The sequence below is a fragment of the Myotis myotis genome, unplaced genomic scaffold, assembly GCF_014108235.1.
Source record: "Myotis myotis isolate mMyoMyo1 unplaced genomic scaffold, mMyoMyo1.p scaffold_m19_p_6, whole genome shotgun sequence".
Taxonomy (NCBI): Eukaryota; Metazoa; Chordata; class Mammalia; order Chiroptera; family Vespertilionidae; genus Myotis; species Myotis myotis.
In genome coordinates this window covers 100,748,046-100,820,134 of record NW_023416368.1, presented here as the reverse complement: position 1 = coordinate 100,820,134, position 72,089 = coordinate 100,748,046, and the positions used below count along the sequence as shown (strand labels likewise).

The window sequence follows — 72,089 nt, the reverse complement described above, 5'->3', positions numbered from 1 at the left end:
TTGCAGGTTTGATCCCGGGCCCCCCAGTCAGGGCATGTGTGGGAGGCAACCAATCGAGATGTCTCTCTCACATCGATGTCTCTCTCTCTCTCTCTCTCTCTCTCTCTCTCTCTCTCTCTCTCTCTCTCTCTCTCCCTCCCCCAACCCCTGCCACCCTTTCTCCCTTTCTCCCTTCTTTCCTTGCTTCCTTCCTCCCTTCCTTCCTTCCTTCCACTTTCTCTAAAAAAATCAATGGGAAAAATATCCTTGGGTGAGGATTAAAAAAAAAGAGAAAGAAATGAATAAAAATTTTCTCTAAAAGTTTCCCCCCCAAAAAGTAGCATGCTCTTTGAAGAGATCAGTCATTCTGCTACACTGACCTGCAGAAACCATTGAAGACAAATGAGCGGAAGGTATGGAGGCACCTGCCTGTGGAAGGGGAGGAGCCTGAGAAGCCTGCAGGGGCTTCGTTACCAAGGGGAACACAAAGCAGCCAAACGCTTCCACACAATTTTAACTTCGATGACCGCAGACAAGAGGAAATGGAAGGCCGCTCCCTCTGTCCATTTACCATTTCACACCTGGGCCGGCCCCCTGGCTCCCATGTGCTGGTGATAATTTACACTTCTGTACTTAAACACCTGTTGTACTTGTTACGTGTTTCTTCCCCAACAAGTACAACAGGTGGTTAAGTACGGAAGTATCAATAGTCGTTTCTCCCAGTGCAAGGCTATTTATGTGTGATTTTGTTTGTCTCACTCTCCCATCAGTACAGAGTCTGATTTGATTAGCTAGTTTCTCTACAGTCCATGTAGGAGGGAAATTACACCGATGTTTGTTCGTTTTTAAAAAATATATGTATATTTTTATTGATTCAGAGAGGAAGGGAGAGGGAGAGAGAGATAGAAACATCAATGATGGGAGAGAATCATTGACTGGCTGCCTCCTGCACGCCCCCTACTGGGGATCAAGCCTGCAACCGGAGTACATGCCCTTGACTGGAATCAAACCCATGACCCTTCAGTGTGCAGTCCGACGCTCTCTCCACTGAGCCAAACCAGCCAGGGCTACCCCGTGTTTTAAGAGCTCTGTGGGTACCATGTTTCCCCAGCGGCTCTGGAGAACGGCAGCTGAGAGGTCCTGAAAGTAAGGGGAGGGAAGTTAGCCGCCGGGGTCATCGGCGCAGGCGGGCAGCCGTCCTGCTGTCACTCGCTCAGGTAATGGAGCCGGTTCCCTGGCGCCTTCTAACTCCGCGTGCAGCACTTGTTTGGTTTTCTCAAACGCAAACGTCTGAGGCTGAAGACAGTGATGAAAGGCAAATGGCCACTTGGCCGGCGGCTGGGCTTCCAGCGTGGAGCTGCTCTGTGATGAGAAGACGCTGGTGAGGAACGTATCAGGATGGGCTCCGGCTGTGGACGCAGCGGAGGGGGGAGGGGAAGGAGACGTGAGCCCCCTCGCACCTGGGGACACCCGCTCCTTAGGAAGGTGGGACTGGGGAGGGCGGGGAGGCGAGGCACTGTGTATCTTACCTTCAGATTACGTACAAGAACGTCCACTTGCCTTGGCTCCAGGGTTAGGAGAAGTCATAAAAACTCCAAAATCGCTGTGAAATGTGGTGAAACGAAACCTGAAGCAAAGAATCCGTTTCCTGGATCAGGAAATTCTTATTGTGCTTTTTTTTCACTGAAACAGGAAGCGGTGGGGAGGCAGCCCCTGTGGGGCCTGGGTGTCCTTTCTCGTGGCTGCCTCGTCCTGGCAGATTGGCGATGGGGTGACCCTATAGGAGAGGGCTATGCACCCCGAAAGTAAGCATTGGTTGGGGGCCTCACCTGCCCATTTCCCAGACTCCTGGGCAGAGTTTGGCCCCTCTGGCCTACGGACATAAGTAAATACTAACCTGATCAACACGGAAGCAGAGCGTGGTCAGAACACGTTATCCTCTGCAAGTTCGTGCAAAAGCAACCTCTGAAAACACTGAGATGAGCAGCTGCAGCTTTTTGCATCGAATTCACACCAAGATCACTTAGTCCTGGGGGTAAGCACTGCGGGCGCCCACTCCCGGCCCCGCGCACACATTCCGGCTGCTCAGTCTTCCACGCGGCTCCCAGGCCGCCGCGCCCATAGCACAGCGCTACTCAGACTAAACCCACCGACGGCTCTGAGCTGGTGCCATGAGTGTGACACTGAAATGGAATGACCCAGGACTCGCGTCACGTGACTTCACTGAGTAGTTCAGTATCAAAGAACGTTGTAGGGCTGCCTGGGGTCACAGTGAAGCAGGCACTGTGGTCCATGGTGTGGAGACAGACAGACTGTCTTCGAGAGGCGGCAAGTGACACTGAGCCAGGCGCCCAGATGTCTGTGCGGGTCTGGATGAGAGGAGGGGCAGCAGAGGCGAGCGGCTGAGGACAGGAGAGCAGCCCTGCGAACTGACGTGCGGAGGAGGAGAGGAGCAAGGAGGCCAGATGCAGAGCGGAGGTCGAGGAGTGCCTGACCGGCTCCGGCTCAGGCTCCGGCTCCGGCTCCGGCTCCGGCTCCGGCTCAGGCTCAGGCTCAGGCTCAGGCTCAGGCTCGGGACGTGGACCCCGAAGAGCAGGCATGTGCTGAGCTGCCCTGGGCACCGTCCATGCAGGAGGCACCCGGGTGCCAGGGCGGGCTGGTCGCAGCCTGTGCTCCCGGGGCTCTCGGCTGCCGGATCGCTCAGGAGGCTGGTGTGTGCTGTCCGCAGCTGTGTCTCTTTAGGAAGAAGGAGCAGTGAAATCAAAGGCGTGCTTGGAGGTTCTGTTCCGTACGTTGGAGGAACACGCAGGCATTGCCATAACACTGGCATGAGAAGGCCCCTTGGTAAACATGCTCTTAATCACTTGGTTAATGGATAGCTGTTGTGTGAATGGTTTTACAGCCTAAACCAAAGGAATATTCCCCTGGTACTTCTGACAGGGGAAACGCATGGCTATTGCTGTGATTTGTGGAAATGGCTTCGGCTGTGGAACTCTTTGTGAGGTCGTGTTCTGAGTTTTTCCTGGCACGTCCTGCTTCCGGCAGCTGTGATCACAAATGCTCCATTTGACATCTCGGCCTCCGCAGCCTGATTCAGCTCTGCGGGTTGCGGGTACTGAAAGTAACATTTTCATTCTGGAGGACTAAAATTGTCTAATGTTAGACCTGAAAAGATCTTCATCCCATGAACATAACAAAGTCAGTTTGTTGAACATAACTTTTTAAAATTAAATATTTATTGTTCAAAGTATTACGAATGTCCCCCTTTTCCCTCCATTAACTCCTTCTAGCCCGCCCCACCCCCTCCGGCCTCCCCTTGCCCCAGGCCTTCAGCACCCTATTGTCTGTGTCCATGGGGTATGCATATATGTAGACAAGGTCTTTGGTTGATCTCTTCCCACCCACCCACCCTCCCCCTCATTCCCTCTGAGATTCCACAGTCTATTCCATGCTTCTAGGTCTCTGGACCTATTTTGTTTATCAGGTTGTTTTGGACATAACTTCGCACAGTCCCTGCTTACTGACTGATACCTGCAATTAAGCTCCTATGTTGTCCAGAAATGCACACAGTCACATTGCACTGAACTGGATATAACCTTTGCAACTGCTCCCCTTGAAAAGGCCATTCCTCCCAACAGAGCCACAGTTTCCCTTTCACTTGGCTTTCCAATAGCTGAGAACAGAAAGCCCGGTAACCTGAGAAAACAGGTTTGACCAGATTTCCAAAGGGATCTCGGAGCTTCAATACTGTGCCCAGGATTGCAGATGGTCAGCCTATCGAATTACTGGCTCTCCCTCGGACAGATGGCCCACAGGCTCGCTTTCAAGCTGGGTGTGTGTGTGCATGTGTGTGTGTGTGTGTGTGCGTGTGTGTGTGACTGCAGAAGGACAAAGGCCTTTTACTCTGAGAGGCAGAAACAATTGTGTGTGTTCCCACGGCCATAGTTGTAGGAACAACCCTGAGGACTGATGCTGGAGTTGGGAGCTATGCATGAAAGGCATGCTCACCTCACCGAAACAGAGCAAAACGGTGCAGGCTCCTGTTTCACCTAAACTGTCACCAAATGTTCCTGTGAAAAGCAAAAATAACAGTAGCGAGCACCTGGAATAGCGGAAGGGATTCAGTTGGTAAGAAAATTTGGAATTTTATAATTATTTTTACTCTGAAAATTGGGAAACTGTATTCTTCATTAGTGAAAGATAGTTTAGAACAGGGGTGGGCAATCCCTGGCACACGTGCCAAACATGGCATGCCAGTAACTTTTGCTGGCACGCGAAACCCTCTTATAATCTTCCATTTACAATTTTTTTCTTAATATCGACTTTTTTTTTTCAGATAAAGTCAGTGTAGGTGCATCTTAGATAAATAATTTTACATAACAAGTTATCTTAAAGACCATAGGCATGGATTGACGAGAGAGGGGAAGAGCAATTTCTATGCCTCTGCCTTAACTCTCCCTGCCTTCCTAGATCGGACCAGTGTTTTGGTTTCATCCACATACGCTTGTGGATCTTTGTTCTCAGTGATGAATTTTGTTAAGTCTCGTAATAGGAGTACCCTGACGGATGAAAGTAGTAGCTCGTGCATATCTCTGAGGGTCACGAAATATAAACCTGATGTAAAATCTCTGTCATCAGTGATGCAGCAGCAAAAGCCCCACTGATAATATCAAACGGAGTCATGAAGTTTTCTGTCGGACTATCCGTGTACATGTATACATTAAAAAATAAATGTATTTTTCATCATCATATACTGTGTGTTTGTCGCTCGAATGAATTTTATTATTTCTTCAAGGTTCTTCACATACGTACACCTTAAGCGATATCAAGTAGGTGTAACATGTTCTCAAAAAATTAGGGTTGGCACGCAGAAGAATTTTGAGTCAGAGATTTTGCTGGTTTTGGCACGCACTCACAAAAAGGTTGTCTACCCCTGGTTTAGAATTTAAAATGATAATGAAATATATCTTCCTATTTACATGAATCTAAAAAGCTCCTTTTTATAAGCTTTAGTTCTCTGTCTGTAAAAAACCACACTTCTTGCCTGGCCAGTGTGGTGCAGGGGTTGAGTGTTGACCTATGAACCTGGAGGTCACAGTTTGATTCCCGGTCAGGGCACATGCCCAGGTTGTAGGCTTGATCCCCAGTGTGGGGCTTGCAGGAGGCAGCCGATTGATGATTCTTTCTCATCATTGATGTTTCTATCTCTCTCTCCCTCTCCCATACACACACACACACATATATATACTAATAAAAGTGTACCATGCAAATTGGTTGGGATGCACTCACTCAACGACTGAACAGCAGGCTGCGTGGGGCAACCAGGCCAGCGGGGGTGGGGCAGTGAGGGGCAACCAGGCCAACAGAGGGAGGCAGTGAGGGGCGACCAGGCCAGCACGGGGAGGGGGGGACAGTTAGGGGCGATTAGGCCAGCAGGGGGGGCAGTTGGGGGCAACCAAGCTGGCAGGGAGGGCAGTTAGGAGCAATCAGGCTGGCAGGCAGAGGCTGTTAGGGGCAATCAGGCAGGTGAGTGGTTAGGAGCCAGCAGTCCCGGATTGTGAGAGGGATGTCCGACTGCAGGTTTAGGCCTAAACCTGCAGTCGGACATCCCTTGAGGGGTCCTGGATTGGAGAGGGTACAGGCCAGGCTGAGGGGATCCCCCCCCCCATGCACGAATTTTGTGCACCAGGCCTCTAGTATATAATATATGCCACATTTCTTCATTGAACTTGAGCTCCCCTCTGCCTGGAGAGAATGGAAGAGGAAGGGCTGGTGCAGAGCCGCACTGACCGCTGGCTGCTTGCTGTGTCCGCACAGGACACCCCATGCCTTCTGCTCCTGGAGCAGGTGACCTGCCAGAAAGAAGTTTTAGTCTTAGCATCATCCTGTCACCTGCCATCACAGTCACCCCTCACGAGAGCAGTCAGAGGGAAGGGACTTCTTCTTCTGATGTTCGATGTGGGGAGTCAGCAGTACATTTCAAGTCTACCGCCTGGAGCAGCGCCCAGGGACCAGGGTGTTTTGGGGAGAGAGCAAGGAGCCCTCGCCTGGAGGCCGGTGTGCTGACCTGCGCCTCCTCCGCGGTGGGAGGTGGCGCACACGGCAGGGGTGCTGTGGGCTGAGTGGAAGTGCATCTGGCATGTTCTTAAATATCAGGGTGACAGACAGCGGTCTCATTCAGCTTGTGCTTAACAGCCCTTTGCCGCACCTAACAGTAGTGAGGACTTTAAAAAAGCGCCCTCCTGCTTTTTCCTCATCATCCGCACAACGAAATGTACCGATGTCAGTCATCATCGCCAGGAACACTGAGCATTCCTTCCCTTAGTTAAAACCTTCCCTCTAGTCTTCACATTCAATTCTTTATGCTTCCATCTTTAAAAATGACTTCAGTCACTCTTTGGAGACAATCACTATATAAGTCCTCCAATACAAATGAATAAGTCAACCCAACTACAAATTGTAAAGCAATTACGTCATCTGTGTATGTGTATTCACAAAGAGCAAGACCATTTTTAGAGAGAGTTCATATACGTACTGTGCTTTGGTGGATAGAAGCACTAACATGAGTGGTGCAGTAGAAATGACATTTCATGGTATCCTGTGAAATCTGTAGCATATCTTCAAGCATCTTTGCATGAAGACTGAGTTATTTCTGTTAGAGGCACAAGAAGGGAAAGGATATATGAGCATATAATTAGAAAGAATGTTTTACAAAACAAATGTGTCCTAATTTATAATAAAAAAGGGAGGGTAAGATTTGAGTCAAGGTTAAATAATGAGGAATTACCAAAATTAATTAATTAATTAATTAAAAAAAAGTAATGAGGAATTACAATTTCATATTCAAGGGAAATAAAACATGTGAGTTTAATTAAACAAGAAACCAACACACATAAAAATATTGTAGCTGACCCCAGCCAGCGTACTCAGTGGTTGAGCGTCAACCTATGAACTAGGAGGTCATAGTTCGAATACCAATCAGGGCATGTGCCGGGGTTGTGGGCTCGATCCCCAGTAGGGGGCGTGCAGGAGGCAGCAGATCAATGATTCTCTCTCATCATTGATATTTCTGTCTCTCTCTCCCTCTTCCTTCCTCTCTTAAATCAATAAAATTATATTCAAAAAAATATGGTAGCTGATTTTAATATGTTAATTAGTCCCTGGCCAAAGGAACAATAAAAAACTGTCTGTGAATGTCGCTGTATGTAACTTCGACGAGATTTTGGTCTGTGTGCACCAGGCAAGACAGGGCATTGGGCAGCAGGTGCATCGGGGTTGCGGACCTCACAGGCCTCAGCACCCAGCCGGCAAACAGACCCACAGGTGCTAGCACTGTTATTCTTGCTACTGTTGTGGTTGCCATCATGTAGCTGAAACTCGGGTGTAACTGCTCTGTCCGCAGTAAAGTAGCTTTTGCCCTGGAACCGTGCCAGCTGAGTGAGGTGTGTGATGGAGAAGCTGGGGTAGAATCTCCCCGGTCACTCCTAGTCCCGTGCAGAGAGGCCCAGTGCTGGGAACAGCACGTGTGTGCCTTGCTGAGGTCTGTCTCCCACCCGGTTCCAGGAGAGCTCTAGGAGGAAGGCATTGCCTGGACATGGACGGGGGAGTAGTCGCTATCATCTCCACTTCTCACTTCTCTGCTGCCTTTTATGTTAACACTAGAGGCCCAGCGTGGCTCAGTGGTTAAGCGTTGATCTATGAACCAGGAGGTCAGGGTTCGATTCCCAGTAGGGACACATGCCCAGGTTGTGGGCTTGATCCCCAGTGTGGGGCATGCAGGAGGCAGCTGATCCATGATTCTCTCTCATCATTGATGTCTCTCTCTCCCTCTCCCTTCCTCTCTGAAATCATTAGAAATATATATTTTTAAACAGGAGTTTGGGCCCTAGCCAGTTTGGCTCAGTGGATGGCATGTCTGCCTGTGGACTAAAGGGTCCCAGATTTGATTCCAGTCAAGGCCACATACCTCCGTTGCAGGCTCTGGCCCCGGCTAAGGCACATGCAGGAGGCAACCAATCAGTGTGTCTCTCTCACATCAGTGCTTCTCTCTGTCTCTCTCCTCCCTTCCACTCTCTCTAAAAATCCATGGGAAAATATCCTCTGGTGAGGATTAATAAAGAAAAAGGGGGCGGGGGGAGCTTGCTGTAAAGCAGCGTGCTGGGTTCGCCGGCAGCAGCCTCACACAGCTCCTGTGGACGGGTCTCCCGGGGGCATCGTTTCCTCTGGTGCTTGACAGCCTCGTGCTGTTTGCACAGTAACATGCTGTCCAGGCGTGTAGGCTGGGAGCCGCGGGCTGGGCCATGCCGCCTGGGTGCTGTGCTGCCGAGGTTTCCGTGGTGCCCTCTATGACCTTCACACAAAACCTTTCCCAACAACACGCTTCTCTGAACACACCTCGTCCTTAAGCACGCGGGACCACCAAAGGCACCTTTCAGTAAAAGACAAAGACCCTCAAAGACTATTCTGGATTTTAAGGATCTGGTTATAGTCTGTTTATAAGAGAGATACCTAAATCATAAAACAGAACGACACCAAAAAGTCTAAAGAGAAAATAGTGATACCAACGAAAAGGGACCTTATGTGGTTATATTAATCATGGGAAAAATATATCTTAAGGTATAATTTTTTAAAAAATAAAGAAGTGTAAGATTATATTATATACAGTATAACTAATATATAAACATAATATATTAATTATATAAAATAATATATACTGTATATATTATATATTATATTATATTATATGTTTAATTGTATATAAATATATAAATATATAATCTAATATATAATCTAATACATAATATATATCTACTATCATTAGATCTTAAACTTCAGTATTCAGAAAAAATTCCAATAAAGTCTATATATTAAATTATAGATATATATAATCTAATGTATAATAGAACATACACATATTATACATATTTTATATCATTTAATTAATATACTATATATTTTACATACTAAAATATATACATATATCATATGTAATATTTGTGTATGTTGGATATATGATTAGACCATAAACTTCTTTATTCAGAAAAAAATCTACCTTAGGTATATTTTGCCTGGTATTAATATAGCAAATATTAATATTCATTATATTATATATTAATATATTGTATATTAGGTATATATATAATATAGTGAAAAATAAACTTAATGAGAGAATATATTAAATAAAATGTGACAATATTAATACTATCAATAATATAATATTAAGGTATTAATATATTACATATCAGATATATAGCTAATAATGTATATGTATATATACAGATAAAGTATACATATATATAGAGTATTAAACCTCTATGAACCTAAGTATCTAATATAAGAAACTAAAAAAAAGTAACAGAGTGTAAAGAAAAGAGAATGAATGAAATTATAGAATCAAGAACAGCAATTAATTAATATAGGCCAATGTCCCTTATAAGCATTAGAAGCAAAAATGCTAAATAAAATGTCAAACCGAGTCAAGCAATGTGTGTGTGTGCATAGGACTACGTAAATCTGAGGTGAGAATAGTCAGCGCTGTGAGGAATGGGGCAACTGGAACTCTCACACACTGCGCTTGGAATAGAAACTGGCAAAACTTCTTGGAAAACTCTTAGCAAACTAATAAAATCATAACTTAAAAATATAGCTCCACCGTAAAAGACTACAATACTTTATTTAAGAATATTCTAAAATGTTCAAACTCATCATTCGAAGACCACCCCCAATTTTCCTCCCATTTTTCTGACCTGAAATTTTAGTTTCCAAAAACAAATATGTACTGAATGTCAATTCTCAACGGGAAAATGTCTGATGTGCTGGAGAATGCGCCCACGGCTATAAACAAGACGCAGCCCTTGACATGGAGGACGTCCTGGGATGACTCCTAGGACAGGCGTGGCGGCTAGAGGTGTGTGCGGAGGGCGGAGGCGAGAACTGACGTGGAAGGAAAGGCTGGCTCTGCTCAGGGAGTGTGCACAGAGGCGCAGGGGACGCTGCAGAGAGGAGAGGCCGCAGTAAGGCCTGCGGTGGGCGTGGACTTTCCCTGCAGGTTCGCTTTAGGGGAGGGTGGAGAGAGATTTTTAAAAAAATTCTCACCCAAGGATATTTTTCCATTAATTTTTTTAGAGAGAGTAGAGAGGAGGGAGGAGAAGAGAGGGGGAGAGAGAGAGAGAGAGAGAGAGAGAGAGAGAGAGAGAGAGAGAGAAAAAAATATCAATTGGTTGGCTCCCACACGCACCCTGACCGGCGCCAGGAATCGAGCCTGCAACTGAGATACTTGCCCTTGACTGAGAATCAAACCCAGGACCCTTCAGTCCACCGGCCAGTGCTCTAACCACTGAGCGGCCGGCCAGGGCTAAACTTTTAAATAGCATCAACAATTAAAAAAAAAAGGTGCAGGGGTAAGGAAGTGCATGGTATGTTGGAAAGGTATGTGTAATAGTCAAAGAAACTGAGACAGTGTAATGGAGACAGTGTAAATTTCACAACACAGATGCTGCAAAAAGAAGTGAGAGGCTGCTGTGATTTCCCCAGCATATCACATTGCTTACCGTCTGTTGTTAAAGGAATGGTACCCATCTGTAAAAGTACATCATAGCACCGCTAACCGCCTGACCATCACAAGAAGCTCCTATCATTTCTATGCAAAAGATGCCGGGCATTGCGATAAGGTCACGTTGGTGAAGGTAAAATGAAGGAATCTGAAACGCCGTGCGTGTGCTCAATCGGCCGCGTCACTTCGAGGAACTCGCTGTGCAAGTGTTTTTCTCTCCTAATTCCTGAGGGAGGTCGTCAATCCTACCTGCTGGCCGTGGAAGCAGGTAATTTCATAGTGAAAAGTCACTGTCCTCCTAATCCTGGATTTAATGCGGTTAAGCCATAAGAGGCCTGACATATGGCTGACAAGCTTCGTGTCTTTAATATCTTGACATTTAAATCATAAATTAGGGTTCTTTTGGTTACACGCAACAGAGACCCCATGCTTGCTCCGGCCGGCGGCGGGAACTGGCGCTCAGGGCCCTCGGGTACGCGGCGTGTCCAGGAGATTTGAACACGCAGCCTCGGGAGGACCAAATCGGGGCCTCCCGGCACCGGGGGCAGACCTGGTCTCCGTCCCGCGGCCCTCGGGGCTCCGCCTGCGTGTCCTGGGGTCTGTCCGCTCTGGGCTGCCTGGAGGGCGTAGAACAGAGGGTCTGTGAATGATCCCATGTCCCTCGTGGTTCAGGGCTCGGGATCTGGAGAAGGGGCCGCACGCAAATGACAGAGACGAGACAAGAAATAATAATTTGGAAATTGGGGGGCCGGTGGGAGCCCATCCCAGGAGGAAGGACTCCGCTTGTGCTCAGGCCTCGCCATCCTTCTATTCAGTTTGGGACCCACCCATGGCCCTTAGGCAGGCGAGTTCCAGTAACAGGCCGACTATCTTATCAGTGAGGATTTACATGGCCTTCTGGTGGGGAAGTTGCTTCCGCCACCATTGTCTCTACTAAACACTGGGTGCATAGCTCTGGCCTTTGCCAGGGCTCAGGGGCCACCAGCCTCCCGGGCTCCTTGTCCACACCTCTCTGCTGGAGAAGACAGTGGGCGGCTTCCCACAAGGGACAGACAGCGGCCCCCTCCGCACCCGGCCAGTGTCCACCGGCAAACGTGGAAGATTCGTGAACATTCTCCCTCCACGCAGATGCTCCAGCGAAGTAAAGCCCTCTGCTGTGCGCCCAGGTGCCGAGCGTCTCACACGCTGGTTGATGGCACTGAGCTGGCTCCCCCTCCTCCTCCCGGCGCGGGCTGAGGGGGAAGGGATGCCCAGCTACCTCGGGCTGAGCCGGGCACCTTCCTTACGTTCCTGTAGACAGGGAAACGTCTAACATGACGAGTGTCAGGGCACCTGGGAACGTCTGCAGGGGCTGTGCACAGCCTGTGGCTCTAAAAGGTGGAGCCGCGCAGAGTACTAAGTCCGCTGGCCACAGGTCTCGCTGCAGAGAAGGGGCAGGAGAGGGGTGCCAGCCTCACTCTGCCCAGAAGAGGACGGGGAGCCTCCCCCGCCCCCCATTCGGAGGAACCGAAAGCCCCTGTTGAGCTGGAAGGCAGCCTTTCTCTTCGGCTGTAGGCGCAGAGGGAAAGGGACGGTCGGAGGGGGGTGTGAGCTCTGGGCTCGCTGGGCGGGGAGGGAGGGCGGGAGGGCAGGGGACAGAGCAGGAGCTGGGACGCGGAGGACGCGGTGCAGAGTCCATCACGGAGCACACGGGAAGCAGGAGAGGGTCAAGGCGGAAACCCCTGTTCCTGTGGGGTCTGGGGCAGCCCGGAGAGAACGCTGGGCTGGGGACGGGCTGAGAGCAGCTGAAGAGAACGGGGTGCGGTGTGCTGCCGCCCTGGGCATCCTCTGGCTTCAGTTCACTTCACCCTCAAGGCGACCTGCTGACACCGCGTTATCTTTCCTCGGGTCGCGGTTGAAGACACTGAGATGGAGAGAAAGGAAGCAACTTGCTCAGATGAGTGGGAGTCGGGACCTGAAGGAAGAGACGGGGCCGGGGCTCCTGTTTCCCTGTTTCCATGACGAGGCCAGAGGCCCTCCGTGGCCTGGCCCTCCCTCTGTGGCCTGGCCCTCCCTCCGCGGCCTGGCCTGGGACAGGGCGGTGAGCGCGGCCTGGCCCTCTGATCCTCCCCACAAACATGTCAGCAAAGAGCCGAGAGGAAAGCAGCCCCCTCCCCGTGGGCGGGAGTCTCCCCTCAGGCCCCCTAAGGGGGACACCGGAGCGGGGCAGGCTCCGGGCCCTCAGAGCTGGGCACCTCGCAGGCCGCGGACTTTAGCATTTGTATGGCTGGCTCTCTGGCAGCCACGGCTGGGCTGCTAAGCCCGCGGGCTTCTCTTGCAATGACGCCTGTAACTTAGAATTAGCAGGATACTTACTGTTATTTAGAGCGTGGGTGACAAGAGTATTCATTATAATGACGTGACTGCATTGACAATATTTTCACGACTTGTGTATTATAATTTAAAACCAAACGTACAATGACTATAGTTAATTATAACGGACACATTTCCTCACAGCAGGACTGTGGGTTTCCACATCACATGCACTTTTCCTTCTCGGTGCTTCTGTTTCCTGGCTTGTACTTTGGTTTCTATCTCTCCCCCGCCCCCATTTCAGGCACCCCAGTCCGGGCGGTAACAGAACCCAAGCCCAGCGCTTGCCTTGGCGGCATTTCCGGTTACGCCGACGCTGGCTGCCTTCGCTTTGGTCCCTCGGGTGCACCACTCTGAAAGCAGTTTGGGGACCACTGTGTCTGCGTCCCCATCACAGCAAGGCCTGGTACAGCTCGTTTCTCTCCAGGGCCTTGTCAGTCGCCTCAGGGCAGGGGTTTTGGAAACCAGACGTTGTGCACCATCGCCACAATTTTTGCCAAATACGTCATCTGTACTGTTACCTAATTACAGTGGGGCCTTGACTTACGAGTGTCCCAACTAACGAGTTTTTTGAGATACCAGCTGTCTCTTGGCCGATTTTTATCATTGAGTTGATAGAGTAATTTGAGTTAACGAGCTCCTTAACAAGCTCCTTAACGAACTAGGTCTTGGAACGAATTAAACTCATATATCAAGGCCCCACTGTATTATTTTCCTTAAATAAATTTAGGGCTTTTATCTAAAATTTTACTTATGAAAGAACTATACAACTATTTCAGATGGGAAACCAGAATGACTGAATCACTGCCCGGCCAGCATGGCTCAGTGGGTGAGTGCCGACCTATGAACCCAGAAGTCACAGTTCGATTCCCAGTCAGGCCACATGTCCGGGTTGGGGGCTCCATTCCCAGTGGGGGACGTGCAGGAGGCAGCCCATCAATGATTCTCTGTCATCACTGATGTTTCTCTTTCTCTCTCTCTTCATCTCTGAAGTCAATAGAAATCTATTTTTTAAAAAGAAAGAATTGAGTCACTGAAAGCAGAACTCTGGCTTCGCGTTCCTGCTGCCCATCACGAGAACACGGACAGAGAGAGCGGCAGTTACCAGGGCGGCATTAGGTCGCCCCAGTGCCTACCTGAGGCTCCGAGGCCCATCGTAGGGAACCACCATCTAATGATCTAATGCTGTGTTACCTGACGCCACTCTGTGCCCACAGTCACCTTGCTCACAGCTCTGGGAAGCATCTCACACCGGCCTTACCTCTCTCCCTTCATCTGGCCCCCGACAGAATGCTCGCCAGCCCTAAGTTCACAGCCCTCTTCTTAATCGCTCCGTGTTTGACAATCCCCTAGTTCCTTGACTCTCACTGTGAAAGAGGGGCAGTAATATCCACATTTCAAGGTCACCCTGAGGGTTATATGAGGTCGTGTTCACCACGTGTCTAGTCCTGTGCCTGGAGTGTATCGGACACCATTGTCGAGTAAGACTCCCTCCACGTTCTGCGTGGAGTAGGGTTCGGTATCTGAAAGAGGAGCCGCACAACAAATGAGAGAAAAAGACATGAGATAATTTTGCAATATTGGGGGACCAGGCGGCAAGTCCCAAAGGACTTCCTCCCATGCTCAGGCCGCTCCAATCTTTTATTGATCTGGAGTAGCCCTTAGGGTAAGGAGGTTCCAATGACACACAGATCAGCAAACAATTTCCAGGAACAGACAAAGTATCTGATTAGCTCATCAATAGATTTCCAGGAGTAGGCAGAGTATCTGATTAACAATAATCAACAAGGATCTACATAAGTATCTAAGGAATTAAGGGAACTAAGGTGGGGATGCTTGAACTATTATTACCTAAATTAACTGGGTGGTGCACAGTTCTGACCTTTGCTAGAACTTCAAAGGTTACTAGCTTTTGGGGGGTCTCTGTCTAAACTCAGCTAGTGAAGACAATGAATGGACTCCGGCACACCATGAGCACCTCCTGTGTGCCCAGCGTGCTCCGTGCCACCCGGGATCTAGACAAGCACACACACAGGACGGAGAATCGCTCTGCTTCCAGGAGCTTGATTCTCGAGAGGAAACTCGCCTGGAACCACTCCATGGCCAGGAGGTCATTCCGGGCAGCACACAGCTCCAAGGGGGAGGCCTCAGGGAGGTCCCCAAGTGCCCCAAGAGGAGGGCTGGGTCCAGGGGGCTCCCTGCCTCCTGCCTCCCGCCCCGCGTGCTTGGTGTTTAATACACATGGGAAAAGAGGAAGACTGTTGAGAACACGCTTGTCAGCCGCGGGGGCAAAGGGCCACAGCGGTGCAAGGGCCACAGTTGTGGTTAAAACAGAATGGATGCGGGACCCGGTTGTAAACTGTCCGGCTCGAAGACCTGCTTCTGAAGTTAGTTCCTACAGAACAGACACTTTCTCTTAGGAACAGGTCACTTCATTTCTGCTTCGTGCAGATCAAAGGGGCTGGGGCTGTGTCACCGACTTTAGTCCTGGCTGTGCTGTTTCCCTTAAGTATCCAGAACTTACTTCATGATGCTTGAAGGGTTTGAGTGCAAGAAGCTTGAGAACATGTTTCCACATAATTGAAGCTCCTACATATACTTTTGGGGAAAATTCAGTAATTTTGTTTGAGTTATCCATGTTATATTTCTACACAGATTAATATTATTAAGTAGTTTCTCAGGACCAATTTTGTTGTTGTTATTAATCTTTACCTGAGGGTATTTTTTCCATTGATTTTTAGAGAGAGTGGAAGGGAGGAAAGGAGGGAGGGAGAGAGGGAGGGAGGGAGGGAGGGAGGAAAGGAGGGACAAAGAGAGAGAGAGGGAGAGAGAGAGAGAGGAACATCGATGTGAGGGACATCAATTGTTGTCCTCCAGAATGTGCCCCTACCTGGGCTGGGGAACCTGCAACCCAGGTACGTTCCCTTGAACAGGAATCAAACTTGCACCTGCAACTGTTTGGTCCACGGGCCGATGCTCTAACCACTGAGCACCTGGCCAGGGCTGTGGTTACAATGTTGAAGAATCCATAAAAAGAGAATCAGTTGGAGACGGGTGCTCAGGCAGGAAGTTGGCAGAGGCAGCCACTCTGCTCGCATGGTCTGTCATACTCCTGAGCAAACACAGCTTCCCCCTCAGGGAACCAGGACGCTGAGCTCTGAGTGGAGGAACGTGGGGCTGAGCCACCACCTCCACGGAGGAGTGTCCCCTCATCACAGACCCAGGGAACTGGAGTCACCGTTACGCTTTCAGTGCAATGACTGGGCCCCACGGAAAATGACTTCCTTTGTTTTCATGACCAAAAAACACCATTTCTTTCTCCTTCCAGCTTTTTATGTAATGCTAGAGGCCTGGTGCATGAAATTCATGCACTAGGGGGCGGGGGGCGGTGGTGTCCCTCAGCTCAGCCTGCACCTTCTTTAATCTGGGACCCCTCGGAGGATGTCCGACCTCCAGTTTAGGCCTGATCCCAAACTGGCAGTCAGACATCCCTTTCATAATCTGGGACTGCTGGCTCCCAACTGCTCGCCTGCCTGCCTGCCTGATTGCCTCTAACCACTTCTGCCTGCCAGCCTGATCACCCCCTAACCACTCCCCTGCCAGCCTGATTGACGCCTAACCGTTCCCCTGCCAGCCTGGTCACCCCTAACTGCCCTCCACTACCAGCCTGGTTGCCCCTAACTGCCCTCCCCTGCCAGCCTCGTCCCCCCAACTGCCCTCCCCTACAGGCCATCTTGTGGTGGCCATCTTTGACTACATGGGGTGGCCATCTTGTGCGAGGGTGTGATGGTCAATTTGCATATTACCCCTTTATTATATAGGAATTTTACGTGGATGGGATTCATGTAAATTTTTCTTTCCCCTGGCAACTGACAATAGGAGGCTCTCCAAGGAACGCCACGGCGGCTGTACTTCTGTCCAACCGAGTAGTTCAGTCCTTTAGAGCCTCATGACTTTCCCTCTCCAGGACAGCAGCTACGGCGTCCCGCAGGCCAGGTAAGGGGGAAGCTGGGAGCTGGGTCTGACCCCGACACTGACCATGTGCCCTGCAGAGAGGAATGAAGCCCAGTTTCACATCTCGGGGACAGTGTTCTGTCCACAGTGATATTCAGGAGGAGAGCGGGACGGCCGCTGCATGTCGCTGCTTCGAGGCCGGCGTGCCCTGCAGGGAAGGAGACCCCAGTGGTGCTGTTGTGTCGTAAATCAGTGAATGAGATACAAGACGCCTTAATGAGCCAATTCATTGGGAGTTGTTTATTGCGCGCAGCCCAGAGAGAGGTGTCTCTTCCAAATCTCTGAGCCATCCATACACGAAGTTTCCCGTATTTATATTTTCTGAGCTTCTTTGTTTGCAGATATTACAAAGGGCTCTGTGTGAGTTATTCTTACAGACAGTTGTACCCTTGAATACATACTGAGTTTGTACTTGGCATAAGAATATGGGAATTATCTATTACATTGGGTGGCTAGCTTGCAAGGTCAGACCGTTAAGTTTATCTTTTTCTATTATTTGAACTAAAAGCAAAGTCATTTTATAGAATAAGAGACTGTCTTAAAGTGACAGAGTTTACAGGACTAGGGACTATCTAACAATAGCAGAGAGTTTCAAACAGCAGTTTTTATACAAGATGGAGGTGACTGTGCTTCAGCAGAAGGGGCTCAGAGAGTGCACTCAGGGGGGCCACGAACAGAGGACGTTGGAGAGCTCAGATTCTGCTGTTGATACTCAGGTTTGCTCTAAACACACCACGGAGATGACCACGGAGATGCAGGCTTGGAAGAAAGGAGCAGTGCGACCAACCTGGCGACCGGCGGGCTGGACCCATGTGTCCGGCCAGGGCACTGCCTCAAAGGCAGTGGGAATACCCGCTGACAGCTGTAATGACTCAGATGACACCCCACGCACAATAATACCAATTCAGCAACACATCGGTGCTCATACTGGGATCACGCTGCCTCATGTCATCTACTTCTCTCGCTCCTTTTCTCTACCTCCAAGCCCACCCACAAACCTGGGCTGCTGGGGACTTCGTCTGCGTGGCTGTGTCAGCCAGAGAGCTCCCCCAAATCCGGGTTGTTCAGAGGTTCAGGTCTGTAGCACATTGGGAACCCTTCAAAGGCTGAAATTCTGTTGCATTTTGTTTGCTGGAGTAAGGTGAGATTGAGCAGAGCTGACGGAGGGAAGGTGTCAATAAACAGAGCCCAGCAGGTAACGAGACCCTGGGATGCTCACTTTTTTTGTCGCCCTGGCTAGGCGATGGCCCCCAGTGGTCTGGCCCAACACCAACCAGATTAACTTTGAGCTCAGTAGAAGTTTACCGAAGCAGATTGCCCTTCCGGACGTGGGTGGGCCTTGTCTAATCAGTCGATGGCCTTAAGAGCAAAGCTTTCACAGAGAAGGAACAGAGCCTCAGAACTGCAAAGGAGAACCTCTGCCGAGTCCCTCCCTGCCTGACCCGCGTGCGGCATTCAGACTCAAGGCCAGACCACCAACTCCTGCCTGAACTCCAGCCTGCCAGCGTGCCCTGCAGACAGACACGCCGGCCTCGTGGTTGCATTGAAGCATCCATCTTATATAAAAACTGCTGTTTGAAATTTTAACCCTGCATTTTGGCTTCTGTAGATGCTTGCTGGCTTAAACAATAAGGAAAATAAGACTACTCCCATTTCAGAGGGACCATTAAACCTTCCCCAGACGAAATTATCAGTGCTGGCACCAGGCCAAGCCTTTGGTTGAGGTCTCAAAGCCCCAGCATATAGGGGCTCTTTAAGAACTTGAAAGGGGACCAGAAAACCCCATATTTAGGAGACAAAGAGGGTAAAAAGGTATAAATATAGGAAACTTCCCGTGTGACTTCGCCCAGAATTCTAGAGACAGTTTTAAATGTAACTCCATCTCTCTAAGCGTTGCTTGGTTCTTCTCTGGTTTTCTGTAACAGTATGAGCCAATTCCCTGCCATAAAGTGCTCTCTCCCTCCCTCCCTCCCCGTCCCCTTATCTCTCCCTCTCCCATATTTAGTACAACAAGCGAAACCACGGGGCACGTGGGCAGCAGTTTAAGGTGCACCTGCACTCACTACATGGCCTTTTGGGACCCCATCTGCCTCCGTGTTTCCAGCATCACTTCCCACATCTACTCAGCGTGCACCTGCACTTTGCCGCAGTGGGATTCTGTGTTCAGGACACCAAATCTCTAGATAAAAGTTTCTCTTTTTTTTTCCTGCCAAATTCAAATTTTATCTCAAGGATAATACCCTCTGATCTTAACTTGTAGCCATTTACAGGTCTCCTTAAAACCTGTGTGTGTGTGTGTGTGTGTGTGTGTGTGTGTGCGCGCGCGCGCTTTGGAAAGAAGCCTAATCTTGCTCTCTATAGAGACAGAATGTGTGGCTGGAGGGGGCTGGTGGGAGTGGGCCTCTGGGAGCATTGCTGGGGTAAGCGTTTCTGGGGGCCCGATGGGAGGGTGAGATGCGGTAGAAGCTGCCTTTTCTGTGGAATGACACCCCTGGGTCTCAGAGTCCCATTCCCTCAGGCCATGCCTAGAAGAAGGGCGGTTGGGGCTTCCGTGGGCTGAGATGGGACCTGGTGTCCAGCGTTTCCCTTCCATGCTGGGCCGGGGCCAGGTCAGCATCGGCTGGCTGCAGGCCCTCAGCCCATTGTGCGTGGGGCCCCCATGGCCGTGGGCCACAAGGGCGAACACAAGCACCCCCAAAGCACGGGAGGGTGAGCTCCTTGCTTCCGGGGATTGTATGTTCCACATCTTCAGGCACTTGGGGTGGCCATGCCCATTCTGGCCCCCCATCTCTGTGCCCAGGTGTGACTGACAGGTAAGTATCTTCCCTAGCCACCCTGACTTTCCTGCGCATGCGCCTACCTTCCTGTGTGGGGCCCTCCCCCAGTGTTTGGCAGGGAACAGGCCCTTGCTGCCTGGCCTCCCTGGGCCCCTTCCTATTATTAATAGCTGGTTAATTATCACAGTATGGAAAGGAGCTGTCACTCACACTTATTCTGGGAGGCCCAAGACACCCTTTTTAAAGAAAATGAGGACGCAGACAGGAACTGACATTTAGGAGGCGCGCAGAGCTGTGTGAGAAGATGAAGGGAATTGATGGCTGCGGACACAGCGTGCGTATTCGCACAAAACCCATCTGTAAGGAGCTGACCCAGTTCCCCGGCCCGAACTGGGCCAGGCCCCCTGGGGGCGGGAGCCTGGGGTCTAAGGAGACAAAGGGACACAGAGAAGTCATCCATTGACATCGGTCTTCCCAGGGTCGGAAAACCTTTAGTGCAGGTCCATCGATGAGGCAATAAAGCAAAAACTACAGAAGGAAAAAACAGAGCTGAGCTGCTCGCTCAGGGTGTAGGGTGACCAGCAGGCTCACTGTCCACCTCACTTCCCACAGCCTCGCCCGGCTGCCGGCGGATCCTGGGGGACCCAGGGGGGCCGTCTGAGAGCCTCACACTCAGAACCCCTGGGTTACATGCCTGCCCCTCTAAGTGGCAGGGGGAGTGACAGACCAGGCCAGACTTCACAGGAAAGCCGAGACTGAGGGGTCGAGTGAGGGCGGGGCAGCTGTGAAACGTCACATGAGAATGACAAGGGCAGAGAGAGAGCTTTAAATCATCACCCCTATTCAAGATGAGCCGTCAAACTAAAATAAAATAAATACGGGAGAGATATGAAGACAGACAAAAAGAAACGGGTCAGGAGATGAATTAATTCTAGATAAAATGAAAAAGTGAGCCCTCTTTCTTTGTTGTTGTTAATCCTCATTCAAGGATATTTTTCCATTGATTTTAGAGAGGGGAAGAGAAAGGGATAGACAGAAAGAAATATCGATGTGGGAGAAACACATCCATGGGTTGCCTCCTGCACGTGCCCCTGACCAGGGCCCGGGCCAGGGAGCAGCCTGCAACCAAGGTACGTGCCCTTGACCAGACTCAAACCCTGGACTCTTTGGTCCGACGCTCTATCCACTGAGCCAAACCGGCTAGGCAGGGCAAAAAGTTAGCAATCTCAAAGTTTAAAATAAACCTGTTTAAAAATGTGTCTTAGTGTGCTAGGGTTGCCATAACAAGACACCACACACTGGGGGCCTAAACAGCAGGCATTTACTTCTCACAGCTCTGGAGGCTCAAGTCCAGGCTCCCGGTGCAGGTCGGGTTGGTTTCTGCTGAGGGCCCTCTTCTCTTCCCAGCTGGCGGATGGCTGCCTCTCACCGCGTCCGCCCCTGGCAGAGAGGGAGGAAGGGAGAGGAAGGCGGGCAGCTGTGGTCTCCTCCTCAGGACACCAGCTCTGACGCATCCACGTACCATGGGCCGAGCATCACCGCCTTGAAGGCCGACGGCCCATGCAATCACATGGGGATTAGGACTTCAACCTATAAATCTGGGGCCACACAATTCATTCCAAAGCCGTCTGCTCCTAGCCCCCAGACTCATGTCCTTATTACAGGCAAGGTGCATCTATTTTACCCCAGCAGCCCCCGAAGTCTCCATCCTGCCGGAAGCTGCTCCGGGTCTGACGCCACAGTCTCGCCCGAGTGGCATGAGTGGCATGGGAGCCATGTGTGGGCGGGACTGGAGCTGCGGCTCATCCTGGGCGACTCCTCTGCAGCCCTGAGCTGGGAAGGGACACGCTGGTATTCTCCTGGCGGTGGGCCAGGCACCGACATTTCCATCCCGAGAGGGGGAAGGAAGGAAGGAAGGAAGGAAGGAAGGAAGGAAGGAGGAAGGAGGAGGGAGGGAGGGAGGGAGGGAGGGAGGGAGGGAGGGAGGGAGGGTGAGCATCCCAAGCAAGTCCAACATGTTGCAAGGCCGATTCCACCGGGCACAGGGTCCTAAGGTTTGGGAAGAATGCTCTGGCTCAATGCCCCACATTCTGGGCCCACCCGGTGGCCGTCCTGTGTGGGGGGGTCACCTCAAGCCTCAGTGGGAAGCTGTCTGGCGTGGGAAGCCGAGGAGCTGGCCCCACCCCCACCTTTTCACACTGAAGGGGCCTGGGAGTCAGGCTCCCTCTTCTTAAAGAGCAGCCCACACCTCCGGCAGAGCCACGGCCCCTCCACCAGCACCAGGAGCCCAGTCACCCTGTCCTGCCCCTGCCCCAGTTCAAACCCCGCCTTTCTGCTGCTGGGACCCCACCTCTGCTCCTGGCACTGGGCCACTGGGACTGCTCACCTGCTGGCTCCTGGGACAGGCCCTCAGCCACGCCCACTGTCCCTCCAAGACCAGCTTCTAGCGTTTGTGAAATGGATAGACTGAGAACTCTCCAAATACTCAAGCTTTGGTTCCTTTTTGCTTTGTTACAAGAACTAAATGAGGTAACGCTAGAGAAAACTTAGTGTGGTACCTGCCCCCCACCCTCGGTGGATGGTGGCCATGCTTATGGGCACATGATGTGCACTCAGAGGCACAGGAGGTCCTGGAGGGAGGGGGCAGCGGGGCATAGGCAGGAAGCGCATGGCTGAGCCGTCCCAGGCAGCTCATGCCCCTTGGCTCATCTCCCGGCAGAGGGTCTAGGAGGCAGGCATCCAAGTTCCACTCTTGAGGGAGAAACTGGGGCTCAGGACAGTGACTGGGAGCCGAGACCTCACAGTTCAGGAGTCGGGTTTGTCTACTTCAAAGCCATGTGCAGTTTCCACACTTGTAGGGAGCGGCTCTAGGGCCAAGCCCCAGACTGCAGGGCCACAAACAAGTCCCAGCTTGGAGGGCAGAGCCCTCTTAGCATAATTAAGCTTAACCTTATAGTCCTCCCTAGTTCCTTCCTGGGTAGCTAATGGGCTCTGGGAGGTGCAGCAAGTGCTGCCAAAACAAGGCGAAACTCACAAGAACCTTGTAAACATGTTGACCACTACCCTTGTTTGATCTGACTATAAAATAAAGCTTGGCTTGCAGGCTGTGTCTCTCTGTGTCCTCATCCAGGCACTAGAGATCCACCTAGCCCAGCTGTATTCTCTTGTCTGTCTCTTCTTTAATCCTTCACCGCCCCTCTCAGGCTCACCCTTGGCCATGCTGTACGCGATTCACACACTAAACGGTGTTTCTTCTCAGGAGGAGGAAGAACACCTCCTTCAGCTATATCACGGTTAGGTTAGTCTGGTGCTTTAATCGTCAGGTGTCTGGGGGTTTCATCAGCGTCTGCATTGGGTGCCCACACACACGCTGGTCTCTCTTCCCCAGTGGGGGTGTGGAGCATGTGGCCACCGCTGGTGCCTGTGCCAACCCCAGACAGGAGGCCTAGCCAGCGGCCAGGGGACATGGGCACCGTGACTTCCCAGAGCCAGGCCCTGGGGCCACACGTTGGGAGCAGCAGTCGGACCATGAAGTGCTCTCAGGGATTCTCTTGGGGTCTAGCTGGTCACGTCTCTATGACACTCTGGGCTGGGGCCCCGCCTGCATCACTGTTGCTGGGAGCACTGTCCCTCCTGACCCTGGCCCTCTGCACCCGCTTCTGCCACCTGAGACCTGGTCTCACCTCCACAGAGAGGCCAGGGGGCTGCAGGCCCCCCGGGGCTCTCTGCACTGCCCTCTGCCGCCCCCACCTGAGGTCAGGTTAACCTTCGGGCGCTCTGCCCAGGTGAGGAGGGAGTGAAGTTGGCATCAGCAAATAAGGTAAAAAGTATTTGAATGGGATATTTTTCACAGTCAGATTTTTAAACACATGCAAATACTGTGTCCAGCTTGCTGTCTGCACTGAGCAGAACTGCCCCTCAACAGCCACACATGCCAGCTCTGATCTGTGCGCTCACTTCCCTGGTGTGTGCAGTTCCCTCTTGTTGGTGAAGCTGGTGGGGTCACCTGCACACACCGCCTGCTTCCAGAGTGCATCGGAGGCTGGCTGCCAGCCCAGATGCTGGTCTCCACGCCTCCTCGTGTCTAATGCCCGTCCCGTGGCACTTCCGGGCTTCAGGGCGGGTGTGCTCAGTCTCCACAAAACTCTCGTCCCCAGTCCCCCACGTGAGTGGCCTCCAGGCTCCCGTGAGCCCAGGAGCAGCGGGTAACCCCGGCCGCACCTCCCTTCGCAGTGCGTTCTGGCTTAGCAATACGCCACACGACGCGTGTCCCGATCACGGCCACGGTCACCGTTCTCCTGCGGACGTGTCGTCCCCACCCCGGCAGGCTCCTGAGTCAAAAAGAAAAAAGGGAAGGTGAGTACCAGGATCCCATCAGCGCCAGCCTGGCGGGCAGAGAGCTGCCGAGCATCTTACAGGGGGTCCCGGGACCACAGATGGAAACAGTCAGAAGCTGGTGTTCTAAAAGGTGGGCCATTGACAAGAGGGAACACAGCACAGACAAAAAGCACCCCAAAACCCTGACTCCGGGGAGACGCTCCTGAGTGCCCTGAGCTCCTTCCCGCCCCTGGAGGGTCTGGCATCGCGTGGGAGAGAGCAGGCAGCTGGGGCAGCGGGGCCACGAGCTGCAGCTGCAGAAGTGGGTTTTGTCTGCTTGGTTTTCACTTTTAACTTCTAAGTGTAAAAGGAACACACACACACACACACACACGTTTTAAAAAATCAAACATCTGCCATTTCCTTACCATGTGTGTGTTCATGTGCACAGCCCAGCATGGGGCCATCCACAAAGGCCAGCTGGACTGGTATGCCTGGGTGCCTAATGCCCCATGCACAATGCGAATGCCCACACCCACCACCAAGGAAGATGTGACAATGGCCACAGTGATGGGCTCACTCCCTGATGTCCAACAGGCCTGTCTTCAAATGACCATTACATGGCATCTGGGTCGACGCCAGTGAGACATGGTTCCTCTGGGGCATCACAAAGAACAGTATTTCTCGGGCTCCAAGACCAAAGCTGTACTAAACCAATTCCATACAGATCTGGAAAACTGGGAGAGGGAAATGACAGCCCGCAATGAGCAACTTGACCTTGCCTACGAATACTTAAAGCCCAGCCACATAGAGAACAGTATCACTATCTGAGCTCTAAGGTGCCCCCACCTGGAAAACTTCAGCTCTCCAAAATAAATTCTCTACATCAGTATCCCACTAGGGTGGTGGTAGTGGGGAGAGTGGGGTGCTAGGAGGGAGGGGGAGCAGCAAACCTTTTCTGTAAAAGGCCAAATAAAAATTGTATGGTTTGTAGGCAAAAAAAAAAAAAAAAAAAAAAAAAAAAAAAAAAAAAAAAAAATCAAACAATATAGAGAAATGCCAAGGAAATTCTCCAGCTGATCTCCCCCCCCCCCCCCCCCCCCCCGTTTCTAATCCGGCTCCGGTGTTCTAACTCATCTGTTCTGTGCTGGTGTCCCCCCGGCCCCCCTCCAACACTGTTACTGCTTCCATTTCTTATTTCCCAATTCCAGTTCCTTTCCCCCGAGAGGTGAGAACTTCGTCACGTGTCTTCATCCGGCTCCGCCTAGGCCAGTGATGGCGAACCTATGACACGCGTGTCAGAGGTGACACGCGAACTCATTTTTTTAGTTGGTTTTTCTTTGATAAATGGCATTTAAATATATAAAATAAATACCAAAAATATAAGTCTTTGTTTGACTGTGGTTGCAAATATCAAAAAATGTCTATATGTGACACGGCACCAGAGTTAAGTTAGGGTTTTTCAAAATGCTGACACGCGGAGCTCGAAAGGTTCGCCATCGCTGGCCTAGGCCGGCCCGTTCTGTGACGGGGCTCCTCGGTGGTTACCTGTAATGGGAGACTTTGCGTAGACTCTCTGTTGTGCTACACCGTTCGGTAGGCTGTCTCCCTCACCGCTGTGTAAGGTGAGAAGCCTCGGTGTCTGATTCCACTGCCCACGCTCGGCTGCCTTGGCGTGCGGGCTCCCGTCTTCATTGACATTTTCTGTGTTCACGCTAGTCAGCGTTAGGCACAGTCACCATTGCCTTTCAAATGTTGTTTGTATGTTGATTCGCTGCAAACTGAAAAAGCATTGGCATTACTCCAACGGCGAGACCACTCCTGCCTGAAGGACAAACAGCTCTATCTACCCAGAGAAAAGGGCAGCCTTCCGTCCTGGAAATGGAAAGGTGAGCGGTCCAAGTGTCAAGGTCAAACGGGATTCCGTAAGTTCAACCTCGAAGCCTTCCGGTGGCAGCGCTCACTTGGCGGTGACACGGTTCCTCCCAGGAAAGTTTCTCCTCTGATTGTTCTCCTTTTAGACCCGTGGTCGGCAAACGGCGCTCACAAGCCACGTGCGGCTCTTTGGCCCCTTGAGTGTGGCTCTTCCACAAAATACCACGTGCGGGCGCACGTACTGTGCAATTGAAACTTCGTGGCCCTTGCACAGAAGTCGGTTTTCGGCCTGGGCGAGTCTATTTTGAAGAAGTGGCCTTAGAAGAAGTGGGGGGTGTCGGTCGGTCCGGAGACGGGAGACGCGGCGCAGGCGGGCCCATGGGCGCGCGATTCATGCACGAGTTGAGTGAGACTGGCTACAAGACGAGTGTGGATGGGAGAGTTGGAAGGGGTTCTCAGCGAACGTACCTCAATCAGATTGGGGACGTTTTTAGCAAAGGCCAGCTCAGGAGTACCCTAATTAAGTTAATAACAATGTACCTACCTATATAGTTTAAGTTTAAAAAATTTGGGCTCTCAGAAGAAATTTCAATCGTTGTCCTGTTGATATTTGGCTCTGTTGACTAAGGAGTTTGCCGACCGCTGGCTTAGGCCCACCCATCCTTTGGCTTCTTGACTCTGAGGATGTGTTTGGCTTCTTCAGATCAATTTTTTTGTCTGTTCTCATACTTATCTGTTTCCTCCAGGAGTCAGCTGTTACATCTTTTCCGCCGGGCCTTCTCTCAGGTTCCTGTTGGTTTCTTCTGAATTTTGAGTTGTTTTTGTAGGTACGCAGGAGTGATGGGAAAGGTGGATATCGGGGGCCTGGTTTTCCATGGGTTCATGCACCGCTGCCTAGAATGAGGAGCTGGACGGCAGGGCCTGTGACAGACGCTAGGGGAGCTATTTCAGGTGCATGTAGGTGTTTTGTTCGGCATTCTCTCCTTCCAGCATCGTGGCTCTGTAATCAGTTCCGATACTCATCCGAGTCATGGGGGAGCTTTCAAGGCTTTCCTCCAGGGTTCTGATTCCCAGATCTGGAAAACCTATGTTTATTGCTAAAAAAGCACTGTGATTCTTTAAATATATATATTTGTATAGATGTCAGAGAGGAAGGGAGAGGGAGAGAGAGATAGAAACAACAATGAGAGAGAATCATGGATTGGCTGCCTCCTGCACGCCCCCCACTAGGGATTGAGCCCACAACCCGGCATGTGCCCTGACCCGGAATCGAACCGTGACCTCCTGGTTCATAGGTCCATGCTCACCCACTGAGCCACGCTGCTGGGGCATGAGTGATACTTATCTGCAACCAGGGTTGTGAGTGACTGGCCCTTAGGGGTCCCTTGGGAAAGATGTGGTCTGCTTCTGAGACCATCTTCTCCTGGGAGTGAAGCAAAGGGCACAGGAGAGAAAACATCCTGGGAAGATCAGGGCGTGTTGCTGAGTCGGGGATTGCAGTCCCCTGTACGTGCGGCAGCCAAAGCTTTGCCACTGTAATTCTTTTAACTCCACGAAAGAGCTCTAAACGGATACTGAGGGCGGCTGCCGTCGTGTAGTTCATCGGGCATTTCATTTGGGGACCATCGTTCTGCTTTTGCCGTTGTGGTCGCTGGGCCCTTGGAGAGCAGAGCTGGTTGGCATGAACGTTGAAGAGGCTGAGGAAGCCCCGCCCACTCCTGTGAGGGACAGGCGGGGACCAGCTGCAGCCCCGGAACCTTGGCTGAGCCAGACCCTCCGCTGAGCCGGGCCAGCTGTACAAATTGGGAACAGAGGCCTTGACTTTCATTTCTGTGGCTTTTATTTGCACATGCAGTTAGTTTGAGGGGAGGTTGGATAATGAGGAGTTTCTTTCATATTGTCCAAATTTGGCACATTTTTATGTTGTTGATTAAGCCTTTGTGTTCGTTTGAAACGGTCTGGTGAGCTATTCTGGACATCGTGACTGGGCATCGTCAGTGGTAAGAAATAGACCAGGGGGTGGATTTTCGGTTCAGGGTGCTGCCTGGAGTCCTGTGTGACTCTTTGGGCACAAGGCCGACTGCCCACCAGCAGCTGCAGAGGGGCTGTGTGGAAGGAAGTTGCGGGGTCGGGGGTCAGGATGGTGAGAGCAGGAGCCTGTGAGCATGCGGGCTGCCTGCTGGGGGCCAGCCCACCCAGGCTCACACTGGTCTGGCCCAGGTGCAATGGGCCTTCCTTCTATGCCAGCGGTGGGGAACCTTTTTTTCCGCAAAGGGCCATTTGGATAGTCATAACATCATTGAGGGCCATAAAAAATTATCCACTTAAAAGCCTGCAAATATAATGAAACACACTCACACACAAAATTAGCCTGCTATGTTTGGTCAAACCTTTAATGAACCCACCCCAATGCCTTGGCAGGTCCACACCAAGCGATTCCTCGGGCCTCATATGGCCCTCATCTTCATCATTTCCCTACGTTTGCGTCTCTCCCATACTTCTAGTGATATTTCTCTCTTTAAATATCCAATGTGTACCTTAAAAAATTTTTGCTTATAATAACATTATCTTTTACTGAGTACAGATTAAAATACATAATTACTTAATTGCATTACATAAATACACAATTAGAGAAATACATTACATAATGACTTAACCACATTATATAATTGCATAGAAATGTTTAAATCTCCCTGACCACATGCTATCTAGGTCAAGTCACATGACACCACTGGGCCCTCCCTCGTTCTCTGGTCTCTCAGAGGCGCTGGGCGAGACAGTGGAGAAAAAAGGTGGCCTGGAGCTGGGTTGGGCATGGGCTCTGGGGGTTTGAAATTGTGCAGATTCCCTGACCTCCCTGAACCTCAGTGTCCATGTGTAAGACGGGGAAGATAACCTCTGGGGCTGTTGTGAGGACTGAGATCAGCATGTCAGGAACTAACTGGAGGCCTGAGCCCCTCCCTGCCGCGAATCAAGCTGAAGATATTCTAGGAAGGACGGTCTCTCCCGGTAAACGTTTCCTCATCATGGCTGTCCTCTGGGACTCATGAGGCAGCAGCCGACCTCTGAACCCTCATTTTGGATGGAGGCCTTTTTCTCCCTCCACGGCCCTGGATTGAGGTTCTGGGCTGTTCCTTCCTCCGGGGACTCCTCACTGGGACTGACTTCCTCCTCCTTTCTGCCTGGCTCTCCCCAGTCCCATCACTGGCTTCTGGGAACACAGGCTGTGGCCCATCTTCCTCTTCCCACCAACCCAGCCCCACTCCCTGGGAGGCAGGCTGGGCAGGTGTGAAGCACCCACAGGAGACGCCCACGGACCCGGGAGCTCTGAGCCACCCCCACCGAGCTCTCCTGGCTGCCCGGGCTGCACATGGTGCTCCCAGACTGTGGTTTGGATGCCACAACCCAGCCTTTCCAGCCACTGAGCCCACGTCTCTGTGGGCCAGGGGGGCTGCCGCTCGGAAAGAACCTGGACGTGTCCCTCCCGGGACCGTTGTTTGAGACGGTTGAGCTTTTTCCTTGCAGGGAAATGCAGTCCGGGAGGCCCTGCTGCCTCTGAGCCCTTTCCAGCAGATAAGACTCCAAGACAATAAAGATTGTGATCTGATGCCGTTCCTTTGTGCAAGCGAGCTGGCCCAGCAAAACGGGGCAGATGCATGTGGATGAGAATGGACTTGGTACAAATAAATGGACATATTATGTTTCTCCAGCATAAAAATAGATCAAATGGCAAGAGGACAGAAATAGGCGAAATGGTCACATAAACTGTCCGAGGTCAGCTGACATTCTTCTCGCCAGGCCTTTTCTAATAGTTTTGTTGCCAGGGCTACAGTGTTTTTGCCAGATTGGAGCAGGATTGTCAACTCTAATGGAGATTAAGTAGCGTTCCCAACTGGATTTTTAAAAACAAGCGTCGGCTAATACTGCTGGCCTGCGGAGCCATGTTCATGAAGAACGGAAAGATCTCGAAAGATGTTTTTAGATCAGAGAACTAATAGAATATTTAGTTCAGTAGACAAGTTCTGTCCCATAGGCATTACAGCACAAGCTTGTATCATGGTTACATCGAACAAAATAACTTGAAATGTGATTTCGTACATTTAATAAAAAAAGAAATATAAATTGTTTACTCATTAAGCCAAAACGTTAATTCCCCAAAGAGTAACTGCGGTTACTTAATGAACAATTCTTCTGATTAGTTGGAAAACTGTGTCACAACTGCTCACAAACTCACACGTGGTTTATTCTGAAACACGCAGATAAGGTACAGGATTAAGTCTCTTACCTTTGGTCCTTCCTATGCATTGGGGAAAGTGTAAGAAGTCAGGCTCCGTAAAGGACAGTAAAGGAAAACCAATTTGTTCTGGACACACGAAAGAATGAGAATTGAGTGAAATAATTCATGTGGAAGTGCTTGGCAAAGAACAGATTCTGTATTTCCCCCCTGACGTTTTTATATTTTTGTAGCCGGAAATCTCAATGTTAACTTCTAATAAGAAAAGCTGATTAGTCTTTAGCATCAAAGGAAATTCATCCTAATATGAATATTACATTAGTGACATCTGGTGGAAAATACAGGTTTTTACAGTGTAGAGTTATATAGCTATTCTGATCTTGAGGGTATAATAAAATTAAGATACATTTTTAGAGTAAGCAACAAAATGAAGAGAAAGTAAAATAAATTTTAATGTCTAGGTCAGCCGTGGGCAAACTACAGCCCGCGGGCCGGATCCGGCCCGTTTGAAATGAATAAAACTAAAACTAAAAAAAAAAAAAAAAAAAAAAAAAGACCGCACCCTTTTATGTAATGATGTTTACTTTGAATTTATATTAGTTCACACAAACACTCCATCCATGCTTTTGTTCCGGCCCTCCGGTCCAGTTTAAGAACCCATTGTGGCCCTCGAGTCAAAAAGTTTGCCCACCCCTGGCCTAGGTGGACACCAACATTATTAAGCTAATCATTTTTGAGTCTATATTCTAAAATGTATAGAAGGGTAATGAACCTAAGAAACTCAAATGCATCCTAATAATGTTAACTCGGCCTCCGTGTTTATAGTGATTGAGAGTGGAGGTATAGGGCCTTTATGCTGGTTCGTCTCTCCATGCACCACGTCCCCAAAAACCTCCCTTTGAGGTCTGCAGATGGGAACCACTATGGGGTGTCCTCGAATAGCCAGCAAGGTGTCAGGGAGGACATCCAATCTGAGACATGGATGGAGGCAACAGGTGATGTTTGAAATGATGAGCCTTAAATATCAGAAATCAAATGCTGAGCCAGGTGGGGGTTGAACACTTGGGACCCAAAGAGCCAGTGTGATGGTCACAGGTCGGCCGCCACAGCCATGGGCCAGGACAGCCCCAAGTCTGCGCGTCACTGCACGAAGCCGTGCTCATCTGTTCCGGTGTCTGAAGCTGCTGCCGGCCTCCCAGGACCGGCTGGGCGGCTACGAGCCCACATGCCTGGCCCTTTACAGAAACAGTGCACAGCCCAGGTCTGAGATCCCGTCCATCAGGTGTCCCTGCCCCTCTCCCGAGGAGAGCACTTCCTGCCCTCTGAAACGGGCTCCGCCGTGAGCAGGGCCCCGCTCCGTGGACTGTGGGAAGTTTCAGGGTCCGGACAGCCACCACACCTGTGGGAGATGAGACACGTGACTGCCCACACGATGGGAAGGACACAGGCCACAGTCCCCTGCAGACTCGCAGGGAAAAGGCTTGACCTTCTACACAGCAAAAGCCAGCTGGTCCAGATGGGCGTGTCTCCGTGCAAACGTTCCCAGAGGCCTGACTTCTCCATCTCACTGGTGGCCTGGGCAGAGGGCCCTTCAGGGGCTGTCAGACCTGCGTGAGCTCATCTGGAATGTTTTCATTCCTCCAGTCAGCCCCATCCAAGGCCAGGCCGAGGCATCACCCTCGTGTGGAACCTGGTCTTTAAGACTCACTCGTATCCTGAGGCCTAACACTCCCAGTTGGCACAAGAAAGCACTTGCTGTACAGCAGCCAGCCCTGATTCGTGGGGCAATACGCTAGTTCCCAGGTCACCTGTGGACTCCTGAAACGGTAGTACCACAGCCCACGTACACTGGTTTTGCCTACACCTACACACCTGAGCGCTTTAAGGAAGCCCTTTATGGTTTCTCTGGCATTTCTGAATTGGCAGCCTCACTGCCCTGGCACTTTGGGGCAATGATGAAGTAACTAAGGGTGACCTGAACACAGGTACTGTGGTCCCTCCATAGTTGATCTGAGAACTAAGATAGCTACCAGGTGACTGATGGGCTGGGAGAACTACTGTGTGGAAACACTGGACAAAGCGGTGACATATGTCCCCAGGGAGGCGGAGCTAGACAGCACAAGGTCTCGTCACACTACACACAATCTGAAACCTCAGTGCGAGATGGATTACCTTGGGAACTGCCCATTTCATATTTCCAGATTGTGGTTAGCTGTGGGTAACTGAAACCATGGAACCAAACCCGACAGGGGGAACTACTGTACTGAGTCCACCTTGATCACTGTTTAACTGGAGTAACCCCACACCCGTGTAAAGATATTTTAGGACAAATTTAAAACATGCACACGTAACTTTATCAGTCATTTAAAGCTTGATTTTATAAAACACAAAAAGACATTAAGAGTTCTGTATCAGCGGAATTGAAACAGGAGAAATAGCGACAGATTTGTAAGTGTAAATTATATACATTAAAGTCAAGTAATTGAGGGTTTTCAATATGGAAACTATACAAATGAAATAAATGGCAAAAGGACCTGCTAGGAATACTGTGACTGTGGCTGATCAGTTACTTTAGAACTAAACAAAGATTCTGATATTCGGACTTCTTTTGCTGTTCCATATTCACCTAGACTCGGAGTCAGGCTACTTGACTGAAAGTTCTGATTTAGGAAGGCATTTCACTGAATAGCAAAAGTTTCCCATCTCCAGGTTCCACCTTCAAAGGAGGTGACACTCCAGTGCTGACGTGACCTGCTGGTTCCCTTCCACGAACAGTGTCAACCCTACGGAAATCCTGTCAACCCCAGGGAAAGTCAAACAGGCACAAACAAACGGACAACACGCACAGCGCAGTGAAGTACACGGCTGTTTCCCCACCTCAGAAGTACCAATGAAACAAAACAAGAACTGCGTTGACTTGGCCTCAGGACACACGTGTGGGATTCCATTCCACCCGGCTCCTTCAGTCGCTGACGGGGATCTTGTAGGCCACCATGCTGTTCACCTTGTGGATGGTCGTCGTGAAGGAGCGCAGGCGGACCTGCTCAGAATTGGCAATGAACTGCGGTCCGGACTCTTCCCACTTCTCAGGCACCACCAAGTCTTTGTCTGTGTAGATCAGCAGGTCAAATGAACCTAAATTGGGGATAAGATCATTGAAGCACATTGTGTTCTCGAAACACTGGCCTCCCTGTCTCCATGGTGAATGACGGGTAGTGAGAGCAGAGTTTGGCCTGGTCTCTAAGCACCAGGTTATCACTCGTCCGCAATGGAACCTATTTTAGTGCGGAAAATACTGCACTCCTTTTACGTTATCTTATGAAAAATTCAAGTTTTGTTTTTATAACAAGAAAACCATTATAAACTATTTGCCGAGCGTCTCATCACGTGAAACGGCGTGTGAGCTGCGGAGCACGTGTTGTGCAGGCGTCGGGAGCTGTCTGGTGCGTGGAGCCGCCCGGGAGAGGAGGCGTCATCACAGCCGTGGTCTTAGTTATGTACACGGAACATGCAGAAAGCGAGAATGCGACAGGAATGACACCAGACTGCTCAATGCTGTCAGCCCTCTCCTCAGCATTCCCGCATTTCCTGGAATACTGCGTAACTTTTGCCTTAGAATGCCTTCTTTCCCACTCACAGCATGTGCGGCTAGCTAAGAGGACATTAATAAAGGGGCCATTCTTAAAGCCGCAGATTGTCTTCTGAAGCCCGTGAGAGACACTAACTACTCACAGGAAGCCTCCAGCAGCGGCAGGAAGGTCACCGTGGCGGTGATCTGTCTGATGACCGAGCGGATCTCGTCCTGGATGGCTTTCTGAGACTTCTCTCTGGGTGCACTGCCAAGGAGACCAGGACAATCCATTCACTTTTAGTTGTTACATTATTTCAAACACTGACAGCATTACTTACCTGGTGAAATGCTTCCAAGTCAAGCAAGTAAACTTTAAGGAGTTCGTTTTCCTTTAAATGAGTCTCAGAACATCCTTAGGACCTGTGCTAGGGGCACCATCTGTGCCGTTATCTCATTTCCTCCACCCACTCATCTCCTAGGATCAGGTGCGCAGCGTATCTGTCAGGTGTTCCAGTTAGGAACCCACCACCTCTGAAAAGCAGAACGGGCAGCAGTATGGAAAACATGTGCTGGGCACAGTCACTCGGCACGTGTAGTGATGCCCAATGCCGACTTCCCCGCTGCCTCAATAGTCCTCACAGGCCACACGCTTCCTGTGTAGCCCAACGGCTGCAGAAGCAAACGTGACTTCCCTCACAGCGGAGCCGCCCCGGACAGGGCTTGACGCCAGCACCTCAGGTGGGCGCTTCCCCTCGGGGGTCTGGACACTTAAGAGGACAGGAAGGACTAGAGCTGCACCGGAGCCTGGGAGAGCCTAGGATTATCCCTGTGGCTAAAAGTACCTTCAAACATGTCCCTGAGCTGCCCACCTAGCAAACGTGTGCAGCTCTGCACACTCCCCAGACACTAACTCTGGGCCCCTCCTACGGAGACGGAAGGGAGCAGGTAACGAACACTAACTGTACAGACCAGTGACATGCTCCCCTCAGCAAGTCTCTTCCCCAGGGACTGACACAAATTAACGTATGTTAGCAACAAAGTCTACCTTAAGGAACGAGCTCAATATAACAGGACTCATTTCAGTACAGAAAACAACACGCAAGTGGAAATAACTTAATTCACACTCACCTGTCATCTCTGGCCGTCTTGTCACACTCGATGTCAAACTGCCACCTCTCCAGGACCTCCCCGTCTTCAATATTCGAGATGACCACCACCAGCTTCTGCACGGAGCACTTGTACAGCCAATCTGCGGCACAGGCAGGGGGCGCCCTGCTGGTCAGAGATGCTCCTCGGGCACCTCAGCACACCTACCTCCTCCCCACTCCTCCCGCCGCACACCCACCTCCCCCCCACTCCTCCCGCCGCACACCTACCCTGCCCACCTCAGCACATCTACCCCCTCCACACTCCTCCCGCCGCACACCCACCTCCCCCCCCCACTCCTCCCGCCGCACACCCACCTCCTCCCCCCCCACTCCTCCCGCCACACACCCACCTCCCCCCCACTCCTCCCGCCGCACACCCACCTCCTCCCCACTCCTCCTGCCGCACACAAACGCTGCCCTGCCACAGCCTAGCCCGTTCCCTCGGCCTGTTACTGGGGACAGCACTGGGTGCAGGGGGCAGTGACCAGGCGGCCTCCCTCTCCCGTTCCCGGCGGGGACGCAGGAAGCTGGAGCTGATCTAACCATCGCACCAATAGATGTCAACCCATCGCTGTGATGACTGCCCAGAAGGTGAGCTCCACGGAGCAATGAGTGCAAAGTGGGAAAACGGACCCCCCAGCAGTTCTCACTCAGGGAGACGAGAGTCTGGCTCTAAGAACCCACAGCACTAACCAGCACAAGAACGGGAAGGAGGGACCGAGTCCTACACTCCAAAGGGAAGACAGAGGGAGGACGGCAGGCCAATCCGCCACGGTGAGGAGGGGGAGCACAAATTCAAGACAGGCCACCTCCAGAGCCCAGGGAGGCACGGCTGCCTAAAGCAGCGCGATGTAACCAGACTTGCATTTCAAACTGTCGTCTGGCTGTACCGTGGGGCAGGGACTGGAGGCAAGAAGGGGCACTGGCTGGTGACACAGGCAGGAGGTGGGCAAGGCCTGCAGGGGACCTGGGAGACGGGGTAGTAGAGAGTCCAGGGTGCTGTCGTGGCTACACCACGAAGGGTAGCTGGACTGCCTGCGAGCGTAAGCAAGAGGCGGGATCAGGGCAGTGCCCGTTTCCGGCCTGTCACTGGCTGCATGGCTGATGCGGTCCCCGAGGCCAGAGGACTGGAAGGAGGATGCCCCGCTCAGCTCTGTATGTGACTCTGAAGCACCTCAGACCGGCCGCACCCCATGGGGGCCGGAGCTGGGGAGGCCTGGCTGCAGGAGTCTGCGTGGCACATGGCGGTGCACAGGGCCATCTAGCGCCTGGTGAGAAGGGAGACTGAGCCCTGAAGAAATGGGGAGTATATTCAGGAACCAGCAGCGTGCTTTTTAAAGACAGAAAACAATTTAGTAATATTTCAGGCTGTGGGCCACCTAGATCTCTGCTGCACATTCTTTTAAATTTGTAAAAAATATTCTTAGCTTGCGGACAGTACAAAACACAGGCCATGCCCTAACCGGTTTGGCTCAGTGGATAGAGCGTCGGCCTGCAGACTGAAAGGTCCCAGGTTCGATTCTGGTCAAGGGCATGTACCTTGGTTGTGGGCACATCCCCAGTGGGGAGTGTGCAGGAGGCAGCTGATGGATGTTTCTAACTCTCCTCTCCTCTCTGTAAAAATAAAAATAAAAACCCCCAAAACAAAAAAAAAACACAGGCCATATGCTGGAACTGGCCTCCTGGCCTTGCCCACCCTGGCACAGACCCACAACTCTGTATCATTTTAGCTCTGAACAGGAGGTTGGGTGGTAACGTGAAGATTTGGGGTAGGCGGTAATTTTTTTTCTTTAAAATTGTAAATCATCCAAATGGAAACAGAGAAGTCAGAAACACAAGTGAGAACAAAGAGGGTGGAGGCTGGTTTCGAACAGACTGAACAATTCACCTTTAAAAAGAGTAAGTCCCCAGTTCTAACAAAAACGAAGACAGACGTTACACAGCAAGGTCTAGAAAGATGTGAGATGAAATGTCACAGCGCAGCTTAGCCATGTCTCGCTTCCCATCAAATCAAGGTGAAGACCTAGATCCGCAGCTGCCACAGGCTTCCAGGCCAAACCATCTGAGTGCAGCCCTGTGACAGGCTATGGGTGATTTAGCCCTGAAGTTAACAAAAATACCATGAAATTTAAAAAATAAAGATACTTGAAACAAGCAAACAAAAACAGGATTCGTGGATTAAAAATTTTGACAAAATGACCACTGTAGCCCTTTTTGGACACCAATGGGCAGATGGGGAGAAACATCCCACAGCTCAGAACAAGGGGAAGTGAGACTCTCGAGTGGAAAGAAACATGGAAGGGAAACTAATGGAAATACAAAGGAAGGAAAGACAGATGGGAAGCGGGACTGCTCCCACCACACAGGAACTTCTGGAAAAAATGAAATGTTTAAACTCAGGCTGGATTCTTTGAAAAAGACAAATGGAAACAGGTGAAAATGAGAACACTCTACTATCTGTTCTATTATTTAGTTCTTTTTCTTCTTACTTCTTTGAAGTTTTAGTTCTCACATTGAATACAATTTTATTTACTTGAACTTAATAATGATGGCTTTAGACTTCAGGAAATATATCATTAAGAATAGTGATTTTTTTCCACCGATAATAAAAACCATCATAATTATGTAAAACTGGAGGCCCAGTGCATGAAATTCGTGCATGGGTAGGATCCCTAACTGGCTACTGGCTACGAGCTGGGGTGCATTCCTTCCCCTGGCCGCCTGCAGCCACCACCACCAGCTCGGCCCTCTGGCTGAACTCCCGGCCATACTCCTGGTTGAGGGGACAATTTGTATATTAGGCTTTTATTATACAGGATTCAACTGGTTCCATTGGGCCACCCAAACTGCAAAAGTCCCTTTGTAAGGGAGACGATGGAGGCCGTTCTGTTAGGCCGTCTATCAGATCCCTAGTATCAACGATGCTATGTGCTTCCTTCCACCAGGAGAGACGCTGTATTTGAGAGGGTCGCTTGTGTTACACCTTTGTGTGCACAGCTGACAAACGACCACCCAGATGCTGGAGCGCGTGGGCTGTGGGAGGCCTGCCGAGCCCCACCTGCTCCCAGGGGTCCTACCTTTCAGCTGCTCCACCACGTTGCTCAGGTACTTCATGAGCGCGGGGTCCGTGGTGACCAGCAAGGTGAGCCCGTACTTCTGCACGCGAGTGAAGGTTTCGGACGGGTAAATGCCGCGCTGATACAAAATGCTGTTGATGCCAAATGCTGCGAGCGAAAGAGAGGTGACGTTATACGTTACCGATTTCTAACACCGTACAATCGAGCACATGCAGAGGCGGCTGCGGGCCCGGGTTTCGCGTGTGGTGCTGGGCTGTCAATGCCTGAGCACACGTGTTTTTGCGTCTTGCTGAGAGCAGCGTGGGATAAAGTGCCACTAAACATCCGCAAAATCTGGCTTCCAAGGAAGAGAGAGAGATACCTGCATCTCTATGGCAACAGAAGAAACATGCCAAAGGCGCAGGTTACCGCTGCCAATGTCATCCCACTGCAATCGCCCCAACGCCCACCACGTGGTTAGCAGCTGTCACCGCCAGGCGCCCAGAAAGCCCCTCCCCCTGACCCTTCCCCCCCCCTCCCCCCTTCCCTCCCCCCCCCCCCCCCCGCACCCGTCCTCCTCCCCACAAGTCCCACCAGGCTCCGCTGGAAGGCAGGACCGGCCCGGCTCTAAAGGGCGCCTCCCGAAGTGCCGGCTCCCACCGGCCCGAGCCACCCGGCGGGCGCCGAGGCCTGAGCCCCGCCCGGCCGCCTCCGTCGCTGGGGAGGCGGGACGACCCGGGCGCCCGGGACGGGGCCACACCGCCTGCGGGCCTCGGCGGCACCCGGCCGCCCTCTGCACCGCCCCAGCGAGCCCACCGCTGCCTCTTCCCCGACCCCGTCCCGCAGGCGGGGGCCGCCATCCCCGCCCGCCCCGCCCGGGCCTGGCTCCCGCCCCGCCGAGGCCCGGCTTCCGCCCGCCGCCCTCCCGCTCGCCGCGCGGGCGACTCACAGAAGAACTCGGCCACGATGTCGGCGCTGCCGCGCAGGGTGATGCCCTGCTCCCGGGACAGCTGCCGCGCCATGGCCAGGCCCGCCGCCGGCGCGCGCCCCCGCACAGGCCTCCGCGCAGCCCCAGCAGCTCCCGCCACTCGGTTCAAATGTAACGACGCAGCACGCCGCCGCCTCTGCGCAGGCGCACTGGGCCCGCCCCGCCCTCGCCCCGCCCCGCCCTCGCGGAGTCGGCGCGTCGCGCAGGCGCAGGGGACGCGGCCGGCAGTTCCGGGTTGTCCGCCGAGGGGAGGAGTCGCAGGCTCCTCCGGTCCCCGCCCCCTGGGTGGGGCGAGGGAAGGGGGCGGGGCCTTGGGAAGGGGGCCGCTAGCCCGGCCGCCGTGCCTGGCTGCGGGCGGTGTCACTTGGTGGACGGGCAGGTGCGTGCGGCCGCGGGGCCACGCCTCGGGCTGCTGACCGCGGGCCGCTTTCCCGGGGTAGAGAAGCGGGCCGGGCAGGGGGACCCCAGCCTCGCGGAGAGGCCGCCGCCGCCGCCCCCCCACTCCCCCAGGAGGCCACGCGGCCGCAGAGGAACTTTCTGGGGGTGATCCAGGGTCAGGGACTCCGCGCGCACAGCTCACTGTTTAGCAGGTCTACCCTGGAAGCCGCTGCGCGCGCTGTTTGCAAAGGGGTCTGAGCTGTGCTGCTGAATCCCGGGAGCTGCAGATGGGGAGGCGTCCTGCAGGCCAGGGCTCTCCTGCAGGTTCGACCTGGGGTCTCATCCGAGCTCCCCCCCCCCCCCCCCCCGCCTCCGTGGGTGGCAGAATTCGAGATGTGGTTCTTGCACGGAGGCCCTTGCTGTTGGCCGGAGGCCAGCCTGGCGCCTTGGCCAGGTGGCCGCCCTTCTGCAGGCCTTGTCATCTGGGAGTCCCCCGCTCACCTGGTGAGGTCAGCCCCGTTAGGTCTCCCCTTGCTGACCCTGGTCCTGGAGGGCGCCCTGGTGTTCACAGGCTCTGGAGGCTCAAGGGGAGGGTTACCCGGGACCTGCTCTCAGAGTCCAGAGCCACCCGTTTGGGGCCGTCTTAGGATTCTGTCTGAAAGGGTGGTAGATGCCAGACTTTGGTCAGTTCCAGAGTAAAATAGCATAAGGGGTGATAGGCTCAGGGACCCAGTAAAATGTTTCTTACATCCTCCAGTCTCAGCACTTCCAGGATACTTCCTGGGTTTCATAGTAACACTAGAGGCCCAGTTCACGGATTCATGCACAGGGAGATCCCTCTGCCTGGCCTGTAGGGACTAAAACCAGCTCTCCCACATCCCCTGAGGGGTCCTGGATTGCCAGAGGCCGCAGGCCGAGGGACCCCATGGGTGCACGAGTGGAGCGCACAATTGGGTCACGGGATGGCTCCAGGGTGTGTCCAGCCCAGGGGTGGGCAAACTTTTTGACTTGAGGGCCACAATGGGTTCTTAAACTGGACCAGAGGGCCGGAACAAAAGCATGGATGGAGTGTTTGTGTGAACTAATATAAATTCAAAGTAGCCGAAACCGATTTGGCTCAGTGGATAGAGCGTTGACCTGCGGACTGAAGGGCATGTACCTGGGTTGTGGGCACATCCCAGAGTGGGAGATGTGCAGGAGGCAGCTGATCGATGTTTCTCTTTCATCGATGTTTCTGGCTCTCTATCTCTCTCCCTTCCTCTCTGTAAAAAATCAATAAAATATATTTTAAAAAAATTTTTAAAAAAAAATTCAAAGTAAACATCATTACATAAAAGGGTACAGTCTTTTATTTCAATAGTTTTATTCATTTCAAACGGGCTGAATCCGGCCCGCGGGCCGTAGTTTGCCACGGCTTGTCCAACCCATCTCACCCAGTCCTGATGAGCCGGACCCCAGCAGCAAGTGTCAGTGTCTGCTCCCTGGTGGTCAGTGTGTGTCATAGCAACTGGCAGATCAGTGGAACCAAGGGTCAGACACTTAGCATATTAGGCTTTTATTATATAGCAGTGGTTCTCAACCTTGGCTGCACATTAGAATCACCTGGGAATATTTTTAAAATCCTGATTTCTGGGCCTCATCCTCCAGAAATTCTGTTTCTTTGTTAGTAATGTTGTGGCCCCACCCCATAACAAAGAAACAGAATTTCTGGAGGATGAGGCCCAGAAATCAGGATTTTATAAAGATTCCCAGGTGATTCTAATGTGCAGCCAAGGTTGAGAACCACTGTTATATAGGATAGTTTGTGAATGATCTGAAAATGCAAGTAATTGTTAGTGCAGCTTGCAGATTCTAGAATTTAAAATCCTAGCAAAATACACGTGCTTTTTATATAGAGAGGGAGTAGGTATTAAGTATTTCTTGCTTTATGAGACGATGAAAGAGATAAATAAGGTTTGGGAGACATGCACTTTTCGAGGAGTGTATAAATGTCCACACCTAAACAAAAAGGAAAAATGGAGGGCTCACAGACTTGGGCCTGTCTCCCACCTTCCCAGGCAGCCTCCTTACAGATACTCTGCTACCGGCATGCTCCTGTCCTTACTTTCCACCTCACCGCTTTTCATACCGTGCCGCTCTCTGCCTAGAAATTTCGTTTTATCTGCTCTAATTCCTACTTCATTTATACTCTTTTTATTTTAGCTTAAATGTTAGTGCATGAAAGAATTTTTCTTTGACCCCTTCAGACTATAAGGTCCCATTCTTCCATGTTCTCAAAGCATCTCACGGTGCTATTTCAGAACATTGCTGTCATGCTCACAGTTGCATTGTTACAATCAAATCACGTGACGACTTGCGTCATATCGTCCCTGTTTTGGTGGAGGGTCCATGATGACACGTAGTGGGTGCCCCACAAATACTTGTTGAACGAATGAACATTTGAATGTTTGCCTAGGAAAGCTTCATGGAAGAACCCCAAACATTCTCCAGTTGGCCAGCAGGCTGGATGGGGAAGTGAGGCTGCTTTTAGGGAGATTTGAATACCAGTCTGAGTTGATCAAACTGGGAGTACCAAGGACTTCTAGGTTCTGAGGGTTGACATAATTAAAGTGGTGGGTTTTTTTCCCCCAAATGTAAATTCAGTAGCAGTTGCAGAATGAATTGCGTATAGAACAGTCTAGATGGGTGTTTTGCTAAGTATATAGATTCTTGGCTTCTGTTCCCCTTTCTCCCAGTCTGGTGCAGCCAGGATGGTAGGCACTGGTCACAGGGCCCCTGAGGCACTGGAATGTGCTGGTCTGCATTGAGATACGCTACACGCATAAAACACCAGGTTTTGAAGACTTCGTATAAAAAATAAAGCATCACAGATGTGTCTTTTAAATACTTACTTATTGAGATTACATTTCCCATACATTGTAGTAAATAGAAACATATTGTTCAAATAATTTCGCTTGCTTCTGCTCTGTTTTTAAGCTGACTAGCAGAACACTTACAATTACGTATGTGGTGCATGGTGCACTTCTGTTCGACAGTGCCGGTCTCCTTCATGGGCACTCAGGGAAGATGTCCTCACCAGCATCCCCGAGGAGTCCGAGGCAAGTCCTCACTCGCCCTGTGAGGAGAAGACTGATGGATATTTTAGGAAGGCAGGCCTAGGAGGCCGAGAGCCTGGACTAGATGGATGCCGGAGTTTGGGTAAGGAGGTACATCAGAGCAAGACCCCGGAAACAAGAGGTGAGTTGATGACTGCTACGGGGAAGGATGAAGCACAGGGCAGAGAAGTCCAAGGTGGCAGGTCTGCACTACAGCGCATCGTTGGCCAAGGCTGTGGGATCTGAGGGAAGCTGCCCAGGCTGAGCCTGTCCTGTTTCCTGTGCAGTAACGCTAGATTCTAGAAGCTCTGGCGGGAGCTCCTTCCCATTAACTTTCGGGTGCTTGGTTTGACATTGGCCCCATCTTATCCGCGGTGTGCACAACTAACCTTTACACAAAGGTGTGTGGTGTGTTTTTTTAAAATTGTTTTCAGTTCTTTGACTTACTTTTATGCATAACTAGAGGCCCGGTGCACGAAATTCATGCACGGGTAGGGTGCTTAGGCCTGGCTGGAGATCAGGGCCAATCGGCTGATTGGCTGGGGCCTTCTTTTGCTCTGTGCAGCCCCCTGGTGGTCACGTCATAGCGAGCAGTCAAACTCCCAGTTGGTCGAACTCCCGAGGGGACAATTTGCATATTAGCCTTTTATTATATAGGATTCTATCCATTCTTTCTAACATATATTGTTTAGGGGGACACTATTTGGACAGGAAGAAGTATAAATTAAAATTTAGTTTTTAAAATTTTTTATTTTTTTGTTGTTAATCCTCAATCAAGCATATTTTCCAGTGATTTTTAGAGAGAGTGGAAGAGCGAGAGAGAGAGAGAGAGAGACATTGATTGGTTGCCTCCTGCACATACCCCAACCAGGGCTGGGGAACTCACAACCAAGGTATGTGCCCTTGACCGGAATCGAACCCAGGACCCTTCAGTCCATGGGCCTATGCTCCATCTACTGAGCCAAACCAGCCAGGGCAAGATTTATTTTTGAGGAAAATTCAAGTGTAGTGCACGACCAAGCAGACCTGTAATAATGAAAGCAGTAACTATGGGAAAGTATGCCATGGACAGGCCTATATTCCACATTAAGATGCTAAAACCGGAAGTACTCATAAACATGCCTAAAGCTAGAACAATGTAATTCTAGACTGAAAGCAACTTAATGACTTAGTTAAACAATCTTATAGATGAGGAAACTGAAGTCTAGAGTGGCTAGCTCAGCCATGGGCAAACTATGGCCCGCGGGCTGGATCCGGCCCGTTTGAAATGAATAAAACTAAAAAAAAAAAAGACCGTGCCCTTTTATGTAATGATGTTTACTTTGAATTTATATTAGTTCACACAAACACTCCAACCATGCTTTTGTTCCGGCCCTCCGGTCCAGTTTAAGAACCCATTGTGGCCCTCGAGTCAAGAAGTTTGCCCACCCCTGGGTTATATACTTAGTCTGAGATTCAGTATCTGCTTAGATTTAGTAGCAGAATCCAGGGTTCCCGGCTGAGTCTCTTTTTAAATGATATCTATCTGAAGACATGCTGGGAAATGCTCTTAATTTTTCAAGGTTACTTTTAAAAATTAACTGATTTTAGACTAAGGGTTTTTTCCTCAATAACCTGTACACATAACTCATCAAGGGAACTACAGTCTCTCTAAATAAAAGCCTAATATGCTAAGTGTCCGACCTATAGTTCAACCATTAGGTCAACTGCTTGACCAGTCGCTATGATGCACACTGACCACCAGGGGGCAGATGCTTCAACTGGTAGGTTAGCTAGCTGGACTGGGCGAGATGGGCTGGACACACCCTGGAGCCCTCTGTGGTCCCTCCCCGGCCAGCCAGCCCCCATTGGCCCTGATCAGGACTGGGCAAGACGGCTCTGATCAGCCCTGATCGCCCCTGATCGCCAGCCAGGCCGAGGGACCCCACCTGTGCACGAATCTGTGCTCGGGGCCTCTAATCCATAATAAATTTCATTTTAATACATAAGCAGTTCCAAAGGCCAGATGATGGCACTATTTCCATATGAAATGAAACCTTTAGACATTCAGTCCCTGCCTGGGTGCTTCAGTTCAAAGCAAAATGAAGGGAAATGAATCTCGTGGTTTCCAAGGTATTCATATATGTGGGCTACGTCAGAGTGAATTGTTGAATCATAATATATTCCAGAACTTCCATCCTTTCAGGCATATGTGCGCACATGTGCACACACCCATACCCCCAAAACACGTTTATATTTACATTTAATTTTAATATTAATTTGTTTTACATGGAAAGCATTTTAAGTACATGAGTCATTATTCTTATATAGACTTAGGAGAGTTTTTCTTCAAATTCTCAGGTGTTATTTTATTCTTGAGGCCAACGTCTTGAAATAGAGTAATTTATTTCAAATCTGATAAAACAGATACTTTATGATAATTTTATTAAGACATTCATCTACTAAATTCTGGAAAACAATTCTTGTGCACATAGGCATTTAATTATGTAAGACTGGGGAATTTGCGTATTTTAAAAAAAGAATGATGTCCTAAGTCTTGAAGTTTTGGTTTTTTTTTTCTCATTTGATGTGAGGGGAAGAATTATAGTCAGAAATTTTCTACTTGATGACTTACGGTTTATTTTGTAGATCTCATGAATGTTTATAGTTTCTCATGGACTTAAGAGTTGAATTGCATAATGTGAATCCCCTGAAGACTCACTTCCCCGCCCACTTTGCTCCTAAGGATTCTGGGCTTGTTGCTCCACGTGTTTATAAAGGAAGCACAACAAATTTGAATCATGGTATTTTATTAATAAGCAGTGGCTTAATAAAGTCAACAAATATATCTCCTCACTGGCTTAATTCATAATTTTAAAGATCCAGTTGCAGACATAGGATATTAAATGTTATCTTTAGTAAAAAAAGTACTAAATATTATTGAGAACGTTAATATCCATAGTTCTTGTAATGAAAAGGATGGGCTGCTTCTTATCGGTAAGAATTCCCATGTTTTATCGTGACTTTATTTTGATTATTTATTATATTTCTATTAAAATAGTATGTATAGTCACTCAGAAGTCTTTTGTAGCTCAACCACGGTTAGGTACCGAAAGGTATAATTTTCAAGATACGTGCTATGCTTTCTCATGCTTAATGCCCATAGACTAGTTAATGCAATAGGTGTGTGTGTGTGTGTGTGTGGGGGGGTGATATGTGAAGAATGGGCTCTGTAGTCAGTTGGATTAGACAGCACAGTGTATTTTAAAATATAATTGAAATTTAGAACAAATAAATACAGTTTAGAAATGGAAACTACCAACACAGTCTGTGTGAAAATTTAAAAGCCATGGTTTGCTACTAAATTAATGAAAGAGATTTCATGTGTTAAATGATTTTAGAATTATATATTAAACTTGGCCAAACAATTTATGACTTGTTGATTCTGAATATTTTGGATGTAGAGTTGTTTTTTTTATTACTGCTTAATATGTAAATATAGCTGACGTAGTTCTGTTAAACCTACCAATGAATTAGAAAACTAATTCTTTGAGTAAGTTGGAAAATATCTTTTGAAGAGTTCATAGACAAAACAAAACAAACAAACCATAAATATGAGTCTTTTTCAAATAGTTGTCAATACCACTTTATAAATATTTATAGGAAGAAAAGTTTAGTGAAAACATGAAAAATCACTTTAAATTCATTTGTTTTTTCTGTTTAGATAAACTTGGCCTTTTCAAGTGCTGGAACAGTGCTCTGGTAACCTGCCCTGTGTTTGCAGCTCTTTAAATGGTACAGTAGTCACGCCATGTTTCTCTGGCTGCAGGTCAGTCATGCACATTCGTTTATTATTTGTGGTTTATTATTTGGGGTTTCCCCTTATACATTGAATATGACAGCATCTTTAATTCTTGAATAATGCACATAACCCGCTTAACACCAGCTATCAACAAAAAGGCTTACTGCACTCTGGACTTTTTTTCTTTTTAAATATATTTTAGTGATTTTTTACAGAGAGGAAGGGAGAGGAATAGAAAGTTAGAAACATTGATGAGAGAGAAACGTCTTTCAGCTGCCTCCTGCACACCCGCTACTGGGGGTGTGCCGCAACCAAGGTACATGCCCTTGACCGGAATCGAACCTGGGACCCTTGAGTCCGCAGGCTGACGCTGTATCCACTGAGCCAAACCGGTCAGGGCTGCACTCTGGACTTTTTGCTGTAATATTGGAGATCAAGTGGATTAAAATTAAGTGGCGATTCTTTATGATTGCTTAGTCTCAATGTGGTTGCAAATACAGATGCTGACTTTCTCACCGAAATAGATGGCAAGTCACTGTTTTAAGGTATCCTTTCAGGTGGTCCAGACTAATCTGTTATGTTATCATGAAAAATAAAGCTTGAAATCGAGTTTTATTTAATTCTTGTATCTCTAAGAATATTCTTGCAGGCCTTAGAATGAGAAACAGCAGACTGTAACATTTAGGTATTTTAAATGCATTCACAGATTTTTGTTATTCTTAAAAATAAGGTATAGTTAGGAGTTTGTAAAAGTAAGAGATTGTTAATAAAACTAGAGGCCCGATGCACGAAGAGATTCGTGCAATTGGCCTTCCCTTCCCCGGGCTGCCGGCACCGGTTTTCCTCTGGCACCCAGGACCCAGGCCTTCACTCCGGCCGGAGCCTTCAGTGTTTGCTCCGCGGCTTCGCGCCTATGTATGCAAATTAACCGCCATCTTTGTTGCATCAATTTGCATACTCTTCTGATTGGCTGGTGAGCGTAGTGGAGAGATGGTCAATTTACATGTTTGTCTATTATAAGGTAAGACAGGCTCCTTTTTGTTTTTGAAATTTTATATTGAGTCCTATTGATTTGAGTTTCTTTAGCCTCCATTGAATGAATAAAAAATTATAGTATTTAACTTCCAAGAGAGCTAAGTATACTGCTCTCTTACGGAGGCAGGACCTCTTAGGGACTCAGGGGGTTACAGGTTGCTGTCCCAGGTGCTGCCTGCTGGGGAAGGAGGGTGGGCTGGCAGCCATTACTTGTGCCCCTGGGCAGGGCCTGTGTGTCCTGGAGACCCGACTTCCCTGTCCCTTCCTCTTCTCCTTCTCCATGATCTGGTTGTTTCAAGTGGCGAATCCCATCAGTAACAGGAAAGTAACGACCACCCTCCAATATAGTTTATCTCTAAATTATAAACATTTCCCACAGTACTAGGTATAATGTATATATATGTGTATGTGTACATATACATACATAAATATTTACAGCACGCACAGATGTTAGAAATTAAGAAAGATGAAATAAAGATTTATTTTAAAACATTCTCATATCACTAAACATGAACTATTTTTGCTTTCACTAAACATATTAATAACAATATTAAGACTTACGTGGTTAATATGCTTTATTTTTTTAAAAAATCTTGGTTTAATTATTTGTGAAGAGTGATTTAAAATCTGATACTTTAGCTTATTTTAAAATACTTGGGTTCTTTGTTGTTTTTTTTGAGTTTTTGTTTTTGTTCTTTTTGACCATGAGAACTAAAAAAAGATATATCACAAAGATAAGAAGATCCAAATAGCCCTGGCTGGTGTGGCTCAGTGGATAGAGCGTAGGCCTGAGGACTGAAGGGTCCCGGGTTTGATTCCGGTCAAGGGCACAAGTCTGGGTTGCGGGCTTGGTCCCCAGTGGGGGGCGTACAGGAGGCAACTGATCAATGATTCTCACCACTCATGTCTCAATCTCTCTCTCCCTCTTCCTTCTTCTCTGAAATCAATACAAATATCTTAAAAAAAAGATCCAAATAGAATAAGTGCACCTGTCAGACAGCTTAGATGTCGGTAAATGCATGAGATTACACTACTTATTAAAGTAAGGGTTTAAGGCTAAATTGGTAGATGAGGTAGATCCAAGTGAGACGAGATTTTTAAAATACAGGAATTCTTAATACACCAAATACCAAAGCAGCACAGTGACGATTCACTTGTGCTTATTCTAACACAGAGCGGTGTTTTAGTGTGATTAGCGGGATGGCTTCTGTATAGCGAGAACCATAGCATTTTTAACAGGGAAGCAGGTTAATGCCCCGATCTGTTACTCAGCCACATTTTAGACTTAAAACTTAATTGAATTATTACAGCATGTGAGGCAGTTATCATTTGATGGAATGAAATTAACCCTCAGTTTTATACAAAAGCTTCCTTCCTGGGCTCCCGGTGATTCCCAGAGATTTCCAGGCGGAAATTGTCTTCACCCTGGAGGCCTGGCAGCTACGTGTAGGCATGGGTGGTCCCCTCGTTTGACAGGCACATTCATGTGACACTTGGAGGGCGGGACGGCTTCCTTCCTGACCTTGTTCGCCCCTGGGACACGCCCCCTTGAATCTGACCATGAGGTGCTTGGCCTGGCCAGGTGGTTTCCTCCAACACAGGCCGTGCCCAGTGCTCCGCGAAAGCCCCAGCAAACTCCTGCAGGTCGGGAGCTCTCTCTGCAGAGTGTCCCTCCCAGTTCTCTGAGGCAGGCTCTGGCCGCCTTCAAGTTCCCGGACCCCAGCTCCTCTCCCAGCTCTGCCTGGCACCCCTGCCCTGCGCCCATCCGACACTTCTGCCGGCTGCAAGCCAGCGGCACGGGGCGCACCTCTGCATTTCTGTCCCTAGAAGTCACAGTCCTTCCGTGCCCAGTGCCCACAGCGGCCCTGAGCGCTGCTGTTGCCTATGCGTTGTCTGCATTCTCCGTGGTTGGAAGAGGGAGTGGAAACCTGGCCTCCCATGGGATCTTGCGTGGACGGGGGTGTCCCGCCGGGTGATGTCATAGCTGTGAGCCCCTCTAGGCCCTGCTGTGCCCGCCCCTCGACGCACTGAAGAACGTGGTCTCTGTGTTCACAGGGCAGTTGACCTGTCCTTGCCTCTGTGTGATGGCCTCCCCTGGTCTGGTTCCCGCGTCACTAGTTGCCGATCACAGGCATGGACATCAGGACGTCTCTCAGGTCACCTGTCCCATCCTGACCCTCCCTGCCCGCGGCCCTGACCATGGCGCTCGGCCTCACGTGCTCGCAGCTCCCCGGGACCTTGTGAAAATCAGAGCCCGACTCGGAGGCCTGGGGAGCCGGGTCTGCGTGTCTCATGTCTCCCGGGGAGGCTGCGCGCTCTGGCCCACACTCTGAGCACTAGACGCCCGTCCCCGCAGGCCACCTCGCCCTCGGAGCCGTGGCCCTCCTCCTCTCTGCCCTCACCGCCCTGAGTGACCCTTCACTTCTCTGCTTCCTGACATCGTCCTTATCCCCAAGGCCTGCCTGGCTCCCAGGCCAACTTCTCTATGAGATGCGCTCTCCACCCCTGTCCTCACCCCCAGCTGCCCGGAGCTGCATTTGCTCCCTCCCTGTGTGTGTGGTGGTGGGGGGGGAAGGGTGGTGGTGGGGGGCTTTGAGAGCAGCCCTCAGGGCAGCCTGCACGTGGGCCTGCAGCCGCATCTGGGTCGCGGGCTCCCAGTTGAGCTGGGCTCCTGGCCACAGGCGCCTGTCTTCCAGGTCGCTCTGCTCCTGCATGAGGGCATGTTGGGGGGGGGGGGGGGGGGGTGGCGCTGGGGGAACATTTCCCAAGTCAGGGACACGGAGATGCGTGGGTCTGGAAAGTAGCGAGTCACTCTGTATAGCAAATATGACACCAAGTAAATACAAATGTTCCGTTTTAGCTTAAGTCATTGACTTTCCATTTTTATGCAAAGCGCTCCTATTCCTTTTAAATATTCTCCAGTGTTCCCCCAAGCAATGAAACATCCCCAGTACATGTCCATTAATTCCTAGCAGAGCAACGTCTTCTCCGGGCGCAGCCTCCGGCTTCCTCTTTGCTAACGCCAAACTCAAATGTGTAAAATATACACATTGTGACTAACGATTTCTTTTAACTCTGCTGCCAGAGGTTAAAATGTCTTTGCCTAAATATGCGGATGCCGTAGGTGGAATTTTACACTTGTAACCTGTATACGCTTTAAAAAAAAATATTTTTATTGATTTCAGAGAGGAAGGGAGAGAAAGAGAGAGATGGAAACATCCTTGTGTGTGAGAGAAGCATTGATCGGCTGCCTCCTGCACACCCCCTACTGGGGATGGAGCCTGCAACCTGGGAATGTGCCCTGACCAGGAATTGAACTGTGAGCTCCTGGTTCATAGGTAGATGCTCAACCACTGAGCCACGCCGGCTGGACGAAACCTATGTACTCTTACTAACAGTGCCACCCCAATAAGGTCAAAATGATCAGATCTTGGGTTAAATATATTTAAAAACAACCATCATTTTTTATAATGATCTGTGAAATACATTCACTACATGTAAATTTTTTAAAAGAATGTTTTTGCCCGAAGCTGGTAAGGAATGAGAAAAAGATTGGGAATATAACTGCCTTTTTTAACATTTAAATAAAGAGAAGTAGTAACCCTACTTATTTTATGTTTTATTATCTGTAACCCCCCCCCCCCCCCCCCGCAACTTTCTTTTTAAAAATCCTATTTGCCTAACCGAGCAACTTAGGGATCACACTGGGTGAAAAGATTTTAGGGGTTGTATGTGCACTTATCCCCATTTCTCAAGGGTTCTGTAGCCTTTACAGCATCTTCTTAGGGAGAAAAACCAGGTGTGCCCACTGCTCTCACACCAGGTTCCCAGGCTCCGAGTCCCTGGGAACTCCTGCGTACATCGCGATATAAAATGCGAGCACGCGTGTAAGACGGCTGTGTCCTCCGATGAACTGTGGTTTCCATGCCAAGGCTCTGGGCTCTGCTGACTTCAGATTTCAATTTGCATAACATTAGCACTTTTCCCTGAGAAGGGAGAGGGTGAGGAGACATTTCCTCCCTCTTCCGTGCAATTAAAAAGAACCCACGGGGCACTCCTTCACAGCTCTCCAGGCGAGAGGCCGTGTTTTCATGCCGTTTTTACTGTCACTGCTGACCTCCCACCACTAATTAGAGAGGGAATTCGGGGCAACGGAAACAAGGCTCCTGGCTGTACTAGACGCTGTTCTCCCCCTCTTCCCCCGGGTAAAGGATCAAGTATGCCAGGGCTCCCCGACCCGGAAGGCCCTGCCCGTCACCGACTGGTTTCTCATTGTTGCCCTAACATCCAGATGGGCTGAGGTTTCCCCAGAGCTCCCGGCTCTGGTTCCTTTTTCCTTAACAATGGCGTCCTCCATGGACCCCCTTCTTCGGCGTCTTACTGGGGAAGAAATCAAGCCGGTCCTAGGACTGTGCTCAGAAATCTCCTGAGCTGAATATTCTGTTTCGTCGCTGGCAAGTTTCACCTTCTACAAAGCACGGGGCCATCAACACAGTTGACCCACGGCCACGGCCACGTTGGGACCAGCACCGCATTTCCTCCCGAGACCTCGCAGAATGGCCTTTCCCATCCGTACTCCCACCCAGATCCCGCTCACGCGCACGTACGTGTTCTCCACGCACGTGGAGGATTTTTGTAAAAAAAACAAACCTCAAAGCTGCTCTGAGCCATTGTGCTACGGAATCTGAAAAGCTGCCGTTTCATTGCTGCAACTATTCAGGCCTCATGTTTTCTCAGGTCCGCCTTGCAGCCGACGTGTTCCGGCTTAGCGCTCACCTTCCCGAGGTGCGCACCGCGGTGCCTTCATCACCCTGCCCGCTGGTCTGACTCCTCTGGTTCCCTCAACACTGCGTGCTTGACACGGAGTTACAGCCTCAGAGAACGAACCTCAGCTCCAGAAATCAGTGGACATAAGACACTGGGGGTAGGGGAGGCCGGGGGAATGTCAAGGGGTGCGGGGGGGGGGGGGGGGGGAGGAGATATATGTAATACTCTTTGTACTTTAAGCAAAAAAAAAAAATAAATAAATAAAAAAATAAAAATAAAACTATGACAGTAAAAAAAAAGAGAAACATGCAAATTAACCACTCCTCTGCTATTCATAAGCCACACCCACAAGCCAATCAGGAGCGAGTATGCAAATTAACCCAACTAAGATGGCGGCAGCCAAGGAGCTGGAGCAAGCAGGAGACTTGGGTTGCCCCCCCCCCCTCCCCCATGGAGGAAGCCAAGCTTCCCGCCTGCCCTGGACTGCCCTCGGCTTCACTCAAGGCTACAAAGCTTTAATTATAGAAGATAAATAAATTGCAGGGGAAAAAAAGGAGAGGCTGGGAGCTTAGGTTGCCGGTAGGTGTGGCCAGCCTTAAAACAGCCATCAGCCCCTCACCCAGGCTGGCCAGGTACCCCAGCGGGACCCCCATCCTGATCCGGGACACCCTTCAGGGCAAACCAGCCAGCCCCCACCCATGCACCAGGCCTCTCTCCTATATAATAAAAGGGTAATATGCAAACTGACTCTAATAGCAGAACGACTGGGAATGACTGGTCACTATGACACACACTGACCACAAGGGGCATACGCTCAATGCAGGAGCTTCCCCCTGGTGGTCAGTGTGCTCCCACAGGGGGAGCTCTGCTCAGCCACAAGCCAGGCTGATGGCTGCCAGCACAGCGGTGGTGGGAGCCTCTCCTGCCTCCACAGCAGCGCTAAGGATGTCCGACTGCAGGTTAGGCCTGCTTACCACTAGCAAGTGGACATCCCCCGAGGGCTCCCTGGCTGCCAGAGGGATGTCTGACTGCCAGCTTAAGCCCAATCCCCCGGGGAGTGGGCCTAAGCCAGCAGGTGATCATACCCTGAGGGGTCCCAGACTGTGAGAGGGCACAGGCCGGTCTGAGGGATCCCCCCAAGTGCACAAATTTTTGTGTACTGGGCCTCTAATATTGTGTATATTTAGTTAAGTATTTTTATGCATGTAGCAAGTACAAGTAAATCCACTAGACCTGTGGTCGGCAAACTGTGGCTCTTTGGCCCCTTCAATGTGGCTCTTCCACAAAATACCACGTGCGGGTGCGCACGTACAGTGTGATTGAAACTTCATGGCCCATGCGCAGAAGTCGGTTTCGGCCTAGGCGAGTCTATTTTGAAGAAGTACTGTTGATATTTGGCTCTGTTGACTAATGAGTTTGCCAACCACTGCACTAGACATTCTAATCCACATCTAAACATATGTTCTTGTCTATCTTTCCCATTACCATGTTTTCTCTTGATATATTCTTATCTTTCTAAAGTCAGTGGTCATCATTCAGGCTTTCCTCTTTATATTGTTTTATACATTTGAAGATTTCCCAAGAACTATATAATTATTAACTCTTGCATAAAATGCAACTGATTTTTTGCAATTAAAGTTATGTTCACTTCATAAAAAGCACTGTGTTTTATATAGTGTTGGAGCTGTGGTGGAGGAGGGGTTCATTAAATATTAGTCTGCTGAGCTTCAACCATATTGGGCCTGTTACCATAGTTAGTTTTTTTTTTTTTACCACTTTATTATAATCCATTATGTGATTACCCCATAGTTTTTTTGTGTTCTCATTATGAACACTTGGAGTGTTTCCCATTTGTTTTCCTATTGTGAACAAAATTGCTATAAACATTGTTGCACATGGCTTCCATTGTACACAAACAAAAGTTTCCTGTATAATTTTAACTATATATTTTAAGAGCAGAAATATTTCCTTATAATATATTCAGTGTTCAGCCTTAGAAGGTAATGCTAAACTATCTTGAATATATTTGCACCTGAATAAGAGATTCTGTTTGGCCATATATACTCTAACATTTCATATTGTCACATAGTTTTTATTAATTGAATAATGTAAAAGGGCATTTCAGTATGATACTGATTTAAATTTCCCTGATTTCTAATAATTTTGTTTCTTATATTTCTTCTTCAGCAAAATTCCTATTCATATACTTCGCCTTTTTTTGTTTAAGTACTTTTCTTTTTCTTACCAATTTGTACCTATTTTTAAAATATGCTTGACACTATTCTTTTTGGTTGTGAAAATTGTAAATATACTCCCCAATTTATAACTTGTCCTTTTACTCTTTTTTTCTGGTGAAAAAAGGTAGTAAACTAATGAAGAATGCAAATACCAACTTCATCAATCATTTCCTTCTTATTTCAAGTATTAATGTTAAACTAGTAAGACTTTGAAAAGCATCCTGATTATACTGTGCTTTACCCATCCTGCATCACCATTTCTGTTCACTCCAATTTTACTTTTACTTTCTAGTAGTCATATTAAGACAGTGTCATAGGCATGATCAAATGTTCTTATTGGCATCCAATGGGGCAAGTTCCAGCCTCTCCAATAATGGTTTATTCTAATCAGAAGGTTTCTAACCAACCTTATACATCAATCCATATGTCCTTAATATTCAGGTAAGTCTATTGCTACTATGTGGAAACTGAATAGAGGGCATAACAAACTAAAATGAAATGAATCACAAAACTGTCCACTAATAGCCCATATTGTCAAACCTCTTTACCTGTTTTTCTTCCTCATTACAATAAACTCCTTGAAAGTAGAGGTTGCATCATTTCAAGAGCATCATCAATTCCTAGTGAGTTCCTGGCACTCTGTAGAGATCTTTTCAATAAATTAATTAATTAATGCTATTACCTTATCATATGTGATGTTATATATATTTTTAAATGTAAGAAATTGGTTAGAAAGTTATAAAAACAATAATTTTGAAGGAGTAACAATATACGATGCTTCCTCGAAGTGAAGTTGAAAGAAATGTTTCTGCTGAGAGAGTATGCATTTATATGCAATGTAAATACAGTGTTCGCACAAATATTTGAGGATGTAATATGCTACTATTTGTGAAGAGTAGCTTTGAGAATCATTTCTTCCTTCAGATTCTTTAGTAGAGCTCTCCTTAATTAACCTGGTTATTGTTCCCATTCCATTTCAGAAGTGCATTCTCTGTCCCTCAAACACAGGAGCTATCACAATGCCCTGAATAGTGCCCAGCTTGGCCACTCTGCTTTGGCAACACTGTCTCCTACAAGAAGTGAGGATTTAGCTAGAGATAATTCAGCCCAACAGCACAAGAGTGGATGGTCACATACATGTACACACTGAAGAGGAGGAGGGAGGAATGGGATGGATTGGTTAAAAGGCACCAAGGAGCCTCAGATAAAATGATTGGACGGTAGAGCCAAAAAGTGATGAAAGTAAATACCACCTCCAACCTCACAAGAACAATAATGACAATGGAAGCTACAAAACCCAGGCAATATCAGGTCTTTGGACCATTTGTTTCTCTGCAAGGGGATCATCTGTTCCTCCAGCTTTAAAATGTTATGTGTAGTCCTAGAGGCCTGATGAATGAAATTCATGCAAGAGTAGGCCTTCCTTCCCCCAGCTTCCCTCTGGCACCCAGAACCTGGGCTTCCCTTCAGCCATGAGCAGATACCTGGGATCCGGGCTTCCCTGGCAGCCTCGGCTTCTTCCGGAAGGTTGTCTGGAAGGACTTCCAGTCTAATTAGCATGTTATGCTTTTATTATTATATTTTATATAATATTACTATTTTACCCTATTAAATCTTATGTCCTCCTTATGAAATCTAATAATGGATTTAGTGAGGGTGTCTATCTTAGCCATATCATTAGTAGTAAAAGATGATCCAAAAGTTTTTCTTAGATTATATATAGGGATGACTATAGCAATTAAGTTATTATGGAAATCTCAAGAATCATGTGGAAAGACAAAATATTGTAACCATACACCAGATGACCAGGGTTTACACTCATTGATCCTGCTCACTCCTTCTTTATTTATTAAGCACATCACTACATTCTCTAGGATTATAAACTCTACATTTATAATTTAGGTCAAGAAACTTTGAAGGAAAAGAAAAATGGGAAGCAAGAAGCACAAAATACAAATAATAATTCAGGTGGTAGAGAGTTATTCACACATGAAGGTAAAATCCCTTCTCGAAGAAACCTCGTGCCAAGATGAAACTGAAGAGACACTTGAAAGAGTCCAGTGTTAAGTTATAGATAAATAACATTGAGAAAAGTAGAAGAGCCTGGAAGTAACAAAATTCTTTGAAAACGTAGTAATTTTTTAAATGACATCTATTGTTTTGTAGTTTCTTTTTTTTTTAATTGAGATTACTAGAGTTATATTGGTTTAAAAATATGTTTTAAGGATACAATTCTATAATACATCATCTCTATTGTGTTCACCACCGCAAGTGCAGTCTCTTTCCACCACTGTTTATAATAGTGTGTTGGTGATAGCACTGGAAAATACTGCCCATGATTACATGGGGTCAGACCCAGAGGCAGGGCCTCCTGGGCATAAGGAAGACTGGGAAGGCTAAGTCACAGCCAAGTTCTAATGTAACTGCTAAGTAAATACATATTGCTCTTAAGGGATGAGGCGTATTCTGTGGTGGGTGGGATGTAGAATGGACTCTATAGAGTTCAAACCCTGTTTAGAGCCCAACCGTTTCCAGAAGATCTAGATGGGGACCTAGAACAGAGCCTGGAAAATGAGACCTTCTAGCTTGACAAGAACAGGATTCATGACAAGGGCCAGCGGCTCCTGCTTTCCCCAAGCCTCTGGGGACATGATAAGAACAAGCATAGCCAAAGAGAAAATGGCTTGTTGCAAAAATGCATGAGACTATTCCCCATAGTGGGGGATACTCGATAAATGATAGAGTTGTATGGAATTTTCAAATCCACACATACTAGTATACACCAATACACACCTCACATATAACTCATGTTTATACATTAGTTAAATAGAACTGCCAATAGCATATACTACATAAAAATACCACTTTCTGTGAGACAGGCATGGTTCTAAGCCTACTTTGCTCAGGTATTGCTTAGCCTCACCACTGGGGAGAATTAGTAATGTGGTTATCCTAGACATATAACATCATTTCCTTTGTTTCAAGTCACCTATCCTCTCGTTTTGATAATGAAGTAAACAATAAAAAATTCAAATTCATGGTAGTGTTTCCACTGGATATAAGGATCACTCTGGCCAGTGGGTGTGGCAGCCTTGTAGTTCTGTGAATACTGGTTGGGTGGCTGGGGTGCACTGATGTCATGCACAGGTCATAGAACACCACTGAAACCATGGTGACAACGTGCATCATAACTGCCCTGTTGGTGTCCTAAGCACTGGTCAGAACAGTGATTTGGTGAGAGGAGAGGTCTCTCAAGTGTCTTATTATTGATAGTAATTTGTTTATATTGATTGTATTTGTTAATTTTATTCTTTGTCATCATCAACTGACACTCTCCCCCAAACTCTGCAGAGTTTGGGGGAGAAAGGTATCTGATTTGAGTGACTCTTTAAAGAGTTCAACCATGAAGCATAAAGAGAAACAGAAACATCTGGAAGGCAGGCATTTCATCAAAACTGCAAGGATGTCAAGAGGTATGTGTTATGCACGTTCTCGGGGCATAGGTTAACCAGGTGCTGTTTTCTAAAGAAAGAGAGAGAGAATTCCTAGTTTTGATGGTGGAGGGAGAGAGGAGAGAGTGAGGAAAGAAGAGGAGGATGGGAGAGGAGAGAGGAAAGGGAGCGAGTTGTGGGTGGGAGAGAGAAGAGAAAAGAGAGAGAATGAAGAGAAGAGGAGAAAGAAGATAAACCAGGGGAAGAGGGAGAGGGTGGTGCGAGGGAGGGAGAGAGAGACCTTGAGAGACTGAGATGGATGTGTGCCTGCTGATCTTTTTAGGGCCCAGGGAGTCTGAGAGTAAACTTAGATGTCCAGGGCCTCGTCACTGTGGGTTAGGACATGTGCTACCTGCAGCATGTTACTCTGGGTTACTCTGTTAGCGACATAGTGGTTGATTAGTATAATATTTCTTAGGAAATGTATTTCCCTGTATTTGATTTCTGCCTAAGGGCATTGGTAAAGTAAATGTTGTTGTTACTAGTTTTTTAATAGTATATTCTCCTATTAATCAAGAAGAAAGTCTGGCTTCTAGAAGTGAGCAATAAATTGGGGGTGGGGAGAGAAGGGCTTTGAACACTGAAACTTATTGTGCAAGAATGAGTGTTTAATGTCAGATAGAATTTATTTACTCAGGGGTAAAAATAAATTGTTATGTTTTAGATTATGAAGATGTAAATGAGGGCCTACTATGTGAAATGTAAGAAAAAATGGGTTACACACACACACACACACACACACACACAAAACAAAACAAAAAACCCATTAACAATGATGGTTAAATTAAGGAGAAAGTTTGGCTCTTTCTGAAAACTAGAAAACTGGAATACTTTGGTTACTATGGAGATTAAAAGTAAACAAGCAACCAGTATATGGAAGAACTGTTGGTCAGGGGTGGGAGGGAGGCAGATTGGAGCCAACCCCAAAGTTCTAATGGTAGCTCACATTTCTCAAGGGAACTGGTATTTCCAACTTGTTTGGGATTTCTGCGCCTTCCAGGGGACCTTTGGCAACATCATATTTTAACTTTATTTTTATCATTGGTACTATTACTACAAGTGTTGTCATTGCCCAACCGCCTTAAGTCTTGCCCACCTCCCCCGCACCCATTCCCCCTTTCCTGTGGCCATCACAACACTGTTGTCTGTGTCTATCAATTATGCATATGTGCTCTTTGGCTAATCCCTTTACCTTCTCTCATCCCATCTCCTCTCTCCTCCTCTGTGAGAGGGGTCAGTCTATTCCATGTGTCCATGCCTCTGTTTCTGTTTTGTGAGATTGGTATTCTTGCTTTTGAATTTTAGGTAAACAGAAGTGCAAAATACATACTTTGTGTCTGGTTCCTTTCTGTCTTCATTATATTTGTGATATTCATTCATGTAGCATTTAACTTTAGCTTTTTCATTCTTGGTATCTGTATGGCATTGCATGAATATAATTTCTCCATTGATTATACTTTTCTGAGCAGTTCGGTTGCTTTGTGTGTGAACTACATGAAAAGGTGATGCTCTGGGCATTCTATTACAAGTATTTTTCAGTATGGGCACATTTCTACTTGGTGGATGCTGAAGAGCTAGACTGCTGGGCCTAAGGTGCCATATTCTATCTTAACCCCTTGAGAACTCAATCGTTCATGCTTTTAACTTCTAAGGAAATTACATGTTACTGGCCTCCTAATTTGCACACTCTTGTTTGTACTCTTTGCATCTTTTTTAAAGCAAAGGTATTCTTTCTCTTATACACCTTCATTTTTACATCTTCACATCTTTAATTATGCCCTCACACATTTTGCAACTTCACTAGTCTGAAAGAGAATATGTTCAGTAATAAAATTCCCTATCTAAACTGCATGATATGAAAAACATACAAATCCTTCATTATAGCAAATTCAATCCACACACATAAATATGTGCTGAACTACTGCACAAAGAGCACATATACCCTTCTCAGTCACACAAAGCCCAGCCCATATTCAGATTTGCAAACACCAAATCAATCACACATTAAACCTTAATCTAGTTTTAACCAACACATTATAAACTTAAACACCACGCATATTACCTTCACTATAGCATTTTGCTACAAATATGAATAATATACATAGCGTACACATTCATGAGACATGAAGATACTAATGAGCATTGAGCTTGGCTAACACTGAAACTGGGACAGTGACATAATAATATAATTTCTTCAAAAATAAAAATTCATCTTTTTGTATCTCTGTCTGTATATCAATATCACTATAGGTAGCAATATAAATATATGGCTACATGCAGGATGCTTCATGAAACTCACACCACGTACTTCCAAATTGTATACTTTTTCATGAGGAAATTGGGTTGATATCCAACTTTTGTTCCTGCACACTGTCTTTCACACAAGGCATTAAGTTGTTGATAATCTATGTAGATCTTCAGAAATATCACATGCAGAAATACCCAATGCCACTGACATCCACAAACATACCATTTAATAAGTGCTTACTGAGAGTTTGGAGTAAATGGAATTTTAAGTGTGATAGTCACCTTAATTTCTGTGAGACCAAGTGTCATTTGAAGTGAGGATGCCTGACATGTAATATCCACTCAACATGTAGTTTTTGAATTGACACGGACCTCAGAAAGTGCCTCACATCAATGTTCTTTTTTATTCTATTGCCCAGGGCCATGCAGCATCCAAGAGGACACACCTCAGCATCAGACATCTGCGGAGGCCCCAGCCCGTAATCAGGCAGCAGGAGATAGGATTGACATCTCTAAACCTTTCATCTGTGTCCTCTCCCCACCAACTCATCCCTGTCTCGATAAGGATGGTAAGGAATACACAAAAGTGGGATCTGAGTTTGGTCGTGAGATGAAGCTTAACTCTTCAGGCTATTCTCTACGTAGCTCACTTTTCTCTCAAAAACAGGAAAAGGTTTCAGGGTAGGAAGAACGAGCACTAATGCTTCTGCAGAGGGACAAGGAGGGAGTGTACCTTCTAGAGCTGGGCAAAGTCCTTCAGCACAAATCCCCAACATAGCAGCACTGGGGCAGCTGTGGCTGAGGTAGAGGACCATGCCAATCGGTGTAAGGAAGTTTAATTAGAACCTAAGACTCAAATGAGTACAAACAAAGATTCTCACAGGCTCACACTTCTGTCCTCTTCCATACCCAGTAAGGCTCCATTTCTCCTTCTTTTCCCTAGTTCTCTCATTTACAGAGGCCTTCACCATGCACCTATCTTTCCCACTCTCTAGCAGCAGTACCTAGGTACACTCTTGCCTTCATTCCTTCACACAATCATTTTCAGCCTCACCCATTTGCACACGAATTCCATATATAATCCATACAGATAATCTAACATGCCCTGAAGGAAATGAAATTTCACCTGTTGTGTGTGTAACCATATGGCTCTTCAGCAGCCAGGCCTTCTGTCCTTCATAGAGTGAGCATTCTGAGAGTGCACGCACATGTTCCCTAACAGGCTCCCTCTCCAAATCTCAAGTTGAACAGGTACCACTCCTGCAGTTGTTCACATGTGCTGTCACACTACATAGCAAAGATGCACACCCTCAGTCACCATCCCTTTTCACAGACATGGAAAACACACCCAGGTAAGTCCCGGAACATGCATCCCACTCAGCAAAAACTTGCACACAAAGTACATCCTCATTCCCACAGTGCTATACCATGTAATCACATCAAACAAAGTAACCCACACACAGAATTCTGAAATACCATATGTACACGAACTTTCACTCCACATGCTCATGTAGGTCATGGCCACCTTAACTCCTACCACCTTCACACACATCTTCTAGTTTTCTTACGTTTGAAAATGTCTTTCCTGGGATTCCATCAATCACATCGAAATGTTTCCTGTTCTGGAACCTTTAACATGCCTGTATCCCAGTCAGTTAGGAAACAGAAGAGCCCGCAGGAGCACAAAAGAGGTTTGTATGGCGATGCCCGGAAGTAGCACCTATCATTTCCCTTCATTTCCTATTGTAGAAATGTAACCTCATGGTCAGAACTACCTGCAAGGGAAGCTAATAAATATAACATAGCAGTATGTCCAGATTGCAAGGAGACAGCAGTTTCTGTCCATTTCAAAGAACATTCTTTGTGCAAACCCAGTCACCCATGACATTTATTGACAATAAATATTTCTGTGCATGAGAACCATATTACAATCAATGAAGTATCAATGAAGATAGTATCAGTGAAGATGAAGGCCATGTGTGCTCACTGAACATGGCACATAGTAGACTCTTCTTGTTTGTTACATGGACAGATATACTAGTATACACAAATAACAACATCAACTACATCTCTATTACTTTTATTGAATTTCTCAGCAAAGCTGAACATACATATGAGAAGGTGCTTTGAGGCACAGAACAAGGCAGTGGCCCTAACTCAAGGCTGGAAAGCATGCAAGGCTGCTTCTTCAGACAGTTTATCTTGCATCTCCTCTAAAGACAAGCTAAATGGTGCTGCTAAGGAGGGACTATTGAATAGGCTGCGAAGGGAGGTTGGGATCTAAACAGAACCCAGGGTTGAGATGAATGGTTCTGCCAAATAGCCGACACAAGGATGCCAAGGACAAAAACAGGAATGCTGCTGCATCACCTTTAATAGGATAAACAGTGGAAGCAATACATTCCAAGCGAAAAACAAGGAACAGGACTGGAGCAAGCCCAAGGAGATCAGTGGAAAACAGCATTCTATCTGAGGAAGGAAATAGGGGAGGGCCTATTAGAGAAACACGGAAGTATATTTTTATATGATCTCGGCAAGGGCATGTTGTATTTACCAGAAACCTGTGAAGCACTAAGAACTTAACACAGGCCCAAAGTGGTAGGATCCTCAAGAAATGAACTTGAGGTAGAGTGCAGAGATACCCAAGTGAAGGACCCATAACATCCATATACTTTCATAGCCAATATTTCCCATTCCCATTCATTACATATGAAATTCCTATGAACTCACTCTCCCTATCATCTATTTCCTTATTCCACATGGATTAAAATTCCATGCCACCCAAAGAGTTATAATTTCTCTGACTCCTAGGACCCTAGGTTAGTATCCCTGTTTTTAAATTTTATGGAAAGGGAGAGGTGCGATAACACTTTGTGTCTAGTTCCTTTCACTCATTAGTATATTTGTGTAATTCATCCATGTTGTACGTGATGTTAATTTTGTTCCTTTTTGATACATGTATATCATTTCACAAATATTACTTCTTCATTAATTATACTCTTCTGATCATTCGGGTTGCTTTGACTTGGAACTACTTGAAAATGTGATATGCAATCTATTACATATATTTTTCAATATGACCATAAATCTATGTGGTGAATGCTGAAGAATTAGAATGCTAGGCCATAGGGGCCATATTCTATTTTAACCCCCTCAAAAGCCAATATTTCACATTTTACTTTCTAATGCAATTTCTTGTTATGGTATATCTAATATTACAAAATATTATCTGCATTCTCTGCCATTATTTTCAAAGCACAGGCATTCTTTATCTTATAAACCTTCATTTTCACATCCCCAGATTCTGTAACTATTGTCTCACATTTTGGAAATATACTAACTGCTCTAGACTCAAAGACAATATTCTTAGTGATAACATTCCTCATCTAAACAACATAAAATATAAAGCATGTAAGTCCATTATTATTGATAATGCAATCTACACATTATGCAATAACTATGTGCTGAACTAACACAGTGACAAAAAGCACACATACCCTCCTCAGTCACACAAAGCTCATTCCACATTTACATTTACAAACACCAAATCAATAACACATTATACCTCAACCCAGTTTTAACCAACGCATCAGAAATGTAAACACTAAGCACATTACATTCACCACGGCATTTTGCTGTAAATATGAATAGTAAATATGAATATTCAAGAGACATGAAGATAATCTTAAACAGTGAATTAAGCAGCAGTGAGCTTGCTAAGATTGAAACAGGGACAGTGACAAAATAGTGCATAAGTTCTTCAAAAATAAAAATTCATTCTTTTACAGATCAGTCTGTATATATATATATATATATATATATATATATATATATATATCAGTATAAAAAGCAATTAAATATATTGATATTCATTAAGAACTTCATAAAAGTCACACCATATATCTGCTTAATGCACAATTTTTCCTGAGGAATTTGAGTTGATATCCCCCTTTGAATCCCTGCATACTGTCTTTCAGGCATGATTCAAAGTTGTTGATAATGTGTATAGATAGATCTCCAGAAATATCACATGCAAGATACCCAATCCAACTGACATCCACCAAGCACACCATTTAATAAGAGTTTACTTATAATTTGGAATAAATATAAACTTATAGTTTTAAATGGGAAAGTCCCCTGAATTACTGTGAGAGCAAGTGTCAAGTGAAATGATGATGCCTGACATGTAATGTCCACTGAACATGCAGTTTTTGAATTGACAAAGACCCCAGAAAATGCCTCATCTCAGTGTTCTTTTTTATTCCATTGCCCAGGACCCTGCAATACGCAAGACAAGGCACCTCTACCCAAGTCACCATTGGAGGCCCCAGCCTCTGGTCAAGCAGCAGGGAAAAAGTCTGCCTTCTGTAAACCTCCCACCTGTGTGTTCTCACCACCTAAGCCGTGTAGGGAGATACGCGTGTACGGAAAAACACCTCTTGATGAGGATGGTAAGGAATAAGCAAAGGAGGGATCTGAACTTGATCAAGAGATGTAGCTCAGTTGCGCAGCCTACTCTGTACTTAGTTCATTTTCGTCTCAAAAGCAGAAAAGGGCTTCAGGAAAGAGGGACTAGGACTGAGGCGCCTGCAGAGGGACAAACAGGCAGTGTGCCTTCAAGGACAGGGCAAGGTCGCTCAGCACAAATTTCCAACATAGCGCCAGGTGAAACTGAGGCAATAGACAGTGCTGATGTGTCTATGACATTTTACTCAGACCTTACTCTCTGAGAAGCACAAACTGAGATCCTCACACACACACTCACTCATCTGTCATCCTCCATACCAAGTAAGGGTCTCTATGTCCTTCTTTTCCCTTGTTCTCCCATATACACAGGCTTTCCCTCTTCATCTCTCTGTCCCATTCTCCATTCCCATTATGGAGATACACTCTTACCTTCACTTCCTCACACAATCATTATCAGATTCTCTAATTCCATAATATGCACCCACTAATCCCATCAATAAGCCACATCCCCTCACCCAGAAAACCTCTTTAGGTCAAAGTCTAATAAACTTATATGCCCTGAAGAGAATTTACTTTCATCTGTTTCCTTTCTCATCTATATGGCACTTCAGCTACCAGGCCTTCAGATCTTCACTGAACTGAACATTCTGAGATCTCATACACCCTTCCCCTAATACTCTCAGTCTCACTGTCTTACAGTAAGAACAAGTACCAGTCCTGCGCCATTCCCATGTGCTGTCATACCACATCGCAAACATGCACACCCTCATCCCCATCCTCTTTACCAACATGGAAAACACTCACCAGAAATATTCTAATACATACATACAATTCCAAAAACACTTGCACACAAAACTACATCCTCATTCCCACATCGTTATACCGTGTAAACACCTCAAAGTATCCCACACACAGAATTCTGAAGTAGTATATATATATGAACTTTCACTCCTAATTCTCGAGTGGGTCATGGACATCTTAACCCCTATAGACTTCACACACATCTTCTAGCTTGCTTATGTTAAAAATTTTCTTTCCCAGTATTCCATCAACCACATCAAAATGTTTCCTCTACTGGAGCCTCGGAGGTGCCTGCATTTCAGTCAGGTATGAAACAGAAGAGCACAGAGGGTCACATTCAAGGTTTGTATGGAGAAGCCTGAAATGGCACATGTCATTTCCATTCATTTTCCATTGCAGAAAAGTAATCTCATGGTCAGAACTACCTTCAAGGGAAGCTAACAAAGATAACATAGTTTTATGTCCAGGTTGACAGAAGACAGCAATCTCTGTTCATTTTCAAAGAAGACACTTTGAACAAAACCAGTCACCCAGGACATATATTAACATAATAACTAATTCCGTACATTTAATATTTTCATAGGAACCACATAACACTACCCCTTCAAGGCTGTGTGAGTTCATAAATGTGGTCGATGGTAGATTCTTTGTTTAATGGACAGGTGAATACACAAATTACAAGAATGGGCTGCATACCTATTATTTTTATTTAATTTCTCAGCAAAGCTGAATTCAGGAGATGCTTTGCAGCACAGGCACATGGCAGTGGCCCCAACTCAACGCCAGAAAATATGGAAGGCCTCTTCTACAGAGAGTTTTGCCTCCATCTCTTCTAAAGACAAGCAAAATGATGCTGGTGAGGAGGGAGTATTGAGTAGGATGCAAAGGGAGGTGGGATCTAGACAGAACCCATGGTTGAGCTGAGTGTTTCTGCCCATTAACCGACGACAAGCTGCCCAGTACAAAGAGATACTACAGAGATTCTGCATTTTCTTAGTACATTCATGGCGAACCTATGACACACCTGTCAGAGGTGACAAACGACCTCATTTTTTTTTTTTGGTTGATTTTTCTTTGTTAAATGGAACTTCAATATATAAAATAAATATTAAAAATATAAATCTTTGTTTTACTATGTATTAAAATATCAAAAAATTTCTATATGTGACATGGCACCAGAGTTAAGGGAGGGTTTTTCCAAATGATAACAGGCTGAGCTCAAAAGGTTCACCATTACCGCCTTCGTAGTATCAGCAGTGGAAGCAGGGAAAACACCGAAAACAGCTGGAGGGAGCCCAAGGAGATCAGTGGAGAACAGTGTTCTATTGGAGGAAATAATGGGAGAGGGCCTAAGGGGAGGAGAGTTTTATCAGAGAAACATGGAAGAACATGTTCCTATGAGCTGGCCAAGCACAGGTCACATTACCAGGATCTCGTGAAGCACTAATCACTTAACACAGGCCCAACGTGGTAGGATCCTCAAGAACTGAACTTGAGGTAGAGTGCAGAGATTCCCAGGCAAAGTCACGATCAGATCCATATATTTACATAGCCAGTGTTTCCCATTCACATCCATCTCATATAAGACCCCTTGCTTTCACTGTCCCCATCATTCATTTCCCTACAACATTCCACATGCATCTAAATTCTCTATGCTGGATTTTTGTCCATGCCATGCAAACCGTTATAATTTCTCTGACTCTTAAGACGCTAGATTAGTATCCTTGTTTTTAAATTTTATGGCAATACAAGGGCACAATATATACTTTGTGTCTAGCTCCTTTCACTAATCAATATATTTGTGGAATTTCTCCATGTTGTGTATGACATTAATTTTGTTCCTTTTGGGTACCTGTATATCATTGCATGAATATTATATTTCCATTGACTATAATTATCTGGTCTTTAGGGTTGCTTCCAGTCTGAGCCCCTTGTAAAGTAATATTGTGGGTAATATATTGCATGTATTTTTCACTATGGATACACTCCTGTTTGGCAAATGCTTAAGAGTTAGATTGCTGGGCCTTAGTTCCCATAGTCTTTCTTAATCCCTTCAGAACTCAATCTTTCATACTTTTCATTTCTAATGTTACACATCCTCCTCTGAACTCTCTGACATTTTTTTTCAAAGCACAGGTATGTTTTATTTTATAGAACTTCATTTCCACATTCCATTACATACTTTTCATTTCTAATGTTACACATCCTCCTCTGAACTCTCTGACATTTTTTTTCAAAGCACAGGTATGTTTTATTTTATAGAACTTCATTTCCACATTCCCTTTAATTATTCCCTCACATTTTGCCAATATACTAACTGCTCTCGTCTCAAAGAGTATATTCTCAGTAATAACATGCCTTATCTAAACAACAGAATATATAAAGCACATAAATACATCATTATTTTTAAATCATTCTACATACATAAATGTGTGCTGAACTAACATCAGACAGAAAGCACACATAACCTTAACCTTTTCAGTCACACAAAGTTCATCCCATATTCACATTAGCAAATACCAAATCAACCTCACATTAAAACTTAACCCAGTGTTATGCAACACATTATGCATTGAAACAGCAAGCCCATTACATTCAAATATCATTTTGATACCCAATCCCACTGATATTCACAAAATACACCATTTAGTAAGTTTACTTATAGTTTGGAGTTAATGGAATTTTAAATGGAAAACTCATATTTCTATGAGAAGCGGTGTCATGTGTAGCAACGATGCCTCACATGTCATATCCACTCAACATGTACTTTTTGAATTGACACAGACCCCAGGAAATGCCTCATCTCAATGTTCTATTTTATTCCATTGCCCAGGACACCGCATCAGCCAAGACAATGTGCCTCAGCCCGATTCACCCGTGGAAGCCCCAGCCTGTAGTCAGGCTGCAGGAGAAAAGACTGCCTTCTCAGAACATCCTATCGGTGTCTCCACCCCATTCAAGCATATCCGTCTTGATGAGGATGGTAAGGAATAAACAAAGGTGGGATCTGATCTTGGTCATGAGCTGTAGCTCAATTCCTCAGCCTGCTCCCTATTAGTTCACTTTCCCCTCAAAAACAGGAAAGGGCTTTAGGGCAGAAGGACTAGGACTGAGGATTCTGTGGAGGCACAGGTAGAGAGTGCGCCTTGCAGAACTGGGCAAAGTCCTGCAGCACAAATCCCCAACATACAGCACTGGGGCAGCTGTGCCTGAGGTAGAGCACAGTCTGACATGGATATGAGAGTTTCCTCAGAACCTTCCTCTCAGATGAGCACAAAATCAGATCCTCACACACTCACACATCTGTCCTCCTCCATACCAGGTAATGCTCTTATGTACATCTTTTCCCTTGTCCTCCCATATACACAGGCTTTCTCTATTCATCTCTTTCCCATTCTCTAACAGCATTACCAAGATACACTCTTACCTTCCCTTCATCACACAATCATTATCAGATTCACTAATTCCATAATATGCACACACTAATCCCATAAATAAGCCACATCCCCTCACACAGAAAACCTCTTCAGATCAAAGTCTAATAAACTTATATGCCCTGATGAGAATTTACTTTCATCTGTTTCCATTCTAATCTATATGGCACTTCAGCTAACAGGCCTTCAGATCTTCACTGAACTGAACATTCTGAGATCTCATACGCCCTTCCCCTAATACTGTCTGTCTCACTGTCTTCCAGTAAGAACAAGTACCAGTCCTGCGTCATTCACATATGCTGTCATACCACATTGCAAACATGCACACACTCATTCCCCATCCTCTTTACCAACATGGAAAACACTCACCAGAAATATTCTAAGACATGCATACAATTCCAAAAATACTTGCACACAAAACTACATCCTCATTCCCACATGGATATGCCATGTAATCACCTCAAAGTATTCCACACATATAAATCTGAAATATAACATGCATATGAGCTTTCACTCCAAATTCTCGTGTGCGTCATGGACATGTTAAAACCTATAGACTTCACACACATCTTCTAGCTTGCTTATGTTAAAAATTTTCTTTCCCAGGATTCCATCAACTATATCAAAAAATTTCCTGTAAACGACCCTCTGAGATGCCTGTATTCCAGCCAGTCAGGAAGCAGAAGAGCACAGAGGGTCACATTCAAGGTTTGTATGGCGAAGCCTGAAATGGCACATGTCATTTCCATTCATTTTCCATTGTAGAAAAGTAATCTCATGGTCAGAACCTCCTTCAAGGGAAGCTAACGAAGATAACATAGTTTTATGTCCAGGTTGAAAGCAGACAGCAATCTCTGTTCCATTTTCGAAGAAGCCACTTTGAACAAACCCAGGACATATATTAGCACAATAACTACTCCGTGCATTGAATATTTTAAAGGAACCACATAACATGACCCATCCATGCCGTGTGTGCTCAATGAATGTGGTACATGGTAGACTCTTTGCTTAATGGGCAGGTAAATACAAGAATTACAAGAATGTTCTGTATATCTATTCTTTGTATTTAATTTCTCGGCAAAGCTGAATTCAGGTGATGCTTTGCAGCACAGACAAAAGGCAATGGCCCTAACTCAACCCCAGAAAGCATGGAAGGCCTCTTCTTCAGAGAGTTTGCCTGCATCTCTTCTAAAGACAAACAAAATGATGCTGGTAAGGAGGAACTATTGAGTACGATGCAAAGGGAGGTGGGATCTATACAGAACCCATGGTTCAGCTGAGTGTTTCTTCCCATTAATCGACAACAAGCTGCCCAGTACAAACAGATACTCCAATGATTCTGCATCTTCTTAGTAGGATCTGTAGTGGAAGCAACAGAAAACACTGAAAACAGCGGGAGGGAGCCCAAGGAGATCAGTGGAGAACAGCGTTCTGTTTGAGGAAATAATGGGAGAGGGCCTAAGAGAATGAGAGTTTTATCAGAGAAACATGGAAGAATATGTTCTTATGAGCTGGCCAAGCACATGTCATATTACCAAGATCCTGTGAAGCACTAATAACTTAACATATGCCGGGGTCCAACCCCAGCGGGTCCAGGGGTCCCCAAAGGTGTGGATGGAGTCGGCGAAGAAGGAATGACACGGAGACAGCGTTCAGTTGATCAGCAGCCTAGCCAGGATCTCTAGCCAAGTTCTGGTCAGGATCTCCAGTGAAGTTCTGGTTAGGATCTCCAGCCAGGTTCTGTGTCCATGTTGTCTTGCTAGGTTCTCCAGCCAGGTTCTCCAGGTTCTCCAGCCAGGTTCTGTAGCCAAGTTCCCTCGCTAGGTTCTCCAGCCAGGTTCTGTCCAGGTTCTCCAGCCAGGTTCAGTCACTAGGTTCTAGTCAGGTTCTCTTGCCAGTTTCTGTAGTCAGGTTCAGTCCAGGATCTTTTGCCATATTCTCTCGCCAAGTTCTGTCTCTAGGTTCTGAGGCCAGTTTCTGTCCAGGATCTTTTGCCATGTTCTCTCCAGCGAAGTTCTTCTGTCTCTAGAGAACGTTCTGTGCCTAGGTTCTGTCTCTCTTGGTTCTGTGTTCTAAGCTCTGTATTCTAAGTTCTGTCTCTTGCTGTCTTGTTACATCTGTATTTATACCAGTTGATTCAATCCTATCAATCTCTATTACAAAGGTTAGGGCGTTTCTTATTTCCATTCCAGGGAGTAAAGATTATGTAGCTTAAGCATGATTGTTTGTACTTAAAGTGATTAACTACCCGCCTGGCACTTAGTTAAGAGGTTTTATTTCCTCCCTAACTTCAGGGGAAAATCCCTACCTTGGGAAACAACCTTTCTCAGAGACCTTGGTTAAAACACATAGTGCCAAGAAGGTGAGCAAACATATTAAGAACAGTATGCCTATATGCCAGGTCCCTAGAAACAGCAAGCATGGACCGGCAACCCGGCAACATAGGCCCAATGTTGTAGGATCCTCAAGAAATGAACTTGAGGTAGAGTGCAGAGATTCCCATGCAAAGACACCATCAGATCCATATATTTTCATAGCTAATGTTTCACATTCCCATTCATTACATATGAAATTCTTATGAACTCACTTTCCCTATCATCTCTTTTCTTTTAATATTCCACATGGATTAAAATTCCATACCACCCAAAGAGTTATAATTCCTCTGACTCCTAGGACCCTGGGTTAGTATCCCTGTTTTTAAATTTTATGGAAAAGGAGAGGCACGTTAATACTTTGTGTCTAGTTCCTTTCACTCATTAGTATATTTGTGTAATTCATCCATGTTGTACGTGATGTTAATTTTGTTCCTTTTTGATACATGTATATCATTTCACAAATATTACTTCTTCATTGATTATACTCTTCTGATCATTCAGGTTGCTTTGACTTCAAACTACTTGAAAATGTGATGTTCTGGGTAATCTATTACATAATATTTTTCAATATGACCATAAATCTATGTGGTGAATGCTGAAGAATTAGAATGCTAGGCCATAGGGGCCATATTCTATTTTAACCCCCTCAAAAGCCAATATTTCACATTTTACTTTCTAATGCAATTTCTTGTTATGGCATATCTAATATTACAAAATATTATCTGCATTCTCAGCCATTATTTTCAAAGCACAGGCATTCTTTCTTTTATAAACTTTCATTTCACATCCCCAGATTCTATAACTATTGTCTCACATTTTGGAAATATACTAACTGCTCTAGTCTCAAAGACAATATTCCTAGTGATAACATCCCTCATCTAAACAACATAATATATAAAGCACGTAAGTCCATTATTATTGATAATGCAATCTACACATTATGCAATAACTATGTGCTGAACTAACACAGTGACAAAAAGCATACATACCCTCCTTGTCACACAAAGCTCATTCCACATTTACATTTGCAAACACCAAATCAATAACACATTCTACCTCAACCCAGTTTTAACCAACGCATTAAAAATGTAAACACTAAGTACATTATATTCCCCATG

At 47.4% G+C, this 72,089-nt stretch overlaps 1 protein-coding gene across 1 annotated transcript; it reads right to left on the bottom strand.

Moving 5' to 3' along the window:
• Window positions 1-32,452: 32,452 nt before the first annotated feature.
• On the bottom strand, window positions 32,453-38,990 carry MAD2L1 (mitotic arrest deficient 2 like 1). Its single transcript, XM_036314793.1, has 5 exons — window positions 38,825-38,990; window positions 37,897-38,043; window positions 34,800-34,920; window positions 33,833-33,936; window positions 32,453-33,235 (listed from the first exon to the last, which is right to left on the bottom strand). The coding sequence occupies exons 1-5, from the start codon at window positions 38,895-38,897 to the stop codon at window positions 33,063-33,065; spliced, it is 618 nt and encodes a 205-aa protein (XP_036170686.1). The 5' UTR covers window positions 38,898-38,990; the 3' UTR covers window positions 32,453-33,062.
• Between the last annotated feature and the right edge of the window lie 33,099 nt (window positions 38,991-72,089).

Excerpts from the sequence above, each read along its gene's own strand:
- MAD2L1 (XM_036314793.1), bottom strand. The coding sequence starts at position 38,897 with ATGGCGCGGCAGCTGTCCCGGGAGCAGGGCATCACCCTGCGCGGCAGC. Across the intron at positions 38,044-38,824 it reads CATCGTGGCCGAGTTCTTCT|CATTTGGCATCAACAGCATT; the intron begins GTGAGTCGCCCG and ends TTTCGCTCGCAG. Across the intron at positions 33,236-33,832 it reads GCCGCTGCTGGAGGCTTCCT|GTTCATTTGACCTGCTGATC; the intron begins GTGAGTAGTTAG and ends TCCCCAATTTAG.